Below are 72089 nucleotides of genomic sequence, written 5' to 3'. Positions count from 1 at the left end.
TATGGTTCCATCAGATATTTCAATTTCATTTTTCACACTCGATAAATTTACAAGTGGGGACCTTCACAGTCATTTCAACAGACAATTGGGGTCTTTTAAACACACATTTTCTAATTTCATGTATATTTTAATTTTATAGTTTAAATATTGATTATTATAATGAAATTTAGGTAATCGGACCTTTTAAAGGCTTAACACTTAGGTTTTGAGCTGATTTCAGGTTTACAAGTGGGGACCTAGACAGTCTTCCAACCTTATATCTGGGGACATTTGTGTATAAATTATTAGGTTTTGAATTAGTGTCAAAGCCTAATGGTTCCATTAAGTATTTCAATTTCATTTTTCACACTCGATAAATTTACAAGTGGGGACCTTCACAGTCATTTAAACAGACAAGTGGAGTCTTTTAAACACACATTTTCTAATTTCATGTATATATTAATTTTATAGTTTAAATATTGATTATTATAATGAAATTTAGGTAATCGGACCTTTTAAAGGCTTAACACTTAGGTTTTGAGCTGATTTCAGGTTTACAAGTGGGGACCTAAACAGTCTTCCAACCTTATATCTGGGGACATTTGTCTATAAATTATTAGGTTTTGAATTAGTGTCAAAGCCTAATGGTTCCATCAAGTATTTCAATTTCATTTTTCACACTCGATAAATTTACAAGTGGGGACCTTCACCGTCATTTCAACAGACAAGTGGGGTCTTTTAAACACACATTTTCTAATTTCATGTATATTTTAATTTTATAGTTTAAATATTGATTATTATAATGAAATTTAGGTAATCGGACCTTTTAAAGGCTTATTACTTAAGTTTTGAGCTGATTTCAGGTTTACAAGTGGGGACCTAAACAGTCTTCCAACCTTATATCTGGGGACATTTGTGTATAAATTATTAGATTTTGTATTATTGTCGAAGCCTATATGGTTCCATCAGATATTTCAATATGGTTCCATCAGATATTTCAATTTCATTTTTCACACTCGATAAATTTACAAGTCGGGACCTTCACAGACATTTCAACAGACAAGTGGGGTCTTTTAAACACACATTTTCTAATTTCATGTATATATTAATTTTATAGTTTAAATATTGATTATTATAATGAAATTTAGGTAATCGGACCTTTTAAAGGCTTATTACTTAAGTTTTGAGCTGATTTCAGGTTTACAAGTGGGGACCTAAACAGTCTTCCAACCTTATATCTGGGGACATTTGTGTATAAATTATTAGATTTTGTATTATTGTCGAAGCCTATATGGTTCCATCAGATATTTCAATTTCCTTTTTCACACTCGATAAATTTACAAGTGGGGACCTTCACAGTCATTTCAACAGACAAGTGGGGTCTTTTAAACACACATTTTCTAATTTCATGTATATTTTAATTTTATAGTTTAAATATTGATTATTATAATGAAATTTAGGTAATCGGACCTTTTAAAGGCTTAACACATAAGTTTTGAGCTGATTTCAGGTTTACAAGTGGGGACCTAAACCGTCTTCCAACCTTATCTCTGGGGACATTTGTGTATAAATTATTAGGTTTTGAATTAGTGTCAAAGCCTAATGGTTCCATTAAGTATTTCAATTTCATTTTTCACACTCGATAAATTTACAAGTCGGGACCTTCACAGTCATTTCAACAGACAAGTGGGGTCTTTTAAACACTCATTTTCTAATTTCATGTATATTTTAATTTTATAGTTTAAATATTGATTATTATAATGAAATTTAGGTAATCGGACCTTTTAAAGGCTTAACACTTAAGTTTTGAGCTGATTTCAGGTTTACAAGTGGGGACCTAAACAGTCTTCCAACCTTATATCAGGGGACATTTTTTGTATAAATTATTAGATTTTGTATTATTGTCGAAGCCTATATGGTTCCATCAGATATTTCAATATGGTTCCATCAGATATTTCAATTTCATTTTTCACACTCGATAAATTTACAAGTGGGGACCTTCACAGTCATTTCAACAGACAATTGGGGTCTTTTAAACACACATTTTCTAATTTCATGTATATTTTAATTTTATAGTTTAAATATTGATTATTATAATGAAATTTAGGTAATCGGACCTTTTAAAGGCTTAACACTTAAGTTTTGAGCTGATTTCAGGTTTACAAGTGGGGACCTAAACCGTCTTCCAACCTTATCTCTGGGGACATTTGTGTATAAATTATTAGGTTTTGAATTAGTGTCAAAGCCTAATGGTTCCATTAAGTATTTCAATTTCATTTTTCACACTCGATAAATTTACAAGTCGGGACCTTCACAGTCATTTCAACAGACAAGTGGGGTCTTTTAAACACACATTTTCTAATTTCATGTATATATTAATTTTATAGTTTAAATATTGATTATTATAATGAAGTTTAGGTAATCGGACCTTTTAAAGGCTTATTACTTAAGTTTTGAGCTGATTTCAGGTTTACAAGTGGGGACCTAAACAGTCTTCCAACCTTATATCAGGGGACATTTGTGTATAAATTATTAGATTTTGTATTATTGTCGAAGCCTATATGGATCCATCAGATATTTCAATTTCATTTTTCACACTCGATAAATTTACAAGTGGGGACCTTCACAGTCATTTCAACAGACAATTGGGGTCTTTTAAACACACATTCTCTAATTTCATGTATATTTTAATTTTATAGTTTAAATATTGATTATTATAATGAAATTTAGGTAATGGGACCTTTTAAAGGCTTAACACTTAGGTTTTGAGCTGATTTCAGGTTTACAAGTGGGGACCTAGACAGTCTTCCAACCTTATATCTGGGGACATTTGTGTATAAATTATTAGGTTTTGAATTAGTGTCAAAGCCTAATGGTTCCATTAAGTATTTCAATTTCATATTTCACACTCGATAAATTTACAAGTGGGGACCTTCACAGTCATTTAAACAGACAAGTGGGGTCTTTTAAACACACATTTTCTAATTTCATGTATATATTAATTTTATAGTTTAAATATTGATTATTATAATGAAATTTAGGTAATCGGACCTTTTAAAGGCTTAACACTTAGGTTTTGAGCTGATTTCAGGTTTACAAGTGGGGACCTAAACAGTCTTCCAACCTTATATCTGGGGACATTTGTCTATAAATTATTAGGTTTTGAATTAGTGTCAAAGCCTAATGGTTCCATCAAGTATTTCAATTTCATTTTTCACGTTCGATAAATTTACAAGTGGGGACCTTCACCGTGATTTCAACAGACAAGTGGGGTCTTTTAAACACACATTTTCTAATTTCATGTATATTTTAATTTTATAGTTTAAATATTGATTATTATAATGAAATTTAGGTAATCGGACCTTTTAAAGGCTTATTACTTAAGTTTTGAGCTGATTTCAGGTTTACAAGTGGGGACCTAAACAGTCTTCCAACCTTATATCTGGGGACATTTGTGTATAAATTATTAGATTTTGTATTATTGTCGAAGCCTATATGGTTCCATCAGATATTTCAATATGGTTCCATCAGATATTTCAATTTCATTTTTCACACTCGATAAATTTACAAGTGGGGACCTTCACAGACATTTCAACAGACAATTGGGGACTTTTAAACACACATTTTCAAATTTCATGTATATTTTAATTTTATAGTTTAAATTTTGATTATTATAATGAAATTTAGGTAATCGGACCTTTTAAAGGCTTAACACTTAAGTTTTGAGCTGATTTCAGGTTTACAAGTGGGGACCTAAACAGTCTTCCAACCTTATATCTGGGGACATTTGTGTATAAATTATTAGATTTTGTATTATTGTCGAAGCCCATATGGTTCCATCAGATATTTCAATTTCATTTTTCACACTCGATAAATTTACAAGTGGGGACCTTCACCGTCATTTCAACAGACAAGTGGGGTCTTTTAAACACACATTTTCTAATTTCATGTATATTTTAATTTTATAGTTTAAATATTGATTATTATAATGAAATTTAGGTAATCGGACCTTTTAAAGGCTTAACACTTAAGTTTTGAGCTGATTTCAGGTTTACAAGTGGGGACCTAAACCGTCTTCCAACCTTATCTCTGGGGACATTTGTGTATAAATTATTAGGTTTTGAATTAGTGTCAAAGCCTAATGGTTCCATTAAGAATTTCAATTTCATTTTTCACACTCGATAAATTTACAAGTCGGGACCTTCACAGTCATTTCAACAGACAAGTGGGGTCTTTTAAACACTCATTTTCTAATTTCATGTATATTTTAATTTTATAGTTTAAAAATTGATTATTATAATGAAATTTAGGTAATCGGACCTTTTAAAGGCTTAACACTTAAGTTTTGAGCTGATTTCAGGTTTACAAGTGGGGACCTAAACAGTCTTCCAACCTTATATCAGGGGACATTTTTTGTATAAATTATTAGATTTTGTATTATTGTCGAAGCCTATATGGTTCCATCAGATATTTCAATATGGTTCCATCAGATATTTCAATTTCATTTTTCACACTCGATAAATTTACAAGTGGGGACCTTCACAGTCATTTCAACAGACAATTGGGGTCTTTTAAACACACATTTTCTAATTTCATGTATATTTTAATTTTATAGTTTAAATATTGATTATTATAATGAAATTTAGGTAATCGGACCTTTTAAAGGCTTAACACTTAAGTTTTGAGCTGATTTCAGGTTTACAAGTGGGGACCTAAACCGTCTTCCAACCTTATCTCTGGGGACATTTGTGTATAAATTATTAGGTTTTGAATTAGTGTCAAAGCCTAATGGTTCCATTAAGTATTTCAATTTCATTTTTCACACTCGATAAATTTACAAGTCGGGACCTTCACAGTCATTTCAACAGACAAGTGGGGTCTTTTAAACACACATTTTCTAATTTCATGTATATATTAATTTTATAGTTTAAATATTGATTATTATAATGAAGTTTAGGTAATCGGACCTTTTAAAGGCTTATTACTTAAGTTTTGAGCTGATTTCAGGTTTACAAGTGGGGACCTAAACAGTCTTCCAACCTTATATCAGGGGACATTTGTGTATAAATTATTAGATTTTGTATTATTGTCGAAGCCTATATGGATCCATCAGATATTTCAATTTCATTTTTCACACTCGATAAATTTACAAGTGGGGACCTTCACAGTCATTTCAACAGACAATTGGGGTCTTTTAAACACACATTCTCTAATTTCATGTATATTTTAATTTTATAGTTTAAATATTGATTATTATAATGAAATTTAGGTAATGGGACCTTTTAAAGGCTTAACACTTAGGTTTTGAGCTGATTTCAGGTTTACAAGTGGGGACCTAGACAGTCTTCCAACCTTATATCTGGGGACATTTGTGTATAAATTATTAGGTTTTGAATTAGTGTCAAAGCCTAATGGTTCCATTAAGTATTTCAATTTCATTTTTCACACTCGATAAATTTACAAGTGGGGACCTTCACAGTCATTTAAACAGACAAGTGGGGTCTTTTAAACACACATTTTCTAATTTCATGTATATATTAATTTTATAGTTTAAATATTGATTATTATAATGAAATTTAGGTAATCGGACCTTTTAAAGGCTTAACACTTAGGTTTTGAGCTGATTTCAGGTTTACAAGTGGGGACCTAAACAGTCTTCCAACCTTATATCTGGGGACATTTGTCTATAAATTATTAGGTTTTGAATTAGTGTCAAAGCCTAATGGTTCCATCAAGTATTTCAATTTCATTTTTCACACTCGATAAATTTACAAGTGGGGACCTTCACCGTGATTTCAACAGACAAGTGGGGTCTTTTAAACACACATTTTCTAATTTCATGTATATTTTAATTTTATAGTTTAAATATTGATTATTATAATGAAATTTAGGTAATCGGACCTTTTAAAGGCTTATTACTTAAGTTTTGAGCTGATTTCAGGTTTACAAGTGGGGACCTAAACAGTCTTCCAACCTTATATCTGGGGACATTTGTGTATAAATTATTAGATTTTGTATTATTGTCGAAGCCTATATGGTTCCATCAGATATTTCAATATGGTTCCATCAGATATTTCAATTTCATTTTTCACACTCGATAAATTTACAAGTGGGGACCTTCACAGACATTTCAACAGACAATTGGGGACTTTTAAACACACATTTTCAAATTTCATGTATATTTTAATTTTATAGTTTAAATATTGATTATTATAATGAAATTTAGGTAATCGGACCTTTTAAAGGCTTAACACTTAAGTTTTGAGCTGATTTCAGGTTTACAAGTGGGGACCTAAACAGTCTTCCAACCTTATATCTGGGGACATTTGTGTATAAATTATTAGATTTTGTATTATTGTCGAAGCCCATATGGTTCCATCAGATATTTCAATTTCATTTTTCACACTCGATAAATTTACAAGTGGGGACCTTCACCGTCATTTCAACAGACAAGTGGGGTCTTTTAAACACACATTTTCTAATTTCATGTATATTTTAATTTTATAGTTTAAATATTGATTATTATAATGAAATTTAGGTAATCGGACCTTTTAAAGGCTTAACACTTAAGTTTTGAGCTGATTTCAGGTTTACAAGTGGGGACCTAAACCGTCTTCCAACCTTATCTCTGGGGACATTTGTGTATAAATTATTAGGTTTTGAATTAGTGTCAAAGCCTAATGGTTCCATTAAGAATTTCAATTTCATTTTTCACACTCGATAAATTTACAAGTCGGGACCTTCACAGTCATTTCAACAGACAAGTGGGGTCTTTTAAACACTCATTTTCTAATTTCATGTATATTTTAATTTTATAGTTTAAATATTGATTATTATAATGAAATTTAGGTAATCGGACCTTTTAAAGGCTTAACACTTAAGTTTTGAGCTGATTTCAGGTTTACAAGTGGGGACCTAAACAGTCTTCCAACCTTATATCTGGGGACATTTGTGTATAAATAATTAGATTTTGTATTATTGTCGAAGCATATAAGGTTCCATCAGATATTTCAATATGGTTCCATCAGATATTTCAATATGGTTCCATCAGATATTTCAATTTCATTTTTCACACTCGATAAATTTATAAGTGGGGACCTTCACAGTCATTTCAACAGACAATTGGGGTCTTTTAAACACACATTTTCTAATTTCATGTATATTTTAATTTTATAGTTTAAATATTGATTATTATAATGAAATTTAGGTAATCGGACCTTTTAAAGGCTTAACACTTAAGTTTTGAGCTGATTTCAGGTTTACAAGTGGGGACCTAAACCGTCTTCCAACCTTATCTCTGGGGACATTTGTGTATAAATTATTAGGTTTTGAATTAGTGTCAAAGCCTAATGGTTCCATTAAGTATTTCAATTTCATTTTTCACACTCGATAAATTTACAAGTCGGGACCTTCACAGTCATTTCAACAGACAAGTGGGGTCTTTTAAACACTCATTTTCTAATTTCATGTATATTTTAATTTTATAGTTTAAATATTGATTATTATAATGAAATTTAGGTAATCGGACCTTTTAAAGGCTTAACACTTAAGTTTTGAGCTGATTTCAGGTTTACAAGTGGGGACCTAAACAGTCTTCCAACCTTATATCTGGGGACATTTGTGTATAAATTATTAGATTTTGTATTATTGTCGAAGCCTATATGGTTCCATCAGATATTTCAATATGGTTCCATCAGATATTTCAATATGGTTCCATCAGATATTTCAATTTCATTTCTCACACTCGATAAATTTACAAGTGGGGACCTTCACAGTCATTTCAACAGACAATTGGGGTCTTTTAAACACACATTTTCTAATTTCATGTATATTTTAATTTTATAGTTTAAATATTGATTATTATAATGAAATTTAGGTAATCGGACCTTTTAAAGGCTTAACACTTAAGTTTTGAGCTGATTTCAGGTTTACAAGTGGGGACCTAAACCGTCTTCCAACCTTATCTCTGGGGACATTTGTGTATAAATTATTAGGTTTTGAATTAGTGTCAAAGCCTAATGGTTCCATTAAGTATTTCAATTTCATTTTTCACACTCGATAAATTTACAAGTCGGGACCTTCACAGACATTTCAACAGACAAGTGGGGTCTTTTAAACACACATTTTCTAATTTCATGTATATTTTAATTTTATAGTTTATATATTGATTATTATAATGAAATTTAGGTAATCGGACCTTTTAAAGGCTTAACACTTAAGTTTTGAGCTGATTTCAGGTTTACAAGTGGGGACCTAAACCGTCTTCCAACCTTATCTCTGGGGACATTTGTGTATAAATTATTAGGTTTTGAATTAGTGTCAAAGCCTAATGGTTCCATTAAGTATTTCAATTTCATTTTTCACACTCGATAAATTTACAAGTGGGGACCTTCACAGTCATTTAAACAGACAAGTGGGGTCTTTTAAACACACATTTTCTAATTTCATGTATATATTAATTTTATAGTTTAAATATTGATTATTATAATGAAATTTAGGTAATCGGACCTTTTAAAGGCTTAACACTTAGGTTTTGAGCTGATTTCAGGTTTACAAGTGGGGACCTAAACAGTCTTCCAACCTTATATCTGGGGACATTTGTTTATAAATTATTAGGTTTTGAATTAGTGTCAAAGCCTAATGGTTCCATCAAGTATTTCAATTTCATTTTTCACACTCGATAAATTTACAAGTGGGGACCTTCACCGTCATTTCAACAGACAAGTGGGGTCTTTTAAACACACATTTTCTAATTTCATGTATATTTTAATTTTATAGTTTAAATATTGATTATTATAATGAAATTTAGGTAATCGGACCTTTTAAAGGCTTAACACTTAAGTTTTGAGCTGATTTCAGGTTTACAAGTGGGGACCTAAACCGTCTTCCAACCTTATCTCTGGGGACATTTGTGTATAAATTATTAGGTTTTGAATTAGTGTCAAAGCCTAATGGTTCCATTAAGTATTTCAATTTCATTTTTCACACTCGATAAATTTACAAGTCGGGACCTTCACAGTCATTTCAACAGACAAGTGGGGTCTTTTAAACACTCATTTTCTAATTTCATGTATATTTTAATTTTATAGTTTAAATATTGATTATTATAATGAAATTTAGGTAATCGGACCTTTTAAAGGCTTAACACTTAAGTTTTGAGCTGATTTCAGGTTTACAAATGGGGACCTAAACAGTCTTCCAACCTTATATCTGGGGACATTTGTGTATAAATTATTAGATTTTGTATTATTGTCGAAGCCTATATGGTTCCATCAGATATTTCAATATGGTTCCATCAGATATTTCAATATGGTTCCATCAGATATTTCAATTTCATTTCTCACACTCGATAAATTTACAAGTGGGGACCTTCACAGTCATTTCAACAGACAATTGGGGTCTTTTAAACACACATTTTCTAATTTCATGTATATTTTAATTTTATAGTTTAAATATTGATTATTATAATGAAATTTAGGTAATCGGACCTTTTAAAGGCTTAACACTTAAGTTTTGAGCTGATTTCAGGTTTACAAGTGGGGACCTAAACCGTCTTCCAACCTTATCTCTGGGGACATTTGTGTATAAATTATTAGGTTTTGAATTAGTGTCAAAGCCTAATGGTTCCATTAAGTATTTCAATTTCATTTTTCACACTCGATAAATTTACAAGTCGGGACCTTCACAGACATTTCAACAGACAAGTGGGGTCTTTTAAACACACATTTTCTAATTTCATGTATATTTTAATTTTATAGTTTATATATTGATTATTATAATGAAATTTAGGTAATCGGACCTTTTAAAGGCTTAACACTTAAGTTTTGAGCTGATTTCAGGTTTACAAGTGGGGACCTAAACCGTCTTCCAACCTTATCTCTGGGGACATTTGTGTATAAATTATTAGGTTTTGAATTAGTGTCAAAGCCTAATGGTTCCATTAAGTATTTCAATTTCATTTTTCACACTCGATAAATTTACAAGTGGGGACCTTCACAGTCATTTAAACAGACAAGTGGGGTCTTTTAAACACACATTTTCTAATTTCATGTATATATTAATTTTATAGTTTAAATATTGATTATTATAATGAAATTTAGGTAATCGGACCTTTTAAAGGCTTAACACTTAGGTTTTGAGCTGATTTCAGGTTTACAAGTGGGGACCTAAACAGTCTTCCAACCTTATATCTGGGGACATTTGTTTATAAATTATTAGGTTTTGAATTAGTGTCAAAGCCTAATGGTTCCATCAAGTATTTCAATTTCATTTTTCACACTCGATAAATTTACAAGTGGGGACCTTCACCGTCATTTCAACAGACAAGTGGGGTCTTTTAAACACACATTTTCTAATTTCATGTATATTTTAATTTTATAGTTTAAATATTGATTATTATAATGAAATTTAGGTAATCGGACCTTTTAAAGGCTTAACACTTAAGTTTTGAGCTGATTTCAGGTTTACAAGTGGGGACCTAAACCGTCTTCCAACCTTATCTCTGGGGACATTTGTGTATAAATTATTAGGTTTTGAATTAGTGTCAAAGCCTAATGGTTCCATTAAGTATTTCAATTTCATTTTTCACACTCGATAAATTTACAAGTCGGGACCTTCACAGTCATTTCAACAGACAAGTGGGGTCTTTTAAACACTCATTTTCTAATTTCATGTATATTTTAATTTTATAGTTTAAATATTGATTATTATAATGAAATTTAGGTAATCGGACCTTTTAAAGGCTTAACACTTAAGTTTTGAGCTGATTTCAGGTTTACAAGTGGGGACCTAAACAGTCTTCCAACCTTATATCTGGGGACATTTGTGTATAAATTATTAGATTTTGTATTATTGTCGAAGCCTATATGGTTCCATCAGATATTTCAATATGGTTCCATCAGATATTTCAATATGGTTCCATCAGATATTTCAATATGGTTCCATCAGATATTTCAATATGGTTCCATCAGATATTTCAATATGGTTCCATCAGATATTTCAATATGGTTCCATCAGATATTTCAATTTCATTTTTCACACTCGATAAATTTACAAGTGGGGACCTTCACAGTCATTTCAACAGACAAGTGGGGTCTTTTAAACACACATTTTCTAATTTCATGTATATTTTAATTTTATAGTTTAAATATTGATTATTATAATGAAATTTAGGTAATGGGACCTTTTAAAGGCTTAACACTTAAGTTTAGAGCTGATTTCAGGTTTACAAGTGGGGACCTAAACCGTCTTCCAACCTTATCTCTGGGGACATTTGTGTATAAATTATTAGGTTTTGAATTAGTGTCAAAGCCTAATGGTTCCATTAGGTATTTCAATTTCATTTTTCACACTCGATAAATTTACAAGTGGGGACCTTCACAGTCATTTAAACAGACAAGTGGGGTCTTTTAAACACACATTTTCTAATTTCATGTATATATTAATTTTATAGTTTAAATATTGATTATTATAATGAAATTTAGGTAATCGGACCTTTTAAAGGCTTAACACTTAGGTTTTGAGCTGATTTCAGGTTTACAAGTGGGGACCTAAACAGTCTTCCAACCTTATATCTGGGGACATTTGTTTATAAATTATTAGGTTTTGAATTAGTGTCAAAGCCTAATGGTTCCATCAAGTATTTCAATTTCATTTTTCACACTCGATAAATTTACAAGTGGGGACCTTCACCGTCATTTCAACAGACAAGTGGGGTCTTTTAAACACACATTTTCTAATTTCATGTATATTTTAATTTTATAGTTTAAATATTGATTATTATAATGAAATTTAGGTAATCGGACCTTTTAAAGGCTTAACACTTAAGTTTTGAGCTGATTTCAGGTTTACAAGTTAGGACCTAAACAGTCTTCCAACCTTATATCTGGGGACATTTGTGTATAAATTATTAGATTTTGTATTATTGTCGAAGCCTTTATGGTTCCATCAGATATTTCAATATGGTTCCATCAGATATTTCAATATGGTTCCATCAGATATTTCAATATGGTTCCATCAGATATTTCAATATGGTTCCATCAGATATTTCAATATGGTTCCATCAGATATTTCAATATGGTTCCATCAGATATTTCAATTTCATTTTTCACACTCGATAAATTTACAAGTGGGGACCTTCACAGTCATTTCAACAGACAATTGGGGTCTTTTAAACACACATTTTCTAATTTCATGTATATTTTAATTTTATAGTTTAAATATTGATTATTATAATGAAATTTAGGTAATCGGACCTTTTAAAGGCTTAACACTTAAGTTTTGAGCTGATTTCAGGTTTACAAGTGGGGACCTAAACCGTCTTTCAACCTTATCTCTGGGGACATTTGTGTATAAATTATTAGGTTTTGAATTAGTGTCAAAGCCTAATGGTTCCATTAAGTATTTCAATTTCATTTTTCACACTCGATAAATTTACAAGTCGGGACCTTCAAAGTCATTTCAACAGACAAGTGGGGTCTTTTAAACAAACATTTTCTAATTTCATGTATATATTAATTTTATAGTTTAAATATTGATTATTATAATGAAATTTAGGTAATCGGACCTTTTAAAGGCTTATTACTTAAGTTTTGAGCTGATTTCAGGTTTACAAGTGGGGACCTAAACAGTCTTCCAACCTTATATCTGGGGACATTTGTGTATAAATTATTAGATTTTGTATTATTGTCGAAGCCTATATGGTTCCATCAGATATTTCAATATGGTTACATCAGATATTTCAATATGGTTCCATCAGATATTTCAATATGGTTCCATCAGATATTTCAATTTCATTTTTCACACTCGATAAATTTACAAGTGGGGATCTTCACAGTCATTTCAACAGACAATTGGAGTCTTTTAAACACACATTTTCTAATTTCATGTATATTTTAATTTTACAGTTTAAATATTGATTATTATAATGAAATTTAGGTAATCGGACCTTTTAAAGGCTTAACACTTAAGTTTTGAGCTGATTTCAGGTTTACAAGTGGGGACCTAAACAGTCTTCCAACCTTATATCTGGGGACATTTGTGTATAAATTATTAGATTTTGTATTATTGTCGAAGCCTATATGGTTCCATCAGATATTTCAATTTCATTTTTCACACTCGATAAATTTACAAGTGGGGACCTTCACAGTCATTTCAACAGACAATTGGGGTCTTTTAAACACACATTTTCTAATTTCATGTATATTTTAATTTTATAGTTTAAATATTGATTATTATAATGAAATTTAGGTAATCGGACCTTTTAAAGGCTTATTACTTAAGTTTTGAGCTGATTTCAGGTTTAAAAGTGGGGACCTAAACAGTCTTCCAACCTTATATCTGGGGACATTTGTGTATAAATTATTAGATTTTGTATTATTGTCGAAGCCTATATGGTTCCATCAGATATTTCAATATGGTTCCATCAGATATTTCAATTTCATTTTTCACACTCGATAAATTTACAAGTGGGGACCTTCACAGTCATTTCAACAGACAATTGGAGTCTTTTAAACACACATTTTCTAATTTCATGTATATTTTAATTTTACAGTTTAAATATTGATTATTATAATGAAAATTAGGTAATCGGACCTTTTAAAGGCTTAACACTTAAGTTTTGAGCTGATTTCAGGTTTACAAGTGGGGACCTAAACAGTCTTCCAACCTTATATCTGGGGACATTTGTGTATAAATTATTAGATTTTGTATTATTGTCGAAGCCTATATGGTTCCATCAGATATTTCAATTTCATTTTTCACACTCGATAAATTTACAAGTGGGGACCTTCACAGTCATTTCAACAGACAATTGGGGTCTTTTAAACACACATTTTCTAATTTCATGTATATTTTAATTTTATAGTTTAAATATTGATTATTATAATGAAATTTAGGTAATCGGACCTTTTAAAGGCTTAACACTTAAGTTTTGAGCTGATTTCAGGTTTACAAGTGGGGACCTAAACCGTCTTTCAACCTTATCTCTGGGGACATTTGTGTATAAATTATTAGGTTTTGAATTAGTGTCAAAGCCTAATGGTTCCATTAAGTATTTCAATTTCATTTTTCACACTCGATAAATTTACAAGTCGGGACCTTCAAAGTCATTTCAACAGACAAGTGGGGTCTTTTAAACAAACATTTTCTAATTTCATGTATATATTAATTTTATAGTTTAAATATTGATTATTATAATGAAATTTAGGTAATCGGACCTTTTAAAGGCTTATTACTTAAGTTTTGAGCTGATTTCAGGTTTACAAGTGGGGACCTAAACAGTCTTCCAACCTTATATCTGGGGACATTTGTGTATAAATTATTAGATTTTGTATTATTGTCGAAGCCTATATGGTTCCATCAGATATTTCAATATGGTTCCATCAGATATTTCAATATGGTTCCATCAGATATTTCAATATGGTTCCATCAGATATTTCAATATGGTTCCATCAGATATTTCAATATGGTTCCATCAGATATTTCAATATGGTTCCATCAGATATTTCAATTTCATTTTTCACACTCGATAAATTTACAAGTGGGGACCTTCACAGTCATTTCAACAGACAATTGGGGTCTTTTAAACACACATTTTCTAATTTCATGTATATTTTAATTTTATAGTTTAAATATTGATTATTATAATGAAATTTAGGTAATCGGACCTTTTAAAGGCTTAACACTTAAGTTTTGAGCTGATTTCAGGTTTACAAGTGGGGACCTAAACCGTCTTTCAACCTTATCTCTGGGGACATTTGTGTATAAATTATTAGGTTTTGAATTAGTGTCAAAGCCTAATGGTTCCATTAAGTATTTCAATTTCATTTTTCACACTCGATAAATTTACAAGTCGGGACCTTCAAAGTCATTTCAACAGACAAGTGGGGTCTTTTAAACAAACATTTTCTAATTTCATGTATATATTAATTTTATAGTTTAAATATTGATTATTATAATGAAATTTAGGTAATCGGACCTTTTAAAGGCTTATTACTTAAGTTTTGAGCTGATTTCAGGTTTACAAGTGGGGACCTAAACAGTCTTCCAACCTTATATCTGGGGACATTTGTGTATAAATTATTAGATTTTGTATTATTGTCGAAGCCTATATGGTTCCATCAGATATTTCAATATGGTTACATCAGATATTTCAATATGGTTCCATCAGATATTTCAATATGGTTCCATCAGATATTTCAATTTCATTTTTCACACTCGATAAATTTACAAGTGGGGATCTTCACAGTCATTTCAACAGACAATTGGAGTCTTTTAAACACACATTTTCTAATTTCATGTATATTTTAATTTTACAGTTTAAATATTGATTATTATAATGAAATTTAGGTAATCGGACCTTTTAAAGGCTTAACACTTAAGTTTTGAGCTGATTTCAGGTTTACAAGTGGGGACCTAAACAGTCTTCCAACCTTATATCTGGGGACATTTGTGTATAAATTATTAGATTTTGTATTATTGTCGAAGCCTATATGGTTCCATCAGATATTTCAATTTCATTTTTCACACTCGATAAATTTACAAGTGGGGACCTTCACAGTCATTTCAACAGACAATTGGGGTCTTTTAAACACACATTTTCTAATTTCATGTATATTTTAATTTTATAGTTTAAATATTGATTATTATAATGAAATTTAGGTAATCGGACCTTTTAAAGGCTTATTACTTAAGTTTTGAGCTGATTTCAGGTTTAAAAGTGGGGACCTAAACAGTCTTCCAACCTTATATCTGGGGACATTTGTGTATAAATTATTAGATTTTGTATTATTGTCGAAGCCTATATGGTTCCATCAGATATTTCAATATGGTTCCATCAGATATTTCAATTTCATTTTTCACACTCGATAAATTTACAAGTGGGGACCTTCACAGTCATTTCAACAGACAATTGGAGTCTTTTAAACACACATTTTCTAATTTCATGTATATTTTAATTTTACAGTTTAAATATTGATTATTATAATGAAAATTAGGTAATCGGACCTTTTAAAGGCTTAACACTTAAGTTTTGAGCTGATTTCAGGTTTACAAGTGGGGACCTAAACAGTCTTCCAACCTTATATCTGGGGACATTTGTGTATAAATTATTAGATTTTGTATTATTGTCGAAGCCTATATGGTTCCATCAGATATTTCAATTTCATTTTTCACACTCGATAAATTTACAAGTGGGGACCTTCACAGTCATTTCAACAGACAATTGGGGTCTTTTAAACACACATTTTCTAATTTCATGTATATTTTAATTTTATAGTTTAAATATTGATTATTATAATGAAATTTAGGTAATCGGACCTTTTAAAGGCTTAACACTTAAGTTTTGAGCTGATTTCAGGTTTACAAGTGGGGACCTAAACCGTCTTTCAACCTTATCTCTGGGGACATTTGTGTATAAATTATTAGGTTTTGAATTAGTGTCAAAGCCTAATGGTTCCATTAAGTATTTCAATTTCATTTTTCACACTCGATAAATTTACAAGTCGGGACCTTCAAAGTCATTTCAACAGACAAGTGGGGTCTTTTAAACAAACATTTTCTAATTTCATGTATATATTAATTTTATAGTTTAAATATTGATTATTATAATGAAATTTAGGTAATCGGACCTTTTAAAGGCTTATTACTTAAGTTTTGAGCTGATTTCAGGTTTACAAGTGGGGACCTAAACAGTCTTCCAACCTTATATCTGGGGACATTTGTGTATAAATTATTAGATTTTGTATTATTGTCGAAGCCTATATGGTTCCATCAGATATTTCAATTTCATTTTTCACACTCGATAAATTTACAAGTGGGGACCTTCACAGTCATTTCAACAGACAATTGGGGTCTTTTAAACACACATTTTCTAATTTCATGTATATTTTAATTTTATAGTTTAAATATTGATTATTATAATGAAATTTAGGTAATCGGACCTTTTAAAGGCTTATTACTTAAGTTTTGAGCTGATTTCAGGTTTAAAAGTGGGGACCTAAACAGTCTTCCAACCTTATATCTGGGGACATTTGTGTATAAATTATTAGATTTTGTATTATTGTCGAAGCCTATATGGTTCCATCAGATATTTCAATATGGTTCCATCAGATATTTCAATTTCATTTTTCACACTCGATAAATTTACAAGTGGGGACCTTCACAGTCATTTCAACAGACAATTGGGGTCTTTTAAACACACATTTTCAAATTTCATGTATATTTTAATTTTATAGTTTAAATATTGATTATTATAATGAAATTTAGGTAATCGGACCTTTTAAAGGCTTAACACTTAAGTTTTGAGCTGATTTCAGGTTTACAAGTGGGGACCTAAACAGTCTTCCAACCTTATATCTGGGGACATTTGTGTATAAATTATTAGATTTTGTATTATTGTCGAAGCCTATATGGTTCCATCAGATATTTCAATTTCATTTTTCACACTCGATAAATTTACAAGTGGGGACCTTCACAGTCATTTCAACAGACAATTGGGGTCTTTTAAACACACATTTTCTAATTTCATGTATATTTTAATTTTATAGTTTAAATATTGATTATTATAATGAAATTTAGGTAATCGGACCTTTTAAAGGCTTAACACTTAAGTTTTGAGCTGATTTCAGGTTTACAAGTGGGGACCTAAACCGTCTTTCAACCTTATCTCTGGGGACATTTGTGTATAAATTATTAGGTTTTGAATTAGTGTCAAAGCCTAATGGTTCCATTAAGTATTTCAATTTCATTTTTCACACTCGATAAATTTACAAGTCGGGACCTTCAAAGTCATTTCAACAGACAAGTGGGGTCTTTTAAACAAACATTTTCTAATTTCATGTATATATTAATTTTATAGTTTAAATATTGATTATTATAATGAAATTTAGGTAATCGGACCTTTTAAAGGCTTATTACTTAAGTTTTGAGCTGATTTCAGGTTTACAAGTGGGGACCTAAACAGTCTTCCAACCTTATATCTGGGGACATTTGTGTATAAATTATTAGATTTTGTATTATTGTCGAAGCCTATATGGTTCCATCAGATATTTCAATATGGTTACATCAGATATTTCAATATGGTTCCATCAGATATTTCAATATGGTTCCATCAGATATTTCAATTTCATTTTTCACACTCGATAAATTTACAAGTGGGGACCTTCACAGTCATTTCAACAGACAATTGGAGTCTTTTAAACACACATTTTCTAATTTCATGTATATTTTAATTTTACAGTTTAAATATTGATTATTATAATGAAATTTAGGTAATCGGACCTTTTAAAGGCTTAACACTTAAGTTTTGAGCTGATTTCAGGTTTACAAGTGGGGACCTAAACAGTCTTCCAACCTTATATCTGGGGACATTTGTGTATAAATTATTAGATTTTGTATTATTGTCGAAGCCTATATGGTTCCATCAGATATTTCAATTTCATTTTTCACACTCGATAAATTTACAAGTGGGGACCTTCACAGTCATTTCAACAGACAATTGGGGTCTTTTAAACACACATTTTCTAATTTCATGTATATTTTAATTTTATAGTTTAAATATTGATTATTATAATGAAATTTAGGTAATCGGACCTTTTAAAGGCTTAACACTTAGGTTTTGAGCTGATTTCAGGTTTACAAGTGGGGACCTAAACAGTCTTCCAACCTTATATCTGGGGACATTTGTGTATAAATTATTAGATTTTGTATTATTGTCGAAGCCTATATGGTTCCATCAGATATTTCAATATGGTTCCATCAGATATTTCAATATGGTTCCATCAGATATTTCAATTTCATTTTTCACACTCGATAAATTTACAAGTGGGGATCTTCACAGTCATTTCAACAGACAATTGGAGTCTTTTAAACACACATTTTCTAATTTCATGTATATTTTAATTTTACAGTTTAAATATTGATTATTATAATGAAATTTAGGTAATCGGACCTTTTAAAGGCTTATAACTTAAGTTTTGAGCTGATTTCAGGTTTAAAAGTGGGGACCTAAACAATCTTCCAACCTTATATCTGGGGACATTTGTGTATAAATTATTAGATTTTGTATTATTGTCGAAGCCTATGTGGTTCCATCAGATATTTCAATATGGTTCCATCAGATATTTCAATTTCATTTTTCACACTCGATAAATTTACAAGTGGGGACCTTCACAGTCATTTCAACAGACAATTGGGGTCTTTTAAACACACATTTTCAAATTTCATGTATATTTTAATTTTATAGTTTAAATATTGATTATTATAATGAAATTTAGGTAATCGGACCTTTTAAAGGCTTAACACTTAAGTTTTGAGCTGATTTCAGGTTTACAAGTGGGGACCTAAACAGTCTTCCAACCTTATATCTGGGGACATTTGTGTATAAATTATTAGATTTTGTATTATTGTCGAAGCCTATATGGTTCCATCAGATATTTCAATTTCATTTTTCACACTCGATAAATTTACAAGTGGGGACCTTCACAGTCATTTCAACAGACAATTGGGGTCTTTTAAACACACATTTTCTAATTTCATGTATATATTAATTTTATAGTTTAAATATTGATTATTATAATGAAATTTAGGTAATCGGACCTTTTAAAGGCTTATTACTTAAGTTTTGAGCTGATTTCAGGTTTACAAGTGGGGACCTAAACAGTCTTCCAACCTTATATCTGGGGACATTTGTGTATAAATTATTAGATTTTGTATTATTGTCGAAGCCTATATGGTTCCATCACATATTTCAATATGGTTACATCAGATATTTCAATATGGTTCCATCAGATATTTCAATATGGTTCCATCAGATATTTCAATTTCATTTTTCACACTCGATAAATTTACAAGTGGGGACCTTCACAGTCATTTCAACAGACAATTGGAGTCTTTTAAACACACATTTTCTAATTTCATGTATATTTTAATTTTACAGTTTAAATATTGATTATTATAATGAAATTTAGGTAATCGGACCTTTTAAAGGCTTAACACTTAAGTTTTGAGCTGATTTCAGGTTTACAAGTGGGGACCTAAACAGTCTTCCAACCTTATATCTGGGGACATTTGTGTATAAATTATTAGATTTTGTATTATTGTCGAAGCCTATATGGTTCCATCAGATATTTCAATTTCATTTTTCACACTCGATAAATTTACAAGTGGGGACCTTCACAGTCATTTCAACAGACAATTGGGGTCTTTTAAACACACATTTTCTAATTTCATGTATATTTTAATTTTATAGTTTAAATATTGATTATTATAATGAAATTTAGGTAATCGGACCTTTTAAAGGCTTATTACTTAAGTTTTGAGCTGATTTCAGGTTTAAAAGTGGGGACCTAAACAATCTTCCAACCTTATATCTGGGGACATTTGTGTATAAATTATTAGATTTTGTATTATTGTCGAAGCCTATATGGTTCCATCAGATATTTCAATATGGTTCCATCAGATATTTCAATTTCATTTTTCACACTCGATAAATTTACAAGTGGGGACCTTCACAGTCATTTCAACAGACAATTGGGGTCTTTTAAACACACATTTTCAAATTTCATGTATATTTTAATTTTATAGTTTAAATATTGATTATTATAATGAAATTTAGGTAATCGGACCTTTTAAAGGCTTAACACTTAAGTTTTGAGCTGATTTCAGGTTTACAAGTGGGGACCTAAACAGTCTTCCAACCTTATATCTGGGGACATTTGTGTATAAATTATTAGATTTTGTATTATTGTCGAAGCCTATATGGTTCCATCAGATATTTCAATTTCATTTTTCACACTCGATAAATTTACAAGTGGGGACCTTCACAGTCATTTCAACAGACAATTGGGGTCTTTTAAACACACATTTTCTAATTTCATGTATATTTTAATTTTATAGTTTAAATATTGATTATTATAATGAAATTTAGGTAATCGGACCTTTTAAAGGCTTATTACTTAAGTTTTGAGCTGATTTCAGGTTTACAAGTGGGGACCTAAACAGTCTTCCAAACTTATATCTGGGGACATTTGTGTATAAATTATTAGATTTTGTATTATTGTCGAAGCCTATATGGTTCCATCAGATATTTCAATATGGTTCCATCAGATATTTCAATATGGTTCCATAAGATATTTCAATTTCATTTTTCACACTCGATAAATTTACAAGTGGGGACCTTCACAGTCATTTCAACAGACAATTGGGGTCTTTTAAACACACATTTTCTAATTTCATGTATATTTTAATTTTATAGTTTAAATATTGATTATTATAATGAAATTTAGGTAATCGGACCTTTTAAAGGCTTAACACTTAAGTTTTGAGCTGATTTCAGGTTTACAAGTGGGGACCTAAACCGTCTTCCAACCTTATCTCTGGGGACATTTGTGTATAAATTATTAGATTTTGTATTATTGTCGAAGCCTATATGGTTCCATCAGATATTTCAATTTCATTTTTCACACTCGATAAATTTACAAGTGGGGACCTTCACAGTCATTTCAACAGACAAGTGGGGTCTTTTAAACACACATTTTCTAATTTCATGTATATTTTAATTTTACAGTTTAAATATTGATTATTATAATGAAATTTAGGTAATCGGACCTTTTAAAGGCTTAACACTTAAGTTTTGAGCTGATTTCAGGTTTACAAGTGGGGACCTAAACAGTCTTCCAACCTTATATCTGGGGACATTTGTGTATAAATTATTAGATTTTGTATTATTGTCGAAGCCTATATGGTTCCATCAGATATTTCAATTTCATTTTTCACACTCGATAAATTTACAAGTGGGGACCTTCACAGTCATTTCAACAGACAATTGGGGTCTTTTAAACACACATTTTCTAATTTCATGTATATTTTAATTTTATAGTTTAAATATTGATTATTATAATGAAATTTAGGTAATCGGACCTTTTAAAGGCTTATTACTTAAGTTTTGAGCTGATTTCAGGTTTAAAAGTGGGGACCTAAACAATCTTCCAACCTTATATCTGGGGACATTTGTGTATAAATTATTAGATTTTGTATTATTGTCGAAGCCTATATGGTTCCATCAGATATTTCAATATGGTTCCATCAGATATTTCAATTTCATTTTTCACACTCGATAAATTTACAAGTGGGGACCTTCACAGTCATTTCAACAGACAATTGGGGTCTTTTAAACACACATTTTCAAATTTCATGTATATTTTAATTTTATAGTTTAAATATTGATTATTATAATGAAATTTAGGTAATCGGACCTTTTAAAGGCTTAACACTTAAGTTTTGAGCTGATTTCAGGTTTACAAGTGGGGACCTAAACAGTCTTCCAACCTTATATCTGGGGACATTTGTGTATAAATTATTAGATTTTGTATTATTGTCGAAGCCTATATGGTTCCATCAGATATTTCAATTTCATTTTTCACACTCGATAAATTTACAAGTGGGGACCTTCACAGTCATTTCAACAGACAATTGGGGTCTTTTAAACACACATTTTCTAATTTCATGTATATTTTAATTTTATAGTTTAAATATTGATTATTATAATGAAATTTAGGTAATCGGACCTTTTAAAGGCTTATTACTTAAGTTTTGAGCTGATTTCAGGTTTACAAGTGGGGACCTAAACAGTCTTCCAAACTTATATCTGGGGACATTTGTGTATAAATTATTAGATTTTGTATTATTGTCGAAGCCTATATGGTTCCATCAGATATTTCAATATGGTTCCATCAGATATTTCAATATGGTTCCATAAGATATTTCAATTTCATTTTTCACACTCGATAAATTTACAAGTGGGGACCTTCACAGTCATTTCAACAGACAATTGGGGTCTTTTAAACACACATTTTCTAATTTCATGTATATTTTAATTTTATAGTTTAAATATTGATTATTATAATGAAATTTAGGTAATCGGACCTTTTAAAGGCTTAACACTTAAGTTTTGAGCTGATTTCAGGTTTACAAGTGGGGACCTAAACCGTCTTCCAACCTTATCTCTGGGGACATTTGTGTATAAATTATTAGATTTTGTATTATTGTCGAAGCCTATATGGTTCCATCAGATATTTCAATTTCATTTTTCACACTCGATAAATTTACAAGTGGGGACCTTCACAGTCATTTCAACAGACAAGTGGGGTCTTTTAAACACACATTTTCTAATTTCATGTATATTTTAATTTTATAGTTTAAATATTGATTATTATAATGAAATTTAGGTAATCGGACCTTTTAAAGGCTTAACACTTAAGTTTTGAGCTGATTTCAGGTTTACAAGTGGGGACCTAAACAGTCTTCCAACCTTATATCTGGGGACATTTGTGTATAAATTATTAGATTTTGTATTATTGTCGAAGCCTATATGGTTCCATCAGATATTTCAATTTCATTTTTCACACTCGATAAATTTACAAGTGGGGACCTTCACAGTCATTTCAACAGACAATTGGGGTCTTTTAAACACACATTTTCTAATTTCATGTATATTTTAATTTTATAGTTTAAATATTGATTATTATAATGAAATTTAGGTAATCGGACCTTTTAAAGGCTTATTACTTAAGTTTTGAGCTGATTTCAGGTTTAAAAGTGGGGACCTAAACAATCTTCCAACCTTATATCTGGGGACATTTGTGTATAAATTATTAGATTTTGTATTATTGTCGAAGCCTATATGGTTCCATCAGATATTTCAATATGGTTCCATCAGATATTTCAATTTCATTTTTCACACTCGATAAATTTACAAGTGGGGACCTTCACAGTCATTTCAACAGACAATTGGGGTCTTTTAAACACACATTTTCAAATTTCATGTATATTTTAATTTTATAGTTTAAATATTGATTATTATAATGAAATTTAGGTAATCGGACCTTTTAAAGGCTTAACACTTAAGTTTTGAGCTGATTTCAGGTTTACAAGTGGGGACCTAAACAGTCTTCCAACCTTATATCTGGGGACATTTGTGTATAAATTATTAGATTTTGTATTATTGTCGAAGCCTATATGGTTCCATCAGATATTTCAATTTCATTTTTCACACTCGATAAATTTACAAGTGGGGACCTTCACAGTCATTTCAACAGACAATTGGGGTCTTTTAAACACACATTTTCTAATTTCATGTATATTTTAATTTTATAGTTTAAATATTGATTATTATAATGAAATTTAGGTAATCGGACCTTTTAAAGGCTTATTACTTAAGTTTTGAGCTGATTTCAGGTTTACAAGTGGGGACCTAAACAGTCTTCCAAACTTATATCTGGGGACATTTGTGTATAAATTATTAGATTTTGTATTATTGTCGAAGCCTATATGGTTCCATCAGATATTTCAATATGGTTCCATCAGATATTTCAATATGGTTCCATAAGATATTTCAATTTCATTTTTCACACTCGATAAATTTACAAGTGGGGACCTTCACAGTCATTTCAACAGACAATTGGGGTCTTTTAAACACACATTTTCTAATTTCATGTATATTTTAATTTTATAGTTTAAATATTGATTATTATAATGAAATTTAGGTAATCGGACCTTTTAAAGGCTTAACACTTAAGTTTTGAGCTGATTTCAGGTTTACAAGTGGGGACCTAAACCGTCTTCCAACCTTATCTCTGGGGACATTTGTGTATAAATTATTAGATTTTGTATTATTGTCGAAGCCTATATGGTTCCATCAGATATTTCAATTTCATTTTTCACACTCGATAAATTTACAAGTGGGGACCTTCACAGTCATTTCAACAGACAAGTGGGGTCTTTTAAACACACATTTTCTAATTTCATGTATATTTTAATTTTATAGTTTAAATATTGATTATTATAATGAAATTTAGGTAATCGGACCTTTTAAAGGCTTAACACTTAAGTTTTGAGCTGATTTCAGGTTTACAAGTGGGGACCTAAACAGTCTTCCAACCTTATATCTGGGGACATTTGTGTATAAATTATTAGATTTTGTATTATTGTCGAAGCCTATATGGTTCCATCACATATTTCAATATGGTTACATCAGATATTTCAATATGGTTCCATCAGATATTTCAATATGGTTCCATCAGATATTTCAATTTCATTTTTCACACTCGATAAATTTACAAGTGGGGACCTTCACAGTCATTTCAACAGACAATTGGAGTCTTTTAAACACACATTTTCTAATTTCATGTATATTTTAATTTTACAGTTTAAATATTGATTATTATAATGAAATTTAGGTAATCGGACCTTTTAAAGGCTTAACACTTAAGTTTTGAGCTGATTTCAGGTTTACAAGTGGGGACCTAAACAGTCTTCCAACCTTATATCTGGGGACATTTGTGTATAAATTATTAGATTTTGTATTATTGTCGAAGCCTATATGGTTCCATCAGATATTTCAATTTCATTTTTCACACTCGATAAATTTACAAGTGGGGACCTTCACAGTCATTTCAACAGACAATTGGGGTCTTTTAAACACACATTTTCTAATTTCATGTATATTTTAATTTTATAGTTTAAATATTGATTATTATAATGAAATTTAGGTAATCGGACCTTTTAAAGGCTTATTACTTAAGTTTTGAGCTGATTTCAGGTTTAAAAGTGGGGACCTAAACAATCTTCCAACCTTATATCTGGGGACATTTGTGTATAAATTATTAGATTTTGTATTATTGTCGAAGCCTATATGGTTCCATCAGATATTTCAATATGGTTCCATCAGATATTTCAATTTCATTTTTCACACTCGATAAATTTACAAGTGGGGACCTTCACAGTCATTTCAACAGACAATTGGGGTCTTTTAAACACACATTTTCAAATTTCATGTATATTTTAATTTTATAGTTTAAATATTGATTATTATAATGAAATTTAGGTAATCGGACCTTTTAAAGGCTTAACACTTAAGTTTTGAGCTGATTTCAGGTTTACAAGTGGGGACCTAAACAGTCTTCCAACCTTATATCTGGGGACATTTGTGTATAAATTATTAGATTTTGTATTATTGTCGAAGCCTATATGGTTCCATCAGATATTTCAATTTCATTTTTCACACTCGATAAATTTACAAGTGGGGACCTTCACAGTCATTTCAACAGACAATTGGGGTCTTTTAAACACACATTTTCTAATTTCATGTATATTTTAATTTTATAGTTTAAATATTGATTATTATAATGAAATTTAGGTAATCGGACCTTTTAAAGGCTTATTACTTAAGTTTTGAGCTGATTTCAGGTTTACAAGTGGGGACCTAAACAGTCTTCCAAACTTATATCTGGGGACATTTGTGTATAAATTATTAGATTTTGTATTATTGTCGAAGCCTATATGGTTCCATCAGATATTTCAATATGGTTCCATCAGATATTTCAATATGGTTCCATAAGATATTTCAATTTCATTTTTCACACTCGATAAATTTACAAGTGGGGACCTTCACAGTCATTTCAACAGACAATTGGGGTCTTTTAAACACACATTTTCTAATTTCATGTATATTTTAATTTTATAGTTTAAATATTGATTATTATAATGAAATTTAGGTAATCGGACCTTTTAAAGGCTTAACACTTAAGTTTTGAGCTGATTTCAGGTTTACAAGTGGGGACCTAAACCGTCTTCCAACCTTATCTCTGGGGACATTTGTGTATAAATTATTAGATTTTGTATTATTGTCGAAGCCTATATGGTTCCATCAGATATTTCAATTTCATTTTTCACACTCGATAAATTTACAAGTGGGGACCTTCACAGTCATTTCAACAGACAAGTGGGGTCTTTTAAACACACATTTTCTAATTTCATGTATATTTTAATTTTACAGTTTAAATATTGATTATTATAATGAAATTTAGGTAATCGGACCTTTTAAAGGCTTAACACTTAAGTTTTGAGCTGATTTCAGGTTTACAAGTGGGGACCTAAACAGTCTTCCAACCTTATATCTGGGGACATTTGTGTATAAATTATTAGATTTTGTATTATTGTCGAAGCCTATATGGTTCCATCAGATATTTCAATTTCATTTTTCACACTCGATAAATTTACAAGTGGGGACCTTCACAGTCATTTCAACAGACAATTGGGGTCTTTTAAACACACATTTTCTAATTTCATGTATATTTTAATTTTATAGTTTAAATATTGATTATTATAATGAAATTTAGGTAATCGGACCTTTTAAAGGCTTATTACTTAAGTTTTGAGCTGATTTCAGGTTTAAAAGTGGGGACCTAAACAATCTTCCAACCTTATATCTGGGGACATTTGTGTATAAATTATTAGATTTTGTATTATTGTCGAAGCCTATATGGTTCCATCAGATATTTCAATATGGTTCCATCAGATATTTCAATTTCATTTTTCACACTCGATAAATTTACAAGTGGGGACCTTCACAGTCATTTCAACAGACAATTGGGGTCTTTTAAACACACATTTTCTAATTTCATGTATATTTTAATTTTATAGTTTAAATATTGATTATTATAATGAAATTTAGGTAATCGGACCTTTTAAAGGCTTATTACTTAAGTTTTGAGCTGATTTCAGGTTTAAAAGTGGGGACCTAAACAATCTTCCAACCTTATATCTGGGGACATTTGTGTATAAATTATTAGATTTTGTATTATTGTCGAAGCCTATATGGTTCCATCAGATATTTCAATATGGTTCCATCAGATATTTCAATTTCATTTTTCACACTCGATAAATTTACAAGTGGGGACCTTCACAGTCATTTCAACAGACAATTGGGGTCTTTTAAACACACATTTTCAAATTTCATGTATATTTTAATTTTATAGTTTAAATATTGATTATTATAATGAAATTTAGGTAATCGGACCTTTTAAAGGCTTAACACTTAAGTTTTGAGCTGATTTCAGGTTTACAAGTGGGGACCTAAACAGTCTTCCAACCTTATATCTGGGGACATTTGTGTATAAATTATTAGATTTTGTATTATTGTCGAAGCCTATATGGTTCCATCAGATATTTCAATTTCATTTTTCACACTCGATAAATTTACAAGTGGGGACCTTCACAGTCATTTCAACAGACAATTGGGGTCTTTTAAACACACATTTTCTAATTTCATGTATATTTTAATTTTATAGTTTAAATATTGATTATTATAATGAAATTTAGGTAATCGGACCTTTTAAAGGCTTATTACTTAAGTTTTGAGCTGATTTCAGGTTTACAAGTGGGGACCTAAACAGTCTTCCAAACTTATATCTGGGGACATTTGTGTATAAATTATTAGATTTTGTATTATTGTCGAAGCCTATATGGTTCCATCAGATATTTCAATATGGTTCCATCAGATATTTCAATATGGTTCCATAAGATATTTCAATTTCATTTTTCACACTCGATAAATTTACAAGTGGGGACCTTCACAGTCATTTCAACAGACAATTGGGGTCTTTTAAACACACATTTTCTAATTTCATGTATATTTTAATTTTATAGTTTAAATATTGATTATTATAATGAAATTTAGGTAATCGGACCTTTTAAAGGCTTAACACTTAAGTTTTGAGCTGATTTCAGGTTTACAAGTGGGGACCTAAACCGTCTTCCAACCTTATCTCTGGGGACATTTGTGTATAAATTATTAGATTTTGTATTATTGTCGAAGCCTATATGGTTCCATCAGATATTTCAATTTCATTTTTCACACTCGATAAATTTACAAGTGGGGACCTTCACAGTCATTTCAACAGACAAGTGGGGTCTTTTAAACACACATTTTCTAATTTCATGTATATTTTAATTTTACAGTTTAAATATTGATTATTATAATGAAATTTAGGTAATCGGACCTTTTAAAGGCTTAACACTTAAGTTTTGAGCTGATTTCAGGTTTACAAGTGGGGACCTAAACAGTCTTCCAACCTTATATCTGGGGACATTTGTGTATAAATTATTAGATTTTGTATTATTGTCGAAGCCTATATGGTTCCATCAGATATTTCAATTTCATTTTTCACACTCGATAAATTTACAAGTGGGGACCTTCACAGTCATTTCAACAGACAATTGGGGTCTTTTAAACACACATTTTCTAATTTCATGTATATTTTAATTTTATAGTTTAAATATTGATTATTATAATGAAATTTAGGTAATCGGACCTTTTAAAGGCTTATTACTTAAGTTTTGAGCTGATTTCAGGTTTAAAAGTGGGGACCTAAACAATCTTCCAACCTTATATCTGGGGACATTTGTGTATAAATTATTAGATTTTGTATTATTGTCGAAGCCTATATGGTTCCATCAGATATTTCAATATGGTTCCATCAGATATTTCAATTTCATTTTTCACACTCGATAAATTTACAAGTGGGGACCTTCACAGTCATTTCAACAGACAATTGGGGTCTTTTAAACACACATTTTCAAATTTCATGTATATTTTAATTTTATAGTTTAAATATTGATTATTATAATGAAATTTAGGTAATCGGACCTTTTAAAGGCTTAACACTTAAGTTTTGAGCTGATTTCAGGTTTACAAGTGGGGACCTAAACAGTCTTCCAACCTTATATCTGGGGACATTTGTGTATAAATTATTAGATTTTGTATTATTGTCGAAGCCTATATGGTTCCATCAGATATTTCAATTTCATTTTTCACACTCGATAAATTTACAAGTGGGGACCTTCACAGTCATTTCAACAGACAATTGGGGTCTTTTAAACACACATTTTCTAATTTCATGTATATTTTAATTTTATAGTTTAAATATTGATTATTATAATGAAATTTAGGTAATCGGACCTTTTAAAGGCTTATTACTTAAGTTTTGAGCTGATTTCAGGTTTACAAGTGGGGACCTAAACAGTCTTCCAAACTTATATCTGGGGACATTTGTGTATAAATTATTAGATTTTGTATTATTGTCGAAGCCTATATGGTTCCATCAGATATTTCAATATGGTTCCATCAGATATTTCAATATGGTTCCATAAGATATTTCAATTTCATTTTTCACACTCGATAAATTTACAAGTGGGGACCTTCACAGTCATTTCAACAGACAATTGGGGTCTTTTAAACACACATTTTCTAATTTCATGTATATTTTAATTTTATAGTTTAAATATTGATTATTATAATGAAATTTAGGTAATCGGACCTTTTAAAGGCTTAACACTTAAGTTTTGAGCTGATTTCAGGTTTACAAGTGGGGACCTAAACCGTCTTCCAACCTTATCTCTGGGGACATTTGTGTATAAATTATTAGATTTTGTATTATTGTCGAAGCCTATATGGTTCCATCAGATATTTCAATTTCATTTTTCACACTCGATAAATTTACAAGTGGGGACCTTCACAGTCATTTCAACAGACAAGTGGGGTCTTTTAAACACACATTTTCTAATTTCATGTATATTTTAATTTTATAGTTTAAATATTGATTATTATAATGAAATTTAGGTAATCGGACCTTTTAAAGGCTTAACACTTAAGTTTTGAGCTGATTTCAGGTTTACAAGTGGGGACCTAAACAGTCTTCCAACCTTATATCTGGGGACATTTGTGTATAAATTATTAGATTTTGTATTATTGTCGAAGCCTATATGGTTCCATCAGATATTTCAATTTCATTTTTCACACTCGATAAATTTACAAGTGGGGACCTTCACAGTCATTTCAACAGACAATTGGGGTCTTTTAAACACACATTTTCTAATTTCATGTATATTTTAATTTTATAGTTTAAATATTGATTATTATAATGAAATTTAGGTAATCGGACCTTTTAAAGGCTTATTACTTAAGTTTTGAGCTGATTTCAGGTTTAAAAGTGGGGACCTAAACAATCTTCCAACCTTATATCTAGGGACATTTGTGTATAAATTATTAGATTTTGTATTATTGTCGAAGCCTATATGGTTCCATCAGATATTTCAATATGGTTCCATCAGATATTTCAATTTCATTTTTCACACTCGATAAATTTACAAGTGGGGACCTTCACAGTCATTTCAACAGACAAGTGGGGTCTTTTAAACACACATTTTCTAATTTCATGTATATTTTAATTTTATAGTTTAAATATTGATTATTATAATGAAATTTAGGTAATCGGACCTTTTAAAGGCTTAACACTTAAGTTTTGAGCTGATTTCAGGTTTACAAGTGGGGACCTAAACAGTCTTCCAACCTTATATCTGGGGACATTTGTGTATAAATTATTAGATTTTGTATTATTGTCGAAGCCTATATGGTTCCATCAGATATTTCAATTTCATTTTTCACACTCGATAAATTTACAAGTGGGGACCTTCACAGTCATTTCAACAGACAAGTGGGGTCTTTTAAACACACATTTTCTAATTTCATGTATATTTTAATTTTATAGTTTAAATATTGATTATTATAATGAAATTTAGGTAATCGGACCTTTTAAAGGCTTAACACTTAAGTTTTGAGCTGATTTCAGGTTTACAAGTGGGGACCTAAACAGTCTTCCAACCTTATATCTGGGGACATTTGTGTATAAATTATTAGATTTTGTATTATTGTCGAAGCCTATATGGTTCCATCAGATATTTCAATTTCATTTTTCACACTCGATAAATTTACAAGTGGGGACCTTCACAGTCATTTCAACAGACAATTGGGGTCTTTTAAACACACATTTTCTAATTTCATGTATATTTTAATTTTATAGTTTAAATATTGATTATTATAATGAAATTTAGGTAATCGGACCTTTTAAAGGCTTATTACTTAAGTTTTGAGCTGATTTCAGGTTTAAAAGTGGGGACCTAAACAATCTTCCAACCTTATATCTGGGGACATTTGTGTATAAATTATTAGATTTTGTATTATTGTCGAAGCCTATATGGTTCCATCAGATATTTCAATATGGTTCCATCAGATATTTCAATTTCATTTTTCACACTCGATAAATTTACAAGTGGGGACCTTCACAGTCATTTCAACAGACAAGTGGGGTCTTTTAAACACACATTTTCTAATTTCATGTATATTTTAATTTTATAGTTTAAATATTGATTATTATAATGAAATTTAGGTAATCGGACCTTTTAAAGGCTTAACAATTAAGTTTTGAGCTGATTTCAGGTTTACAAGTGGGGACCTAAACAGTCTTCCAACCTTATATCTGGGGACATTTGTGTATAAATTATTAGATTTTGTATTATTGTCGAAGCCTATATGGTTCCATCAGATATTTCAATTTCATTTTTCACACTCGATAAATTTACAAGTGGGGACCTTCACAGTCATTTCAACAGACAATTGGGGTCTTTTAAACACACATTTTCTAATTTCATGTATATTTTAATTTTATAGTTTAAATATTGATTATTATAATGAAATTTAGGTAATCGGACCTTTTAAAGGCTTATTACTTAAGTTTTGAGCTGATTTCAGGTTTACAAGTGGGGACCTAAACAGTCTTCCAAACTTATATCTGGGGACATTTGTGTATAAATTATTAGATTTTGTATTATTGTCGAAGCCTATATGGTTCCATCAGATATTTCAATATGGTTCCATCAGATATTTCAATATGGTTCCATAAGATATTTCAATTTCATTTTTCACACTCGATAAATTTACAAGTGGGGACCTTCACAGTCATTTCAACAGACAATTGGGGTCTTTTAAACACACATTTTCTAATTTCATGTATATTTTAATTTTATAGTTTAAATATTGATTATTATAATGAAATTTAGGTAATCGGACCTTTTAAAGGCTTAACACTTAAGTTTTGAGCTGATTTCAGGTTTACAAGTGGGGACCTAAACCGTCTTCCAACCTTATCTCTGGGGACATTTGTGTATAAATTATTAGGTTTTGAATTAGTGTCAAAGCCTAATGGTTCCATTAAGTATTTCAATTTCATTTTTCACACTCGATAAATTTACAAGTCGGGACCTTCACAGACATTTCAACAGACAAGTGGGGTCTTTTAAACACATTTTCTAATTTCATGTATATATTAATTTTATAGTTTAAATATTGATTATTATAATGAAATTTAGGTAATCGGACCTTTTAAAGGCTTAACACTTAAGTTTTGAGCTGATTTCAGGTTTACAAGTGGGGACCTAAACAGTCTTCCAACCTTATATCTGGGGACATTTATGTATAAATTATTAGATTTTGTATTATTGTCGAAGCCTATATGGTTCCATCAGATATTTCAATTTCATTTTTCACACTCGATAAATTTACAAGTGGGGACCTTCACAGTCATTTCAACAGACAATTGGGGTCTTTTAAACACACATTTTCTAATTTCATGTATATTTTAATTTTATAGTTTAAATATTGATTATTATAATGAAATTTAGGTAATCGGACCTTTTAAAGGCTTATTACTTAAGTTTTGAGCTGATTTCAGGTTTACAAGTGGGGACCTAAACAGTCTTCCAACCTTATATCTGGGGACATTTGTGTATAAATTATTAGATTTTGTATTATTGTCGAAGCCTATATGGTTCCATCAGATATTTCAATATGGTTCCATCAGATATTTCAATATGGTTCCATAAGATATTTCAATTTCATTTTTCACACCGGATAAATTTACAAGTGGGGACCTTCACAGTCATTTCAACAGACAATTGGGGTCATTAAACACACATTTTCTAATTTCATGTATATTTTAATTTTATAGTTTAAATATTGATTATTATAATGAAATTTAGGTAATCGGACCTTTTAAAGGCTTAACACTTAAGTTTTGAGCTGATTTCAGGTTTACAAGTGGGGACCTAAACCGTCTTCCAACCTTATCTCTGGGGACATTTGTGTATAAATTATTAGGTTTTGAATTAGTGTCAAAGCCTAATGGTTCCATTAAGTATTTCAATTTCATTTTTCACACTCGATAAATTTACAAGTCGGGACCTTCACAGACATTTCAACAGACAAGTGGGGTCTTTTAAACACACATTTTCTGATTTCATGTATATATTAATTTTATAGTTTAAATATTGATTATTATAATGAAATTTAGGTAATCGGACCTTTTAAAGGCTTAACACTTAAGTTTTGAGCTGATTTCAGGTTTACAAGTGGGGACCTAAACAGTCTTCCAACCTTATATCTGGGGACATTTGTGTATAAATTATTAGATTTTGTATTATTGTCGAAGCCTATATGGTTCCATCAGATATTTCAATTTCATTTTTCACACTCGATAAATTTACAAGTGGGGACCTTCACAGTCATTTCAACAGACAAGTGGGGTCTTTTAAACACACATTTTCTAATTTCATGTATATTTTAATTTTATAGTTTAAATATTGATTATTATAATGAAATTTAGGTAATCGGACCTTTTAAAGGCTTAACACTTAGGTTTTGAGCTGATTTCAGGTTTACAAGTGGGGACCTAAACAGTCTTCCAACCTTATATCTGGGGACATTTGTGTATAAATTATTAGGTTTTGAATTAGTGTCAAAGCCTAATGGTTCCATTAAGTATTTCAATTTCATTTTTCACACTCGATAAATTTACAAGTGGGGACCTTCACAGTCATTTAAACAGACAAGTGGGGTCTTTTAAACACACATTTTCTAATTTCATGTATATATTAATTTTATAGTTTAAATATTGATTATTATAATGAAATTTAGGTAATCGGACCTTTTAAAGGCTTAACACTTAGGTTTTGAGCTGATTTCAGGTTTACAAGTGGGGACCTAAACAGTCTTCCAACCTTATATCTGGGGACATTTGTTTATAAATTATTAGGTTTTGAATAAGTGTCAAAGCCTAATGGTTCCATCAAGTATTTCAATTTCATTTTTCACACTCGATAAATTTACAAGTGGGGACCTTCACCGTCATTTCAACAGACAAGTGGGGTCTTTTAAACACACATTTTCTAATTTCATGTATATTTTAATTTTATAGTTTAAATATTGATTATTATAATGAAATTTAGGTAATCGGACCTTTTAAAGGCTTAACACTTAAGTTTTGAGCTGATTTCAGGTTAACAAGTGGGGACCTAAACAGTCTTCCAACCTTATATCTGGGGACATTTGTGTATAAATTATTAGATTTTGTATTATTGTCGAAGCCTATATGGTTCCATCAGATATTTCAATATGGTTCCATTAGATATTTCAATATGGTTCCATCAGATATTTCAATATGGTTCCATCAGATATTTCAATTTCATTTTTCACACTCGATAAATTTACAAGTGGGGACCTTCACAGTCATTTCAACAGACAATTGGGGTCTTTTAAACACACATTTTCTAATGTCATGTATATTTTAATTTTATAGTTTAAATATTGATTATTATAATGAAATTTAGGTAATCGGACCTTTTAAAGGCTTAACACTTAAGTTTTGAGCTGATTTCAGGTTTACAAGTGGGGACCTAAACCGTCTTCCAACCTTATCTCTGGGGACATTTGTGTATAAATTATTAGATTTTGTATTATTGTCGAAGCCTATATGGTTCCATCAGATATTTCAATTTCATTTTTCACACTCGATAAATTTACAAGTGGGGACCTTCACAGTCATTTCAACAGACAAGTGGGGTCTTTTAAACACACATTTTCTAATTTCATGTATATTTTAATTTTATAGTTTAAATATTGATTATTATAATGAAATTTAGGTAATCGGACCTTTTAAAGGCTTATTACTTAAGTTTTGAGCTGATTTCAGGTTTACAAGTGGGGACCTAAACAGTCTTCCAACCTTATATCTGGGGACATTTGTGTATAAATTATTAGATTTTGTATTATTGTCGAAGCCTATATGGTTCCATCAGATATTTCAATATGGTTCCATCAGATATTTCAATATGGTTCCATAAGATATTTCAATTTCATTTTTCACACCGGATAAATTTACAAGTGGGGACCTTCACAGCCATTTCAACAGACAATTGGGGTCATTAAACACACATTTTCTAATTTCATGTATATTTTAATTTTATAGTTTAAATATTGATTATTATAATGAAATTTAGGTAATCGGACCTTTTAAAGGCTTAACACTTAAGTTTTGAGCTGATTTCAGGTTTACAAGTGGGGACCTAAACCGTCTTCCAACCTTATCTCTGGGGACATTTGTGTATAAATTATTAGGTTTTGAATTAGTGTCAAAGCCTAATGGTTCCATTAAGTATTTCAATTTCATTTTTCACACTCGATAAATTTACAAGTCGGGACCTTCACAGACATTTCAACAGACAAGTGGGGTCTTTTAAACACACATTTTCTAATTTCATGTATATATTAATTTTATAGTTTAAATATTGATTATTATAATGAAATTTAGGTAATCGGACCTTTTAAAGGCTTAACACTTAAGTTTTGAGCTGATTTCAGGTTTACAAGTGGGGACCTAAACAGTCTTCCAACCTTATATCTGGGGACATTTGTGTATAAATTATTAGATTTTGTATTATTGTCGAAGCCTATATGGTTCCATCAGATATTTCAATTTCATTTTTCACACTCGATAAATTTACAAGTGGGGACCTTCACAGTCATTTCAACAGACAAGTGGGGTCTTTTAAACACACATTTTCTAATTTCATGTATATTTTAATTTTATAGTTTAAATATTGATTATTATAATGAAATTTAGGTAATCGGACCTTTTAAAGGCTTAACACTTAGGTTTTGAGCTGATTTCAGGTTTACAAGTGGGGACCTAAACAGTCTTCCAACCTTATATCTGGGGACATTTGTGTATAAATTATTAGGTTTTGAATTAGTGTCAAAGCCTAATGGTTCCATTAAGTATTTCAATTTCATTTTTCACACTCGATAAATTTACAAGTGGGGACCTTCACAGTCATTTAAACAGACAAGTGGGGTCTTTTAAACACACATTTTCTAATTTCATGTATATATTAATTTTATAGTTTAAATATTGATTATTATAATGAAATTTAGGTAATCGGACCTTTTAAAGGCTTAACACTTAGGTTTTGAGCTGATTTCAGGTTTACAAGTGGGGACCTAAACAGTCTTCCAACCTTATATCTGGGGACATTTGTTTATAAATTATTAGGTTTTGAATAAGTGTCAAAGCCTAATGGTTCCATCAAGTATTTCAATTTCATTTTTCACACTCGATAAATTTACAAGTGGGGACCTTCACCGTCATTTCAACAGACAAGTGGGGTCTTTTAAACACACATTTTCTAATTTCATGTATATTTTAATTTTATAGTTTAAATATTGATTATTATAATGAAATTTAGGTAATCGGACCTTTTAAAGGCTTAACACTTAAGTTTTGAGCTGATTTCAGGTTAACAAGTGGGGACCTAAACAGTCTTCCAACCTTATATCTGGGGACATTTGTGTATAAATTATTAGATTTTGTATTATTGTCGAAGCCTATATGGTTCCATCAGATATTTCAATATGGTTCCATTAGATATTTCAATATGGTTCCATCAGATATTTCAATATGGTTCCATCAGATATTTCAATTTCATTTTTCACACTCGATAAATTTACAAGTGGGGACCTTCACAGTCATTTCAACAGACAATTGGGGTCTTTTAAACACACATTTTCTAATGTCATGTATATTTTAATTTTATAGTTTAAATATTGATTATTATAATGAAATTTAGGTAATCGGACCTTTTAAAGGCTTAACACTTAAGTTTTGAGCTGATTTCAGGTTTACAAGTGGGGACCTAAACCGTCTTCCAACCTTATCTCTGGGGACATTTGTGTATAAATTATTAGATTTTGTATTATTGTCGAAGCCTATATGGTTCCATCAGATATTTCAATTTCATTTTTCACACTCGATAAATTTACAAGTGGGGACCTTCACAGTCATTTCAACAGACAAGTGGGGTCTTTTAAACACACATTTTCTAATTTCATGTATATTTTAATTTTATAGTTTAAATATTGATTATTATAATGAAATTTAGGTAATCGGACCTTTTAAAGGCTTAACACTTAGGTTTTGAGCTGATTTCAGGTTTACAAGTGGGGACCTAAACAGTCTTCCAACCTTATATCTGGGGACATTTGTTTATAAATTATTAGATTTTGTATTATTGTCGAAGCCTATATGGTTCCATCAGATATTTCAATATGGTTCCATCAGATATTTCAATATGGTTCCATCAGATATTTCAATATGGTTCCATCAGATATTTCAATATGGTTCCATCAGATATTTCAATATGGTTCCATCAGATATTTCAATATGGTTCCATCAGATATTTCAATTTCATTTTTCACACTCGATAAATTTACAAGTGGGGACCTTCACAGTCATTTCAACAGACAATTGGGGTCTTTTAAACACACATTTTCTAATTTCACGTATATTTTAATTTTATAGTTTAAATATTGATTATTATAATGAAATTTAGGTAATCGGACCTTTTAAAGGCTTAACACTTAAGTTTTGAGCTGATTTCAGGTTTACAAGTGGGGACCTAAACCGTCTTCCAACCTTATATCTGGGGACATTTGTGTATAAATTATTAGATTTTGTATTATTGTCGAAGCCTATATGGTTCCATCAGATATTTCAATATGGTTCCATCAGATATTTCAATATGGTTCCATCAGATATTTCAATATGGTTCCATCAGATATTTCAATTTCATTTTTCACACTCGATAAATTTACAAGTGGGGACCTTCACAGTCATTTCAACAGACAATTGGGGTCTTTTAAACACACATTTTCTAATTTCATGTATATATTAATTTTATAGTTTAAATATTGATTATTATAATGAAATTTAGGTAATCGGACCTTTTAAAGGCTTAACACTTAGGTTTTGAGCTGATTTCAGGTTTACAAGTGGGGACCTAAACAGTCTTCCACCCTTATATCTGGGGACATTTGTGTATAAATTATTAGGTTTTGAATTAGTGTCAAAGCCTAATGGTTCCATTAAGTATTTCAATTTCATTTTTCACACTCGATAAATTTACAAGTGGGGACCTTCACAGTCATTTAAACAGACAAGTGGGGTCTTTTAAACACACATTTTCTAATTTCATGTATATATTAATTTTATAGTTTAAATATTGATTATTATAATGAAATTTAGGTAATCGGACCTTTTAAAGGCTTAACACTTAGGTTTTGAGCTGATTTCAGGTTTACAAGTGGGGACCTAAACAGTCTTCCAACCTTATATCTGGGGACATTTGTTTATAAATTATTAGATTTTGTATTATTGTCGAAGCCTATATGGTTCCATCAGATATTTCAATATGGTTCCATCAGATATTTCAATATGGTTCCATCAGATATTTCAATATGGTTCCATCAGATATTTCAATTTCATTTTTCACACTCGATAAATTTACAAGTGGGGACCTTCACAGTCATTTCAACAGACAATTGGGGTCTTTTAAACACACATTTTCTAATTTCACGTATATTTTAATTTTATAGTTTAAATATTGATTATTATAATGAAATTTAGGTAATCGGACCTTTTAAAGGCTTAACACTTAAGTTTTGAGCTGATTTCAGGTTTACAAGTGGGGACCTAAACCGTCTTCCAACCTTATATCTGGGGACATTTGTGTATAAATTATTAGATTTTGTATTATTGTCGAAGCCTATATGGTTCCATCAGATATTTCAATATGGTTCCATCAGATATTTCAATTTCATTTTTCACACTCGATAAATTTACAAGTGGGGACCTTCACAGTCATTTCAACAGACAATTGGGGTCTTTTAAACACACATTTTCTAATTTCATGTATATTTTAATTTTATAGTTTAAATATTGATTATTATAATGAAATTTAGGTAATCGGACCTTTTAAAGGCTTAACACTTAAGTTTTGAGCTGATTTCAGGTTTACAAGTGGGGACCTAAACAGTCTTCCAACCTTATATCTGGGGACATTTGTGTATAAATTATTAGATTTTGTATTATTGTCGAAGCCTATATGGTTCCATCAGATATTTCAATATGGTTCCATCAGATATTTCAATTTCATTTTTCACACTCGATAAATTTACAAGTGGGGACCTTCACAGTCATTTCAACAGACAATTGGGGTCTTTTAAACACACATTTTCTAATTTCATGTATATTTTAATTTTATAGTTTAAATATTGATTATTATAATGAAATTTAGGTAATCGGACCTTTTAAAGGCTTAACACTTAAGTTTTGAGCTGATTTCAGGTTTACAAGTGGGGACCTAAACAGTCTTCCAACCTTATATCTGGGGACATTTGTGTATAAATTATTAGATTTTGTATTATTGTCGAAGCCTATATGGTTCCATCAGATATTTCAATATGGTTCCATCAGATATTTCAATTTCATTTTTCACACTCGATAAATTTACAAGTGGGGACCTTCACAGTCATTTCAACAGACAATTGGGGTCTTTTAAACACACATTTTCTAATTTCATGTATATTTTAATTTTATAGTTTAAATATTGATTATTATAATGAAATTTAGGTAATCGGACCTTTTAAAGGCTTAACACTTAAGTTTTGAGCTGATTTCAGGTTTACAAGTGGGGACCTAAACAGTCTTCCAACCTTATATCTGGGGACATTTGTGTATAAATTATTAGATTTTGTATTATTGTCAAAGCCTATATGGTTCCATCAGATATTTCAATATGGTTCCATCAGATATTTCAATTTCATTTTTCACACTCGATAAATTTACAAGTGGGGACCTTCACAGTCATTTCAACAGACAATTGGGGTCTTTTAAACACACATTTTCTAATTTCATGTATATTTTAATTTTAGAGTTTAAATATTGATTATTATAATGAAATTTAGGTAATCGGACCTTTTAAAGGCTTAACACGTAAGTTTTGAGCTGATTTCTGGTTTACAAGTGGGGACCTAAACAGTCTTCCAACCTTATATCAGGGGACATTTGTGTATAAATTATTAGATTTTGAATTAGTGTCAAAGCCTATATGGTTCCATCAGATATTTCAATTTGATTTTTCACACTCGATAAATTTACAAGTGGGGACCTTCACAGTCATTTCAACAGACAATTGGGGTCTTTTAAACACACATTTTCTAATTTCATGTATATTTTAATTTTATAGTTTAAATATTGATTATTATAATGAAATTTAGGTAATCGGACCTTTTAAAGGCTTATTACTTAAGTTTTGAGTTGATTTCAGGTTTACAAGTGGGGACCTAAACCGTCTTCCAACCTTATCTCTGGGGACATTTGTGTATAAATTATTAGGTTTTGAATTAGTGTCAAAGCCTAATGGTTCCATTAAGTATTTCAATTTCATTTTTCACACTCGATAAATTTACAAGTCGGGACCTTCACAGTCATTTCAACAGACAAGTGGGGTCTTTTAAACACACATTTTCTAATTTCATGTATATTTTAATTTTAAAGTTTCAATATTGATTATTATAATGAAATTTAGGTAATCGGACCTTTTAAAGGCTTAACACTTAGGTTTTGAGCTGATTTCAGGTTTACAAGTGGGGACCTAAACAGTCTTCCACCCTTATATCTGGGGACATTTGTGTATAAATTATTAGGTTTTGAATTAGTGTCAAAGCCTAATGGTTCCATTAAGTATTTCAATTTCATTTTTCACACTCGATAAATTTACAAGTGGGGACCTTCACAGTCATTTAAACAGACAAGTGGGGTCTTTTAAACACACATTTTCTAATTTCATGTATATATTAATTTTATAGTTTAAATATTGATTATTATAATGAAATTTAGGTAATCGGACCTTTTAAAGGCTTAACACTTAGGTTTTGAGCTGATTTCAGGTTTACAAGTGGGGACCTAAACAGTCTTCCAACCTTATATCTGGGGACATTTGTTTATAAATTATTAGATTTTGTATTATTGTCGAAGCCTATATGGTTCCATCAGATATTTCAATATGGTTCCATCAGATATTTCAATATGGTTCCATCAGATATTTCAATATGGTTCCATCAGATATTTCAATATGGTTCCATCAGATATTTCAATATGGTTCCATCAGATATTTCAATTTCATTTTTCACACTCGATAAATTTACAAGTGGGGACCTTCACAGTCATTTCAACAGACAATTGGGGTCTTTTAAACACACATTTTCTAATTTCACGTATATTTTAATTTTATAGTTTAAATATTGATTATTATAATGAAATTTAGGTAATCGGACCTTTTAAAGGCTTAACACTTAAGTTTTGAGCTGATTTCAGGTTTACAAGTGGGGACCTAAACCGTCTTCCAACCTTATATCTGGGGACATTTGTGTATAAATTATTAGATTTTGTATTATTGTCGAAGCCTATATGGTTCCATCAGATATTTCAATATGGTTCCATCAGATATTTCAATATGGTTCCATCAGATATTTCAATATGGTTCCATCAGATATTTCAATTTCATTTTTCACACTCGATAAATTTACAAGTGGGGACCTTCACAGTCATTTCAACAGACAATTGGGGTCTTTTAAACACACATTTTCTAATTTCATGTATATATTAATTTTATAGTTTAAATATTGATTATTATAATGAAATTTAGGTAATCGGACCTTTTAAAGGCTTAACACTTAGGTTTTGAGCTGATTTCAGGTTTACAAGTGGGGACCTAAACAGTCTTCCACCCTTATATCTGGGGACATTTGTGTATAAATTATTAGGTTTTGAATTAGTGTCAAAGCCTAATGGTTCCATTAAGTATTTCAATTTCATTTTTCACACTCGATAAATTTACAAGTGGGGACCTTCACAGTCATTTAAACAGACAAGTGGGGTCTTTTAAACACACATTTTCTAATTTCATGTATATATTAATTTTATAGTTTAAATATTGATTAGTATAATGAAATTTAGGTAATCGGACCTTTTAAAGGCTTAACACTTAGGTTTTGAGATGATTTCAGGTTTACAAGTGGGGACCTAAACAGTCTTCCAACCTTATATCTGGGGACATTTGTTTATAAATTATTAGATTTTGTATTATTGTCGAAGCCTATATGGTTCCATCAGATATTTCAATATGGTTCCATCAGATATTTCAATATGGTTCCATCAGATATTTCAATATGGTTCCATCAGATATTTCAATATGGTTCCATCAGATATTTCAATTTCATTTTTCACACTCGATAAATTTACAAGTGGGGACCTTCACAGTCATTTCAACAGACAATTGGGGTCTTTTAAACACACATTTTCTAATTTCACGTATATTTTAATTTTATAGTTTAAATATTGATTATTATAATGAAATTTAGGTAATCGGACCTTTTAAAGGCTTAACACTTAAGTTTTGAGCTGATTTCAGGTTTACAAGTGGGGACCTAAACCGTCTTCCAACCTTATATCTGGGGACATTTGTGTATAAATTATTAGATTTTGTATTATTGTCGAAGCCTATATGGTTCCATCAGATATTTCAATATGGTTCCATCAGATATTTCAATTTCATTTTTCACACTCGATAAATTTACAAGTGGGGACCTTCACAGTCATTTCAACAGACAATTGGGGTCTTTTAAACACACATTTTCTAATTTCATGTATATTTTAATTTTATAGTTTAAATATTGATTATTATAATGAAATTTAGGTAATCGGACCTTTTAAAGGCTTAACACTTAAGTTTTGAGCTGATTTCAGGTTTACAAGTGGGGACCTAAACAGTCTTCCAACCTTATATCTGGGGACATTTGTGTATAAATTATTAGATTTTGTATTATTGTCGAAGCCTATATGGTTCCATCAGATATTTCAATATGGTTCCATCAGATATTTCAATTTCATTTTTCACACTCGATAAATTTACAAGTGGGGACCTTCACAGTCATTTCAACAGACAATTGGGGTCTTTTAAACACACATTTTCTAATTTCATGTATATTTTAATTTTATAGTTTAAATATTGATTATTATAATGAAATTTAGGTAATCGGACCTTTTAAAGGCTTAACACTTAAGTTTTGAGCTGATTTCAGGTTTACAAGTGGGGACCTAAACAGTCTTCCAACCTTATATCTGGGGACATTTGTGTATAAATTATTAGATTTTGTATTATTGTCGAAGCCTATATGGTTCCATCAGATATTTCAATATGGTTCCATCAGATATTTCAATTTCATTTTTCACACTCGATAAATTTACAAGTGGGGACCTTCACAGTCATTTCAACAGACAATTGGGGTCTTTTAAACACACATTTTCTAATTTCATGTATATTTTAATTTTATAGTTTAAATATTGATTATTATAATGAAATTTAGGTAATCGGACCTTTTAAAGGCTTAACACTTAAGTTTTGAGCTGATTTCAGGTTTACAAGTGGGGACCTAAACAGTCTTCCAACCTTATATCTGGGGACATTTGTGTATAAATTATTAGATTTTGTATTATTGTCAAAGCCTATATGGTTCCATCAGATATTTCAATATGGTTCCATCAGATATTTCAATTTCATTTTTCACACTCGATAAATTTACAAGTGGGGACCTTCACAGTCATTTCAACAGACAATTGGGGTCTTTTAAACACACATTTTCTAATTTCATGTATATTTTAATTTTAGAGTTTAAATATTGATTATTATAATGAAATTTAGGTAATCGGACCTTTTAAAGGCTTAACACGTAAGTTTTGAGCTGATTTCTGGTTTACAAGTGGGGACCTAAACAGTCTTCCAACCTTATATCAGGGGACATTTGTGTATAAATTATTAGATTTTGTATTATTGTCGAAGCCTATATGGTTCCATCAGATATTTCAATTTGATTTTTCACACTCGATAAATTTACAAGTGGGGACCTTCACAGTCATTTCAACAGACAATTGGGGTCTTTTAAACACACATTTTCTAATTTCATGTATATTTTAATTTTATAGTTTAAATATTGATTATTATAATGAAATTTAGGTAATCGGACCTTTTAAAGGCTTATTACTTAAGTTTTGAGCTGATTTCAGGTGTACAAGTGTAGACCTAAACAGTCTTCCAACCTTATATCTGGGGACATTTGTGTATAAATTATTAGATTTTGTATTATTGTCGAAGCCTATATGGTTCCATCAGATATTTCAATATGGTTCCATCAGATATTTCAATATGGTTACATCAGATATTTCAATTTCATTTTTCACACTCGATAAATTTACAAGTGGGGACCTTCACAGTCATTTCAACAGACAATTGGGGTCTTTTAAACACACATTTTCTAATTTCATGTATATTTAAATTTTATAGTTTAAATATTGATTATTATAATGAAATTTAGGTAATCGGACCTTTTAAAGGCTTAACACTTAAGTTTTGAGTTGATTTCAGGTTTACAAGTGGGGACCTAAACCGTCTTCCAACCTTATCTCTGGGGACATTTGTGTATAAATTATTAGGTTTTGAATTAGTGTCAAAGCCTAATGGTTCCATTAAGTATTTCAATTTCATTTTTCACACTCGATAAATTTACAAGTCGGGACCTTCACAGTCATTTCAACAGACAAGTGGGGTCTTTTAAACACACATTTTCTAATTTCATGTATATATTAATTTTAAAGTTTAAATATTGATTATTATAATGAAATTTAGGTAATCGGACCTTTTAAAGGCTTAACACTTAGGTTTTGAGCTGATTTCAGGTTTACAAGTGGGGACCTAAACAGTCTTCCAACCTTATATCTGGGGACATTTGTTTATAAATTATTAGGTTTTGAATTAGTGTCAAAGCCTAATGGTTCCATCAAGTATTTCAATTTCATTTTTCACACTCGATAAATTTACAAGTGGGGACCTTCACCGTCATTTCAACAGACTAGTGGGGTCTTTTAAACACACATTTTCTAATTTCATGTATATTTTAATTTTATAGTTTAAATATTGATTATTATAATGAAATTTAGGTAATCGGACCTTGTAAAGGCTTAACACTTAAGTTTTGAGCTGATTTCAGGTTTACAAGTGGGGACCTAAACAGTCTTCCAACCTTATATCTGGGGACATTTGTGTATAAGTTATTAGGTTTTGAATTAGTGTCAAAGCCTAATGGTTCCATCAAGTATTTCAATTTCATTTTTCACACTCGATAAATTTACAAGTGGGGACCTTCACCGTCATTTCAACAGACAAGTGGGGTCTTTTAAACAAACATTTTCTAATTTCATGAATATTTTAATTTTATAGTTTAAATATTGATTATTATAATGAAATTTAGGTAATCGGACCTTTTAAAGGCTTAACACTTAAGTTTTGAGCTGATTTCAGGTTTACAAGTGGGGACCTAAACAGTCTTCCAACCTTATATCTGGGGACATTTGTGTATAAATTATTAGATTTTGTATTATTGTCGAAGCCTATATGGTTCCATCAGATATTTCAATATGGTTCCATCAGATACTTCAATTTCATTTTTCACACTCGATAAATTTACAAGTGGGGACCTTCACAGTCATTTCAACAGACAATTGGGGTCTTTTAAACACACATTTTCTAATTTCATGTATATTTTAATTTTATGGTTTAAATATTGATTATTATAATGAAATTTAGGTAATCGGACCTTTTAAAGGCTTAACACTTAAGTTTTGAGCTGATTTCAGGTTTACAAGTGGGGACCTAAACAGTCTTCCAACCTTATATCTGGGGACATTTGTGTATAAATTATTAGATTTTGTATTATTGTCGAAGCCTATATGGTTCCATCAGATATTTCAATATGGTTCCATCAGATATTTCAATTTCATTTTTCACACTCGATAAATTTACAAGTGGGGACCTTCACAGTCATTTCAACAGACAAGTGGGGTCTTTTAAACACACATTTTCTAATTTCATGTATATATTAATTTTATAGTTTAAATATTGATTATTATAATGAAATTTAGGTAATCGGACCTTTTAAAGGCTTATTACTTAAGTTTTGAGCTGATTTCAGGTTTACAAGTGGGGACCTAAACAGTCTTCCAACCTTATATCTGGGGACATTTGTGTATAAATTATTAGATTTTGTATTATTGTCGAAGCCTATATGGTTCCATCAGATATTTCAATTTCATTTTTCACACTCGATAGATATTTCAATTTCATTTTTCACACTCGATAAATTTACAAGTGGGGACCTTCACAGTCATTTCAACAGACAATTGGGGTCTTTTAAACACTCATTTTCTAATTTCATGTATATTTTAATTTTATAGTTTAAATATTGATTATTATAATGAAATTGAGGTAATCGGACCTTTTAAAGGCTTATTACTTAAGTTTTGAGCTGATTTCAGGTTTACAAGTGGGGACCTAAACAGTCTTCCAACCTTATATCTGGGGACATTTGTGTATAAATTATTAGATTTTGTATTATTGTCGAAGCCTATATGGTTCCATCAGATATTTCAATTTCATTTTTCACACTCGATAAATTTACAAGTGGGGACCTTCACCGTCATTTCAACAGACAAGTGGGGTCTTTTAAACACACATTTTCTAATTTCATGTATATTTTAATTTTATAGTTTAAATATTGATTATTATAATGAAATTTAGGTAATCGGACCTTTTAAAGGCTTAACACTTAAGTTTTGAGCTGATTTCAGGTTTACAAGTGGGGACCTAAACAGTCTTCCAACCTTATATCTGGGGACATTTGTGTATAAATTATTAGATTTTGTATTATTGTCGAAGCCTATATGGTTCCATCAGATATTTCAATTTCACTTTTCACACTCGATAAATTTACAAGTGGGGACCTTCACAGTCATTTCAACAGACAATTGGGGTCTTTTAAACATACATTTTCTAATTTCATGTATATTTTAATTTTATAGTTTAAATATTGATTATTATAATGAAATTTAGGTAATCGGACCTTTTAAAGGCTTAACACTTAGGTTTTGAGCTGATTTCAGGTTTACAAGTGGGGACCTAAACAGTCTTCCAACCTTATATCTGGGGACATTTGTGTATAAATTATTAGGTTTTGAATTAGTGTCAAAGCCTAATGGTTCCATTCAGTATTTCAATTTCATTTTTCACACTCGATAAATTTACAAGTGGGGACCCTCACAGTCATTTAAACAGACAAGTGGGGACCTTCACAGTCATTTAAACAGACAAGTGGGGACCTTCACAGTCATTTAAACAGACAAGTGGGGTCTTTTAAACACACATTTTCTAATTTCATGTATATATTAATTTTATAGTTTAAATATTGATTATTATAATGAAATTTAGGTAATCGGACCATTTAAAGGCTTAACACTTAAGTTTTGAGCTGATTTCAGGTTTACAAGTGGGGACCTAAACAGTCTTCCAACCTTATATCTGGGGACATTTGTGTATAAGTTATTAGGTTTTGAATTAGTGTCAAAGCCTAATGGTTCCATCAAGTATTTCAATTTCATTTTTCACACTCGATAAATTTACAAGTGGGGACCTTCACCGTCATTTCAACAGACAAGTGGGGTCTTTTAAACAAACATTTTCTAATTTCATGAATATTTTAATTTTATAGTTTAAATATTGATTATTATAATGAAATTTAGGTAATCAGACCTTTTAAAGGCTTAACACTTAAGTTTTGAGCTGATTTCAGGTTTACAAGTGGGGACCTAAACCGTCTTCCAACCTTATCTCTGGGGACATTTGTGTATAAATTATTAGGTTTTGAATTAGTGTCAAAGCCTAATGGTTCCATTAAGTATTTCAATTTCATTTTTCACACTCGATAAATTTACAAGTCGGGACCTTCACAGTCATTTCAACAGACAAGTGGGGTCTTTTAAACACACATTTTCTAATTTCATGTATATATTAATTTTATAGTTTAATATTGATTATTATAATGAAATTTAGGTAATCGGACCTTTTAAAGGCTTATTACTTAAGTTTTGAGCTGATTTCAGGTTTACAAGTGGGGACCTAAACAGTCTTCCAACCTTATATCTGGGGACATTTGTGTATAAATTATTAGATTTTGTATTATTGTCGAAGCCTATATGGTTCCATCAGATATTTCAATATGGTTCCATCAGATATTTCAATTTCATTTTTCACACTCGATAAATTTACAAGTGGGGACCTTCACAGTCATTTCAACAGACAAGTGGGGTCTTTTAAACACACATTTTCTAATTTCATGTATATATTAATTTTATAGTTTAAATATTGATTATTATAATGAAATTTAGGTAATCGGACCTTTTAAAGGCTTATTACTTAAGTTTTGAGCTGATTTCAGGTTTACAAGTGGGGACCTAAACAGTCTTCCAACCTTATATCTGGGGACATTTGTGTATAAATTATTAGATTTTGTATTATTGTCGAAGCCTATATGGTTCCATCAGATATTTCAATTTCATTTTTCACACTCGATAGATATTTCAATTTCATTTTTCCCACTCGATAAATTTACAAGTGGGGACCTTCACAGTCATTTCAACAGACAATTGGGGTCTTTTAAACACTCATTTTCTAATTTCATGTATATTTTAATTTTATAGTTTAAATATTGATTATTATAATGAAATTGAGGTAATCGGACCTTTTAAAGGCTTATTACTTAAGTTTTGAGCTGATTTCAGGTTTACAAGTGGGGACCTAAACAGTCTTCCAACCTTATATCTGGGGACATTTGTGTATAAATTATTAGATTTTGTATTATTGTCGAAGCCTATATGGTTCCATCAGATATTTCAATTTCATTTTTCACACTCGATAAATTTACAAGTGGGGACCTTCACCGTCATTTCAACAGACAAGTGGGGTCTTTTAAACACACATTTTCTAATTTCATGTATATTTTAATTTTATAGTTTAAATATTGATTATTATAATGAAATTTAGGTAATCGGACCTTTTAAAGGCTTAACACTTAGGTTTTGAGCTGATTTCAGGTTTACAAGTGGGGACCTAAACAGTCTTCCAACCTTATATCTGGGGACATTTGTGTATAAATTATTAGGTTTTGAATTAGTGTCAAAGCCTAATGGTTCCATTAAGTATTTCAATTTCATTTTTCACACTCGATAAATTTACAAGTGGGGACCTTCACAGTCATTTAAACAGACAAGTGGGGACCTTCACAGTCATTTAAACAGACAAGTGGGGACCTTCACAGTCATTTAAACAGACAAGTGGGGTCTTTTAAACACACATTTTCTAATTTCATGTATATATTAATTTTATAGTTTAAATATTGATTATTATAATGAAATTTAGGTAATCGGACCTTTTAAAGGCTTAACACTTAGGTTTTGAGCTGATTTCAGGTTTACAAGTGGGGACCTAAACAGTCTTCCAACCTTATATCTGGGGACATTTGTTTATAAATTATTAGGTTTTGAATTAGTGTCAAAGCCTAATGGTTCCATCAAGTATTTCAATTTCATTTTTCACACTCGATAAATTTACAAGTGGGGACCTTCACCGTCATTTCAACAGACAAGTGGGGTCTTTTAAACACACATTTTCTAATTTCATGTATATTTTAATTTTATAGTTTAAATATTGATTATTATAATGAAATTTAGGTAATCGGACCTTTTAAAGGCTTATTACTTAAGTTTTGAGCTGATTTCAGGTTTACAAGTGGGGACCTAAACAGTCTTCCAACCTTATATCTGGGGACATTTGTGTATAAATTATTAGATTTTGTATTATTGTCGAAGCCTATATGGTTCCATCAGATATTTCAATTTCATTTTTCACACTCGATAAATTTACAAGTGGGGACCTTCACCGTCATTTCAACAGACAAGTGGGGTCTTTTAAACACACATTTTCTAATTTCATGTATATTTTAATTTTATAGTTTAAATATTGATTATTATAATGAAATTTAGGTAATCGGACCTTTTAAAGGCTTAACACTTAAGTTTTGAGCTGATTTCAGGTTTACAAGTGGGGACCTAAACAGTCTTCCAACCTTATATCTGGGGACATTTGTCTATAAATTATTAGATTTTGTATTATTGTCGAAGCCTATATGGTTCCATCAGATATTTCAATATGGTTCCATCAGATATTTCAATATGGTTCCATCAGATATTTCAATATGGTTCCATCAGATATTTCAATTTCATTTTTCACACTCGATAAATTTACAAGTGGGGACCTTCACAGTCATTTCAACAGACAATTGGGGTCTTTTAAACACACATTTTCTAATTTCATGTATATTTTAATTTTATAGTTTAAATATTGATTATTATAATGAAATTGAGGTAATCGGACCTTTTAAAGGCTTAACACTTAGGTTTTGAGCTGATTTCAGGTTTACAAGTGGGGACCTAAACAGTCTTCCAACCTTATATCTGGGGACATTTGTGTATAAGTTATTAGGTTTTGAATTAGTGTCAAAGCCTAATGGTTCCATCAAGTATTTCAATTTCATTTTTCACACTCGATAAATTTACAAGTGGGGACCTTCACCGTCATTTCAACAGACAAGTGGGGTCTTTTAAACAAACATTTTCTAATTTCATGAATATTTTAATTTTATAGTTTAAATATTGATTATTATAATGAAATTTAGGTAATCAGACCTTTTAAAGGCTTAACACTTAAGTTTTGAGCTGATTTCAGGTTTACAAGTGGGGACCTAAACCGTCTTCCAACCTTATCTCTGGGGACATTTGTGTATAAATTATTAGGTTTTGAATTAGTGTCAAAGCCTAATGGTTCCATTAAGTATTTCAATTTCATTTTTCACACTCGATAAATTTACAAGTCGGGACCTTCACAGTCATTTCAACAGACAAGTGGGGTCTTTTAAACACACATTTTCTAATTTCATGTATATATTAATTTTATAGTTTAATATTGATTATTATAATGAAATTTAGGTAATCGGACCTTTTAAAGGCTTATTACTTAAGTTTTGAGCTGATTTCAGGTTTACAAGTGGGGACCTAAACAGTCTTCCAACCTTATATCTGGGGACATTTGTGTATAAATTATTAGATTTTGTATTATTGTCGAAGCCTATATGGTTCCATCAGATATTTCAATATGGTTCCATCAGATATTTCAATTTCATTTTTCACACTCGATAAATTTACAAGTGGGGACCTTCACAGTCATTTCAACAGACAAGTGGGGTCTTTTAAACACACATTTTCTAATTTCATGTATATATTAATTTTATAGTTTAAATATTGATTATTATAATGAAATTTAGGTAATCGGACCTTTTAAAGGCTTAACACTTAGGTTTTGAGCTGATTTCAGGTTTACAAGTGGGGACCTAAACAGTCTTCCAACCTTATATCTGGGGACATTTGTTTATAAATTATTAGGTTTTGAATTAGTGTCAAAGCCTAATGGTTCCATCAAGTATTTCAATTTCATTTTTCACACTCGATAAATTTACAAGTGGGGACCTTCACCGTCATTTCAACAGACAAGTGGGGTCTTTTAAACACACATTTTCTAATTTCATGTATATTTTAATTTTATAGTTTAAATATTGATTATTATAATGAAATTTAGGTAATCGGACCTTTTAAAGGCTTATTACTTAAGTTTTGAGCTGATTTCAGGTTTACAAGTGGGGACCTAAACAGTCTTCCAACCTTATATCTGGGGACATTTGTGTATAAATTATTAGATTTTGTATTATTGTCGAAGCCTATATGGTTCCATCAGATATTTCAATTTCATTTTTCACACTCGATAAATTTACAAGTGGGGACCTTCACCGTCATTTCAACAGACAAGTGGGGTCTTTTAAACACACATTTTCTAATTTCATGTATATTTTAATTTTATAGTTTAAATATTGATTATTATAATGAAATTTAGGTAATCGGACCTTTTAAAGGCTTAACACTTAAGTTTTGAGCTGATTTCAGGTTTACAAGTGGGGACCTAAACAGTCTTCCAACCTTATATCTGGGGACATTTGTCTATAAATTATTAGATTTTGTATTATTGTCGAAGCCTATATGGTTCCATCAGATATTTCAATATGGTTCCATCAGATATTTCAATATGGTTCCATCAGATATTTCAATTTCATTTTTCACACTCGATAAATTTACAAGTGGGGACCTTCACAGTCATTTCAACAGACAATTGGGGTCTTTTAAACACACATTTTCTAATTTCATGTATATTTTAATTTTATAGTTTAAATATTGATTATTATAATGAAATTTAGGTAATCGGACCTTTTAAAGGCTTAACACTTAAGTTTTGAGCTGATTTCAGGTTTACAAGTGGGGACCTAAACAGTCTTCCAACCTTATATCTGGGGACATTTGTGTATAAATTATTAGATTTTGTATTATTGTCGAAGCCTATATGGTTCCATCAGATATTTCAATATGGTTCCATCAGATATTTCAATATGGTTCCATCAGATATTTCAATTTCATTTTTCACACTCGATAAATTTACAAGTGGGGACCTTCACAGTCATTTCAACAGACAATTGGGGTCTTTTAAACACACATTTTCTAATTTCATGAATATTTTAATTTTATAGTTTAAATATTGATTATTATAATGAAATTTAGGTAATCAGACCTTTTAAAGGCTTAACACTTAAGTTTTGAGCTGATTTCAGGTTTACAAGTGGGGACCTAAACCGTCTTCCAACCTTATCTCTGGGGACATTTGTGTATAAATTATTAGGTTTTGAATTAGTGTCAAAGCCTAATGGTTCCATTAAGTATTTCAATTTCATTTTTCACACTCGATAAATTTACAAGTCGGGACCTTCACAGTCATTTCAACAGACAAGTGGGGTCTTTTAAACACACATTTTCTAATTTCATGTATATATTAATTTTATAGTTTAATATTGATTATTATAATGAAATTTAGGTAATCGGACCTTTTAAAGGCTTATTACTTAAGTTTTGAGCTGATTTCAGGTTTACAAGTGGGGACCTAAACAGTCTTCCAACCTTATATCTGGGGACATTTGTGTATAAATTATTAGATTTTGTATTATTGTCGAAGCCTATATGGTTCCATCAGATATTTCAATATGGTTCCATCAGATATTTCAATTTCATTTTTCACACTCGATAAATTTACAAGTGGGGACCTTCACAGTCATTTCAACAGACAAGTGGGGTCTTTTAAACACACATTTTCTAATTTCATGTATATATTAATTTTATAGTTTAAATATTGATTATTATAATGAAATTTAGGTAATCGGACCTTTTAAAGGCTTATTACTTAAGTTTTGAGCTAATTTCAGGTTTACAAGTGGGGACCTAAACAGTCTTCCAACCTTATCTCTGGGGACATTTGTGTATAAATTATTAGGTTTTGAATTAGTGTCAAAGCCTAATGGTTCCATTAAGTATTTCAATTTCATTTTTCACACTCGATAAATTTACAAGTGGGGACCTTCACAGTCATTTCAACAGACAAGTGGGGTCTTTTAAACACACATTTTCTAATTTCATGTATATATTAATTTTATAGTTAAAATATTGATTATTATAATGAAATTTAGGTAATCGGACCTTTTAAAGGCTTAACACTTAAGTTTTGAGCTGATTTCAGGTTTACAAGTGGGGACCTAAACCGTCTTCCAACCTTATCTCTGGGGACATTTGTGTATAAATTATTAGATTTTGTATTATTGTCGAAGCCTATATGGTTCCATCAGATATTTCAATTTCATTTTTCACACTCGATAAATTTACAAGTGGGGACCTTCACAGTCATTTCAACAGACAATTGGGGTCTTTTAAACACTCATTTTCTAATTTCATGTATATTTTAATTTTATAGTTTAAATATTGATTATTATAATAAAATTGAGGTAATCGGACCTTTTAAAGGCTTATTACTTAAGTTTTGAGCTGATTTCAGGTTTACAAGTGGGGACCTAAACAGTCTTCCAACCTTATATCTGGGGACATTTGTGTATAAATTATTAGATTTTGTATTATTGTCGAAGCCTATATGGTTCCATCAGATATTTCAATTTCATTTTTCACACTCGATAAATTTACAAGTGGGGACCTTCACCGTCATTTCAACAGACAAGTGGGGTCTTTTAAACACACATTTTCTAATTTCATGTATATTTTAATTTTATAGTTTAAATATTGATTATTATAATGAAATTTAGGTAATCGGACCTTTTAAAGGCTTAACACTTAAGTTTTGAGCTGATTTCAGGTTTACAAGTGGGGACCTAAACAGTCTTCCAACCTTATATCTGGGGACATTTGTGTATAAATTATTAGATTTTGTATTATTGTCGAAGCCTATATGGTTCCATCAGATATTTCAATTTCACTTTTCACACTCGATAAATTTACAAGTGGGGACCTTCACAGTCATTTCAACAGACAATTGGGGTCTTTTAAACACACATTTTCTAATTTCATGTATATTTTAATTTTATAGTTTAAATATTGATTATTATAATGAAATTTAGGTAATCGGACCTTTTAAAGGCTTAACACTTAGGTTTTGAGCTGATTTCAGGTTTACAAGTGGGGACCTAAACAGTCTTCCAACCTTATATCTGGGGACATTTGTGTATAAATTATTAGGTTTTGAATTAGTGTCAAAGCCTAATGGTTCCATTAAGTATTTCAATTTCATTTTTCACACTCGATAAATTTACAAGTGGGGACCTTCACAGTCATTTAAACAGACAAGTGGGGACCTTCACAGTCATTTAAACAGACAAGTGGGGACCTTCACAGTCATTTAAACAGACAATTGGGGTCTTTTAAACACACATTTTCTAATTTCATGAATATTTTAATTTTATAGTTTAAATATTGATTATTATAATGAAATTTAGGTAATCAGACCTTTTAAAGGCTTAACACTTAAGTTTTGAGCTGATTTCAGGTTTACAAGTGGGGACCTAAACCGTCTTCCAACCTTATCTCTGGGGACATTTGTGTATAAATTATTAGGTTTTGAATTAGTGTCAAAGCCTAATGGTTCCATTAAGTATTTCAATTTCATTTTTCACACTCGATAAATTTACAAGTCGGGACCTTCACAGTCATTTCAACAGACAAGTGGGGTCTTTTAAACACACATTTTCTAATTTCATGTATATATTAATTTTATAGTTTAATATTGATTATTATAATGAAATTTAGGTAATCGGACCTTTTAAAGGCTTATTACTTAAGTTTTGAGCTGATTTCAGGTTTACAAGTGGGGACCTAAACAGTCTTCCAACCTTATATCTGGGGACATTTGTGTATAAATTATTAGATTTTGTATTATTGTCGAAGCCTATATGGTTCCATCAGATATTTCAATATGGTTCCATCAGATATTTCAATTTCATTTTTCACACTCGATAAATTTACAAGTGGGGACCTTCACAGTCATTTCAACAGACAAGTGGGGTCTTTTAAACACACATTTTCTAATTTCATGTATATATTAATTTTATAGTTTAAATATTGATTATTATAATGAAATTTAGGTAATCGGACCTTTTAAAGGCTTAACACTTAGGTTTTGAGCTGATTTCAGGTTTACAAGTGGGGACCTAAACAGTCTTCCACCCTTATATCTGGGGACATTTGTGTATAAGTTATTAGGTTTTGAATTAGTATCAAAGCCTAATGGTTCCATTAAGTATTTCAATTTCATTTTTCACACTCGATAAATTTACAAGTGGGGACCTTCACAGTCATTTCAACAGACAAGTGGGGTCTTTTAAACACACATTTTCTAATTTCATTTATATATTAATTTTATAGTTAAAATATTGATTATTATAATGAAATTTAGGTAATCGGACCTTTTAAAGGCTTAACACTTAAGTTTTGAGCTGATTTCAGGTTTACAAGTGGGGACCTAAACCGTCTTCCAACCTTATCTCTGGGGACATTTGTGTATAAATTATTAGATTTTGTATTATTGTCGAAGCCTATATGGTTCCATCAGATATTTCAATTTCATTTTTCACACTCGATAAATTTACAAGTGGGGACCTTCACAGTCATTTCAACAGACAATTGGGGTCTTTTAAACACTCATTTTCTAATTTCATGTATATTTTAATTTTATAGTTTAAATATTGATTATTATAATGAAATTGAGGTAATCGGACCTTTTAAAGGCTTATTACTTAAGTTTTGAGCTGATTTCAGGTTTACAAGTGGGGACCTAAACAGTCTTCCAACCTTATATCTGGGGACATTTGTGTATAAATTATTAGATTTTGTATTATTGTCGAAGCCTATATGGTTCCATCAGATATTTCAATTTCATTTTTCACACTCGATAAATTTACAAGTGGGGACCTTCACCGTCATTTCAACAGACAAGTGGGGTCTTTTAAACACACATTTTCTAATTTCATGTATATTTTAATTTTATAGTTTAAATATTGATTATTATAATGAAATTTAGGTAATCGGACCTTTTAAAGGCTTATTACTTAAGTTTTGAGCTGATTTCAGGTTTACAAGTGGGGACCTAAACAGTCTTCCAACCTTATATCTGGGGACATTTGTGTATAAATTATTAGATTTTGTATTATTGTCGAAGCCTATATGGTTCCATCAGATATTTCAATTTCATTTTTCACACTCGATAAATTTACAAGTGGGGACCTTCACCGTCATTTCAACAGACAAGTGGGGTCTTTTAAACACACATTTTCTAATTTCATGTATATTTTAATTTTATAGTTTAAATATTGATTATTATAATGAAATTTAGGTAATCGGACCTTTTAAAGGCTTAACACTTAAGTTTTGAGCTGATTTCAGGTTTACAAGTGGGGACCTAAACAGTCTTCCAACCTTATATCTGGGGACATTTGTGTATAAATTATTAGATTTTGTATTATTGTCGAAGCCTATATGGTTCCATCAGATATTTCAATATGGTTCCATCAGATATTTCAATATGGTTCCATCAGATATTTCAATTTCATTTTTCACACTCGATAAATTTACAAGTGGGGACCTTCACAGTCATTTCAACAGACAATTGGGGTCTTTTAAACACACATTTTCTAATTTCATGTATATTTTAATTTTATAGTTTAAATATTGATTATTATAATGAAATTTAGGTAATCGGACCTTTTAAAGGCTTAACACTTAAGTTTTGAGCTGATTTCAGGTTTACAAGTGGGGACCTAAACCGTCTTCCAACCTTATCTCTGGGGACATTTGTGTATAAATTATTAGGTTTTGAATTAGTGTCAAAGCCTAATGGTTCCATTAAGTATTTCAATTTCATTTTTCACACTCGATAAATTTACAAGTGGGGACCTTCACAGTCATTTCAACAGACAAGTGGGGTCTTTTAAACACACATTTTCTAATTTCATGTATATATTAATTTTATAGTTTAAATATTGATTATTATAATGAAATTTAGGTAATCGGACCTTTTAAAGGCTTATTACTTAAGTTTTGAGCTGATTTCAGGTTTACAAGTGGGGACCTAAACAGTCTTCCAACCTTATCTCTGGGGACATTTGTGTATAAATTATTAGGTTTTGAATTAGTGTCAAAGCCTAATGGTTCCATTAAGTATTTCAATTTCATTTTTCACACTCGATAAATTTACAAGTGGGGACCTTCACAGTCATTTCAACAGACAAGTGGGGTCTTTTAAACACACATTTTCTAATTTCATTTATATATTAATTTTATAGTTAAAATATTGATTATTATAATGAAATTTAGGTAATCGGACCTTTTAAAGGCTTAACACTTAAGTTTTGAGCTGATTTCAGGTTTACAAGTGGGGACCTAAACCGTCTTCCAACCTTATCTCTGGGGACATTTGTGTATAAATTATTAGATTTTGTATTATTGTCGAAGCCTATATGGTTCCATCAGATATTTCAATTTCATTTTTCACACTCGATAAATTTACAAGTGGGGACCTTCACAGTCATTTCAACAGACAATTGGGGTCTTTTAAACACTCATTTTCTAATTTCATGTATATTTTAATTTTATAGTTTAAATATTGATTATTATAATGAAATTGAGGTAATCGGACCTTTTAAAGGCTTATTACTTAAGTTTTGAGCTGATTTCAGGTTTACAAGTGGGGACCTAAACAGTCTTCCAACCTTATATCTGGGGACATTTGTGTATAAATTATTAGATTTTGTATTATTGTCGAAGCCTATATGGTTCCATCAGATATTTCAATTTCATTTTTCACACTCGATAAATTTACAAGTGGGGACCTTCACCGTCATTTCAACAGACAAGTGGGGTCTTTTAAACACACATTTTCTAATTTCATGTATATTTTAATTTTATAGTTTAAATATTGATTATTATAATGAAATTTAGGTAATCGGACCTTTTAAAGGCTTATTACTTAAGTTTTGAGCTGATTTCAGGTTTACAAGTGGGGACCTAAACAGTCTTCCAACCTTATATCTGGGGACATTTGTGTATAAATTATTAGATTTTGTATTATTGTCGAAGCCTATATGGTTCCATCAGATATTTCAATTTCATTTTTCACACTCGATAAATTTACAAGTGGGGACCTTCACCGTCATTTCAACAGACAAGTGGGGTCTTTTAAACACACATTTTCTAATTTCATGTATATTTTAATTTTATAGTTTAAATATTGATTATTATAATGAAATTTAGGTAATCGGACCTTTTAAAGGCTTAACACTTAAGTTTTGAGCTGATTTCAGGTTTACAAGTGGGGACCTAAACAGTCTTCCAACCTTATATCTGGGGACATTTGTGTATAAATTATTAGATTTTGTATTATTGTCGAAGCCTATATGGTTCCATCAGATATTTCAATATGGTTCCATCAGATATTTCAATATGGTTCCATCAGATATTTCAATTTCATTTTTCACACTCGATAAATTTACAAGTGGGGACCTTCACAGTCATTTCAACAGACAATTGGGGTCTTTTAAACACACATTTTCTAATTTCATGTATATTTTAATTTTATAGTTTAAATATTGATTATTATAATGAAATTTAGGTAATCGGACCTTTTAAAGGCTTAACACTTAAGTTTTGAGCTGATTTCAGGTTTACAAGTGGGGACCTAAACCGTCTTCCAACCTTATCTCTGGGGACATTTGTGTATAAATTATTAGGTTTTGAATTAGTGTCAAAGCCTAATGGTTCCATTAAGTATTTCAATTTCATTTTTCACACTCGATAAATTTACAAGTGGGGACCTTCACAGTCATTTCAACAGACAAGTGGGGTCTTTTAAACACACATTTTCTAATTTCATGTATATATTAATTTTAAAGTTTAAATATTGATTATTATAATGAAATTTAGGTAATCGGACCTTTTAAAGGCTTAACACTTAGGTTTTGAGCTGATTTCAGGTTTACAAGTGGGGACCTAAACAGTCTTCCAACCTTATATCTGGGGACATTTGTTTATAAATTATTAGGTTTTGAATTAGTGTCAAAGCCTAATGGTTCCATCAAGTATTTCAATTTCATTTTTCACACTCGATAAATTTACAAGTGGGGACCTTCACCGTCATTTCAACAGACTAGTGGGGTCTTTTAAACACACATTTTCTAATTTCATGTATATTTTAATTTTATAGTTTAAATATTGATTATTATAATGAAATTTAGGTAATCGGACCTTGTAAAGGCTCAACACTTAAGTTTTGAGCTGATTTCAGGTTTACAAGTGGGGACCTAAACCGTCTTCCAACCTTATCTCTGGGGACATTTGTGTATAAATTATTAGGTTTTGAATTAGTGTCAAAGCCTAATGGTTCCATTAAGTATTTCAATTTCATTTTTCACACTCGATAAATTTACAAGTCGGGACCTTCACAGTCATTTCAACAGACAAGTGGGGTCTTTTAAACACACATTTTCTAATTTCATGTATATATTAATTTTATAGTTTAATATTGATTATTATAATGAAATTTTGGTAATCGGACCTTTTAAAGGCTTATTACTTAAGTTTTGAGCTGATTTCAGGTTTACAAGTGGGGACCTAAACAGTCTTCCAACCTTATATCTGGGGACATTTGTGTATAAATTATTAGATTTTGTATTATTGTCGAAGCCTATATGGTTCCATCAGATATTTCAATATGGTTCCATCAGATATTTCAATTTCATTTTTCACACTCGATAAATTTACAAGTGGGGACCTTCACAGTCATTTCAACAGACAATTGGGGTCTTTTAAACACACATTTTCTAATTTCATGTATATTTTAATTTTATGGGTTAAATATTGATTATTATAATGAAATTTAGGTAATCGGACCTTTTAAAGGCTTAACACTTAAGTTTTGAGCTGATTTCAGGTTTACAAGTGGGGACCTAAACAGTCTTCCAACCTTATATCTGGGGACATTTGTGTATAAATTATTAGATTTTGTATTATTGTCGAAGGCTATATGGTTCCATCAGATATTTCAATATGGTTCCATCAGATATTTCAATTTCATTTTTCACACTCGATAAATTTACAAGTGGGGACCTTCACAGTCATTTCAACAGACAAGTGGGGTCTTTTAAACACACATTTTCTAATTTCATGTATATTTTAATTTTATAGTTTAAATATTGATTATTATAATGAAATTTAGGTAATCGGACCTTTTAAAGGCTTAACACTTAGGTTTTGAGCTGATTTCAGGTTTACAAGTGGGGACCTAAACCGTCTTCCAACCTTATCTCTGGGGACATTTGTGTATAAATTATTAGGTTTTGAATTAGTGTCAAAGCCTAATGGTTCCATTAAGTATTTCAATTTCATTTTTCACACTCGATAAATTTACAAGTCGGGACCTTCACAGTCATTTCAACAGACAAGTGGGGTCTTTTAAACACACATTTTCTAATTTCATGTATATATTAATTTTAAAGTTTAAATATTGATTATTATAATGAAATTTAGGTAATCGGACCTTTTAAAGGCTTAACACTTAGGTTTTGAGCTGATTTCAGGTTTACAAGTGGGGACCTAAACCGTCGTCCAACCTTATCTCTGGGGACATTTGTGTATAAATTATTAGGTTTTGAATTAGTGTCAAAGCCTAATGGTTCCATTAAGTATTTCAATTTCATTTTTCACACTCGATAAATTTACAAGTCGGGACCTTCACAGTCATTTCAACAGACAAGTGGGGTCTTTTAAACACACATTTTCTAATTTCATGTATATATTAATTTTAAAGTTTAAATATTGATTATTATAATGAAATTTAGGTAATCGGACCTTTTAAAGGCTTAACACTTAGGTTTTGAGCTGATTTCAGGTTTACAAGTGGGGACCTAAACAGTCTTCCAACCTTATATCTGGGGACATTTGTTTATAAATTATTAGGTTTTGAATTAGTGTCAAAGCCTAATGGTTCCATCAAGTATTTCAATTTCATTTTTCACACTCGATAAATTTACAAGTGGGGACCTTCACCGTCATTTCAACAGACTAGTGGGGTCTTTTAAACACACATTTTCTAATTTCATGTATATTTTAATTTTATAGTTTAAATATTGATTATTATAATGAAATTTAGGTAATCGGACCTTGTAAAGGCTCAACACTTAAGTTTTGAGCTGATTTCAGGTTTACAAGTGGGGACCTAAACCGTCTTCCAACCTTATCTCTGGGGACATTTGTGTATAAATTATTAGGTTTTGAATTAGTGTCAAAGCCTAATGGTTCCATTAAGTATTTCAATTTCAATTTTCACACTCGATAAATTTACAAGTCGGGACCTTCACAGTCATTTCAACAGACAAGTGGGGTCTTTTAAACACACATTTTCTAATTTCATGTATATATTAATTTTATAGTTTAATATTGATTATTATAATGAAATTTTGGTAATCGGACCTTTTAAAGGCTTATTACTTAAGTTTTGAGCTGATTTCAGGTTTACAAGTGGGGACCTAAACAGTCTTCCAACCTTATATCTGGGGACATTTGTGTATAAATTATTAGATTTTGTATTATTGTCGAAGCCTATATGGTTCCATCAGATATTTCAATATGGTTCCATCAGATATTTCAATTTCATTTTTCACACTCGATAAATTTACAAGTGGGGACCTTCACAGTCATTTCAACAGACAATTGGGGTCTTTTAAACACACATTTTCTAATTTCATGTATATTTTAATTTTATGGGTTAAATATTGATTATTATAATGAAATTTAGGTAATCGGACCTTTTAAAGGCTTAACACTTAAGTTTTGAGCTGATTTCAGGTTTACAAGTGGGGACCTAAACCGTCTTCCAACCTAATCTCTGGGGACATTTGTGTATAAATTATTAGGTTTTGAATTAGTGTCAAAGCCTAATGGTTCCATTAAGTATTTCAATTTCATTTTTCACACTCGATAAATTTACAAGTCGGGACCTTCACCGTCATTTCAACAGACTAGTGGGGTCTTTTAAACACACATTTTCTAATTTCATGTATATTTTAATTTTATAGTTTAAATATTGATTATTATAATGAAATTGAGGTAATCGGACCTTTTAAAGGCTTAACACTTAGGTTTTGAGCTGATTTCAGGTTTACAAGTGGGGACCTAAACAGTCTTCCAACCTTATATCTGGGGACATTTGTTTATAAATTATTAGGTTTTGAATTAGTGTCAAAGCCTAATGGTTCCATCAAGTATTTCAATTTCATTTTTCACACTCGATAAATTTACAAGTGGGGACCTTCACCGTCATTTCAACAGACAAGTGGGGTCTTTTAAACACACATTTTCTAATTTCATGTATATATTAATTTTATAGTTTAAATATTGATTATTATAATGAAATTTAGGTAATCGGACCTTTTAAAGGCTTAACACTTAAGTTTTGAGCTGATTTCAGGTTTACAAGTGGGGACCTAAACCGTCTTCCAACCTTATCTCTGGGGACAATTGTGTATATATTATTAGGTTTTGAATTAGTGTCAAAGCCTTATGGTTCCATTAAGTATTTCAATTTCATTTTTCACACTCGATAAATTTACAAGTCGGGACCTTCACAGTCATTTCAACAGACAAGTGGGGTCTTTTAAACACACATTTTCTAATTTCATGTATATATTAATTTTATAGTTTAAATATTGATTATTATAATGAAATTTAGGTAATCGGATCTTTTAAAGGCTTATTACTTAAGTTTTGAGCTGATTTCAGGTTTACAAGTGGGGACCTTAACAGTCTTCCAACCTTATATCTGGGGACATTTGTGTATAAATGATTAGATTTTGTATTATTGTCGAAGCCTATATGGTTCCATCAGATATTTCAATTTCATTTTTCACACTCGATAAATTTACAAGTGGGGACCTTCACAGTCATTTCAACAGACAATTGGGGTCTTTTAAACACTCATTTTCTAATTTCATGTATATTTTAATTTTATAGTTTAAATATTGATTATTATAATGAAATTTAGGTAATCGGACCTTTTAAAGGCTTAACACTTAAGTTTTGAGCTGATTTCAGGTTTACAAGTGGGGACCTAAACAGTCTTCCAACCTTATATCTGGGGACATTTGTGTATAAATTATTAGATTTTGTATTATTGTCGAAGCCTATATGGTTCCATCAGATATTTCAATATGGTTCCATCAGATATTTCAATATGGTTCCATCAGATATTTCAATTTCATTTTTCACACTCGATAAATTTACAAGTGGGGACCTTCACAGTCATTTCAACAGACAATTGGGGTCTTTTAAACACACATTTTCTAATTTCATGTATATTTTAATTTTATAGTTTAAATATTGATTATTATAATGAAATTTAGGTAATCGAACCTTTTAAAGGCTTAACACTTAAGTTTTGAGCTGATTTCAGGTTTACAAGTGGGGACCTAAACCGTCTTCCAACCTTATCTCTGGGGACATTTGTGTATAAATTATTAGGTTTTGAATTAGTGTCAAAGCCTAATGGTTCCATTAAGTATTTCAATTTCATTTTTCACACTCGATAAATTTACAAGTCGGGACCTTCACAGTCATTTCAACAGACAAGTGGGGTCTTTTAAACACACATTTTCTAATTTCATGTATATATTAATTTTAAAGTTTAAATATTGATTATTATAATGAAATTTAGGTAATCGGACCTTTTAAAGGCTTAACACTTAGGTTTTGAGCTGATTTCAGGTTTACAAGTGGGGACCTAAACAGTCTTCCAACCTTATATCTGGGGACATTTGTTTATAAATTATTAGGTTTTGAATTAGTGTCAAAGCCTAATGGTTCCATCAAGTATTTCAATTTCATTTTTCACACTCGATAAATTTACAAGTGGGGACCTTCACCGTCATTTCAACAGACTAGTGGGGTCTTTTAAACACACATTTTCTAATTTCATGTATATATTAATTTTAAAGTTTAAATATTGATTATTATAAAGAAATTTAGGTAATCGGACCTTTTAAAGGCTTAACACTTAGGTTTTGAGCTGATTTCAGGTTTACAAGTGGGGACCTAAACAGTCTTCCAACCTTATATCTGGGGACATTTGTGTATAAGTTATTAGGTTTTGAATTAGTGTCAAAGCCTAATGGTTCCATCAAGTATTTCAATTTCATTTTTCACACTCGATAAATTTACAAGTGGGGACCTTCACCGTCATTTCAACAGACAAGTGGGGTCTTTTAAACAAACATTTTCTAATTTCATGAATATTTTAATTTTATAGTTTAAATATTGATTATTATAATGAAATTTAGGTAATCGGACCTTTTAAAGGCTTAACACTTAAGTTTTGAGCTGATTTCAGGTTTACAAGTGGGGACCTAAACCGTCTTCCAACCTTATCTCTGGGGACATTTGTGTATAAATTATTAGGTTTTGAATTAGTGTCAAAGCCTAATGGTTCCATTAAGTATTTCAATTTCATTTTTCACACTCGATAAATTTACAAGTCGGGACCTTCACAGTCATTTCAACAGACAAGTGGGGTCTTTTAAACACACATTTTCTAATTTCATGTATATATTAATTTTATAGTTTAATATTGATTATTATAATGAAATTTAGGTAATCGGACCTTTTAAAGGCTTATTACTTAAGTTTTGAGCTGATTTCAGGTTTACAAGTGGGGACCTAAACAGTCTTCCAACCTTATATCTGGGGACATTTGTGTATAAATTATTAGATTTTGTATTATTGTCGAAGCCTATATGGTTCCATCAGATATTTCAATATGGTTCCATCAGATATTTCAATTTCATTTTTCACACTCGATAAATTTACAAGTGGGGACCTTCACAGTCATTTCAACAGACAATTGGGGTCTTTTAAACACACATTTTCTAATTTCATGTATATTTTAATTTTATGGTTTAAATATTGATTATTATAATGAAATTTAGGTAATCGGACCTTTTAAAGGCTTAACACTTAAGTTTTGAGCTGATTTCAGGTTTACAAGTGGGGACCTAAACAGTCTTCCAACCTTATATCTGGGGACATTTGTGTATAAATTATTAGATTTTGTATTATTGTCGAAGGCTATATGGTTCCATCAGATATTTCAATATGGTTCCATCAGATATTTCAATTTCATTTTTCACACTCGATAAATTTACAAGTGGGGACCTTCACAGTCATTTCAACAGACAAGTGGGGTCTTTTAAACACACATTTTCTAATTTCATGTATATTTTAATTTTATAGTTTAAATATTGATTATTATAATGAAATTTAGGTAATCGGACCTTTTAAAGGCTTAACACTTAAGTTTTGAGCTGATTTCAGGTTTACAAGTGGGGACCTAAACCGTCTTCCAACCTTATCTCTGGGGACATTTGTGTATAAATTATTAGGTTTTGAATTAGTGTCAAAGCCTAATGGTTCCATTAAGTATTTCAATTTCATTTTTCACACTCGATAAATTTACAAGTCGGGACCTTCACAGTCATTTCAACAGACAATTGGGGTCTTTTAAACACTCATTTTCTAATTTCATGTATATTTTAATTTTATAGTTTAAATATTGATTATTATAATGAAATTTAGGTAATCGGACCTTTTAAAGGCTTAACACTTAAGTTTTGAGCTGATTTCAGGTTTACAAGTGGGGACCTAAACAGTCTTCCAACCTTATATCTGGGGACATTTGTGTATAAATGATTAGATTTTGTATTATTGTCGAAGCCTATATGGTTCCATCAGATATTTCAATTTCATTTTTCACACTCGATAAATTTACAAGTGGGGACCTTCACAGTCATTTCAACAGACAATTGGGGTCTTTTAAACACTCATTTTCTAATTTCATGTATATTTTAATTTTATAGTTTAAATATTGATTATTATAATGAAATTTAGGTAATCGGACCTTTTAAAGGCTTAACACTTAAGTTTTGAGCTGATTTCAGGTTTACAAGTGGGGACCTAAACAGTCTTCCAACCTTATATCTGGGGACATTTGTGTATAAATTATTAGATTTTGTATTATTGTCGAAGCCTATATGGTTCCATCAGATATTTCAATATGGTTCCATCAGATATTTCAATTTCATTTTTCACACTCGATAAATTTACAAGTGGGGACCTTCACAGTCATTTCAACAGACAATTGGGGTCTTTTAAACACACATTTTCTAATTTCATGTATATTTTAATTTTATAGTTTAAATATTGATTATTATAATGAAATTTAGGTAATCGGACCTTTTAAAGGCTTATTACTTAAGTTTTGAGCTGATTTCAGGTTTACAAGTGTAGACCTAAACAGTCTTCCAACCTTATATCTGGGGACATTTGTGTATAAATTATTAGATTTTGTATTATTGTCGAAGCCTATATGGTTCCATCAGATATTTCAATTTCATTTTTCACACTCGATAAATTTACAAGTGGGGACCTTCACAGTCATTTCAACAGACAATTGGGGTCTTTTAAACACTCATTTTCTAATTTCATGTATATTTTAATTTTATAGTTTAAATATTGATTATTATAATGAAATTTAGGTAATCGGACCTTTTAAAGGCTTAACACTTAAGTTTTGAGTTGATTTCAGGTTTACAAGTGGGGACCTAAACAGTCTTCCAACCTTATATCTGGGGACATTTGTGTATAAATTATTAGATTTTGTATTATTGTCGAAGCCTATATGGTTCCATCAGATATTTCAATATGGTTCCATCAGATATTTCAATATGGTTCCATCAGATATTTCAATTTCATTTTTCACACTCGATAAATTTACAAGTGGGGACCTTCACAGTCATTTCAACAGACAATTGGGGTCTTTTAAACACACATTTTCTAATTTCATGTATATTTTAATTTTATAGTTTAAATATTGATTATTATAATGAAATTTAGGTAATCGAACCTTTTAAAGGCTTAACACTTAAGTTTTGAGCTGATTTCAGGTTTACAAGTGGGGACCTAAACCGTCTTCCAACCTTATCTCTGGGGACATTTGTGTATAAATTATTAGGTTTTGAATTAGTGTCAAAGCCTAATGGTTCCATTAAGTATTTCAATTTCATTTTTCACACTCGATAAATTTACAAGTCGGGACCTTCACAGTCATTTCAACAGACAAGTGGGGTCTTTTAAACACACATTTTCTAATTTCATGTATATATTAATTTTAAAGTTTAAATATTGATTATTATAATGAAATTTAGGTAATCGGACCTTTTAAAGGCTTAACACTTAGGTTTTGAGCTGATTTCAGGTTTACAAGTGGGGACCTAAACAGTCTTCCAACCTTATATCTGGGGACATTTGTTTATAAATTATTAGGTTTTGAATTAGTGTCAAAGCCTAATGGTTCCATCAAGTATTTCAATTTCATTTTTCACACTCGATAAATTTACAAGTGGGGACCTTCACCGTCATTTCAACAGACTAGTGGGGTCTTTTAAACACACATTTTCTAATTTCATGTATATATTAATTTTAAAGTTTAAATATTGATTATTATAAAGAAATTTAGGTAATCGGACCTTTTAAAGGCTTAACACTTAGGTTTTGAGCTGATTTCAGGTTTACAAGTGGGGACCTAAACAGTCTTCCAACCTTATATCTGGGGACATTTGTGTATAAGTTATTAGGTTTTGAATTAGTGTCAAAGCCTAATGGTTCCATCAAGTATTTCAATTTCATTTTTCACACTCGATAAATTTACAAGTGGGGACCTTCACCGTCATTTCAACAGACAAGTGGGGTCTTTTAAACAAACATTTTCTAATTTCATGAATATTTTGATTTTATAGTTTAAATATTGATTATTATAATGAAATTTAGGTAATCGGACCTTTTAAAGGCTTAACACTTAAGTTTTGAGCTGATTTCAGGTTTACAAGTGGGGACCTAAACAGTCTTCCAACCTTATATCTGGGGACATTTGTGTATAAATTATTAGATTTTGTATTATTGTCGAAGCCTATATGGTTCCATCAGATATTTCAATATGGTTCCATCAGATATTTCAATTTCATTTTTCACACTCGATAAATTTACAAGTGGGGACCTTCACAGTCATTTCAACAGACAATTGGGGTCTTTTAAACACACATTTTCTAATTTCATGTATATTTTAATTTTATGGTTTAAATATTGATTATTATAATGAAATTTAGGTAATCGGGCCTTTTAAAGGCTTAACACTTAAGTTTTGAGCTGATTTCAGGTTTACAAGTGGGGACCTAAACAGTCTTCCAACCTTATATCTGGGGACATTTGTGTATAAATTATTAGATTTTGTATTATTGTCGAAGGCTATATGGTTCCATCAGATATTTCAATATGGTTCCATCAGATATTTCAATTTCATTTTTCACACTCGATAAATTTACAAGTGGGGACCTTCACAGTCATTTCAACAGACAAGTGGGGTCTTTTAAACACACATTTTCTAATTTCATGTATATTTTAATTTTATAGTTTAAATATTGATTATTATAATGAAATTTAGGTAATCGGACCTTTTAAAGGCTTAACACTTAAGTTTTGAGCTGATTTCAGGTTTACAAGTGGGGACCTAAACCGTCTTCCAACCTTATCTCTGGGGACATTTGTGTATAAATTATTAGGTTTTGAATTAGTGTCAAAGCCTAATGGTTCCATTAAGTATTTCAATTTCATTTTTCACACTCGATAAATTTACAAGTCGGGACCTTCACAGTCATTTCAACAGACAAGTGGGGTCTTTTAAACACACATTTTCTAATTTCATGTATATATTAATTTTAAAGTTTAAATATTGATTATTATAATGAAATTTAGGTAATCGGACCTTTTAAAGGCTTAACACTTAGGTTTTGAGCTGATTTCAGGTTTACAAGTGGGGACCTAAACAGTCTTCCAACCTTATATCTGGGGACATTTGTTTATAAATTATTAGGTTTTGAATTAGTGTCAAAGCCTAATGGTTCCATCAAGTATTTCAATTTCATTTTTCACACTCGATAAATTTACAAGTGGGGACCTTCACCGTCATTTCAACAGACTAGTGGGGTCTTTTAAACACACATTTTCTAATTTCATGTATATTTTAATTTTATAGTTTAAATATTGATTATTATAATGAAATTGAGGTAATCGGACCTTTTAAAGGCTTAACACTTAGGTTTTGAGCTGATTTCAGGTTTACAAGTGGGGACCTAAACCGTCTTCCAACCTCATCTCTGGGGACATTTGTGTATATATTATTAGGTTTTGAATTAGTGTCAAAGCCTTATGGTTCCATTAAGTATTTCAATTTCATTTTTCACACTCGATAAATTTACAAGTCGGGACCTTCACAGTCATTTCAACAGACAAGTGGGGTCTTTTAAACACACATTTTCTAATTTCATGTATATATTAATTTTATAGTTTAAATATTGATTATTATAATGAAATTTAGGTAATCGGACCTTTTAAAGGCTTAACACTTAAGTTTTGAGCTGAGTTCAGGTTTACAAGTGGGGACCTAAACAGTCTTCCAACCTTATATCTGGGGACATTTGTGTATAAATTATTAGATTTTGTATTATTGTCGAAGCCTATATGGTTCCATCAGATATTTCAATTTCATTTTTCACACTCGATAAATTTACAAGTGGGGACCTTCACAGTCATTTCAACAGACAAGTGGGGTCTTTTAAACACACATTTTCTAATTTCATGTATATTTTAATTTTATAGTTTAAATATTGATTATTATAATGAAATTTAGGTAATCGGACCTTTTAAAGGCTTAACACTTAAGTTTTGAGCTGATTTCAGGTTTACAAGTGGGGACCTAAACCGTCTTCCAACCTTATCTCTGGGGACATTTGTGTATAAATTATTAGGTTTTGAATTAGTGTCAAAGCCTAATGGTTCCATTAAGTATTTCAATTTCATTTTTCACACTCGATAAATTTACAAGTCGAGACCTTCACAGTCATTTCAACAGACAAGTGGGGTCTTTTAAACACACATTTTCTAATTTCATGTATATATTAATTTTAAAGTTTAAATATTGATTATTATAATGAAATTTAGGTAATCGGACCTTTTAAAGGCTTAACACTTAGGTTTTGAGCTGATTTCAGGTTTACAAGTGGGGACCTAAACAGTCTTCCAACCTTATATCTGGGGACATTTGTTTATAAATTATTAGGTTTTGAATTAGTGTCAAAGCCTAATGGTTCCATCAAGTATTTCAATTTCATTTTTCACACTCGATAAATTTACAAGTGGGGACCTTCACCGTCATTTCAACAGACTAGTGGGGTCTTTTAAACACACATTTTCTAATTTCATGTATATTTTAATTTTATAGTTTAAATATTGATTATTATAATGAAATTGAGGTAATCGGACCTTTTAAAGGCTTAACACTTAGGTTTTGAGCTGATTTCAGGTTTACAAGTGGGGACCTAAACAGTCTTCCAACCTTATATCTGGGGACATTTGTTTATAAATTATTAGGTTTTGAATTAGTGTCAAAGCCTAATGGTTCCATCAAGTATTTCAATTTCATTTTTCACACTCGATAAATTTACAAGTGGGGACCTTCACCGTCATTTCAACAGACAAGTGGGGTCTTTTAAACACACATTTTCTAATTTCATGTATATATTAATTTTATAGTTTAAATATTGATTATTATAATGAAATTTAGGTAATCGGACCTTTTAAAGGCTTATTACTTAAGTTTTGAGCTGATTTCAGGTTTACAAGTGGGGACCT

The sequence above is a fragment of the Phalangium opilio genome, unplaced genomic scaffold, assembly GCF_054372755.1.
Source record: "Phalangium opilio isolate 3A_F unplaced genomic scaffold, DU_Popi_V2 ptg000053l_1, whole genome shotgun sequence".
Lineage (NCBI taxonomy): Eukaryota > Metazoa > Arthropoda > Arachnida > Opiliones > Phalangiidae > Phalangium > Phalangium opilio.
This window is presented reverse-complemented; position numbering follows the sequence as displayed.